A 72,089-nucleotide genomic window follows, 5' to 3' on the forward strand; every position below is an offset into this window, starting at 1 on the left:
AAGGCAAAAACTACAAAAAAAAACTAAAAACTAATAAAAAAAATAAAAAAGCTAAAAAACTAAAAAAACTATAAAGGTAAAAACCAATAAAAAACTAAAAAAAAAACTGAAAAAACTAAAAAAAGGCAAAAACTACCAAAAAAAAACTAAAAACTAATAAAAAAAGTAAAAAAGCTAAAAAACTAAAAAAACTAAAAAAACTAAAAAAAGGTAAAAAACTAAAAAAAATAAAAAATAAAAAAAACTAAAAAAAAGGAAAAAACTGAAAAATAAGCTAAAATAAAGGTAAAAACCAATAAAAAACTAAAAAGAAAAAAAAGGAAAAAACTAATAAATGACGACACTCAAAGAGAAAGCGACCAGGACAAAAGGAATGTTCGATTAGCAATCAACAAAGCACCGGGACACAGGGAGTATAAATGACGACCAGGACATAAGTAAAAAAAAAAACTATCTATATATATAAAAATAAGTTGTCTGTGGATCTGTGGATCGTGGATCAGGTGACGTCACCTGAAAAAACTGGATCAGGTGACGTCAAAACTGAAAAAACTAAAAAAAGGCAAAAACTACAAAAAAAACTAAAAACTAATAAAAAAAATAAAAAAGCTAAAAAACTAAAAAAAACTAAAAAAAGGCAAAAACTACAAAAAAAACTAAAAACTAATAAAAAAGCTAAAAAACTAAAAAAACTAAAAAAAAGGCAAAAACTACAAAAAAACTAAAAACTAATAAAAAAAATAAAAAAGCTAAAAAACTAAAAAAACTAAAAAAACTAAAAAAAGGTAAAAAACTAAAAAAAATAAAAACTAAAAAAAAACTAAAAAAGGTAAAAACTAAAAGAACTAAAAAAGAAAAAAATAAATGACGACACTCAAAGAGAAAGCGACCAGGACAAAAGGAATGTTCGATTAGCAATCAACAAAGCACCGGGACACAGGGAGTATAAATGACGACCAGGACACAAGTAAAAAAAAAAATTAACAAAACTAAAAAGAAGGTAAAAACTACAAAAAAACTAAAAAGAAAAAAAACTAAAAACTAATAAAAAGCTAAAATAAAAAAAAAAATTAACAAAACTAAAAAGAAGGTAAAAACTACAAAAAAACTAAAAAGAAAAAAAAAACTAAAAACTAATAAAAAAACTAAAAAATCTAAAAATCTAAATAAACTAAAAAAGAAAAAAAAAAGGAAAAAAATAAAGGAGAAAAACAAAACTAAAAAACGAATGTATATACAGACCGGTACACCGGGATACAAATGACGACCGGGACACAGGGAATATAAATAACGACCGGGACACAGGGACACAACTACAACGGGGACACCGGGGGAAACAGGGGGATATAAATGACGACCGGGACAAAAAAACTAAAAAGAAATAAAAACTAAAAACTAATAAAAAAAACTAAAAAATCTAAAAATCTAAATAAGCTAAAAAAGAAAAAAAAAAGGAAAAAAATAAAGGAGAAAAACAAAACTAAAAAACGAATGTATACACAGACCGGGACACCGGGATACAAATGATGACCGGGACCCGGGACACAGGGAATATAAATGACGACCGGGACACAGGGACACAACTACAACGGGGACACCGGGGGAAACAGGGGGATGTAAATGACGACCGGGACACCGGGACAGGGAATGGTCGATTAGCAATCACCATCAACAAAGCTCAAGGGCAATCATTAGAATCATGAGGTATAGATCTGAATACAGATTGTTTTCCCATGGACCATTATATGTTGCATGTTCAAGAGTCGGTAAACCTGACAATCTATTTATATGCAAAGACAATGGGACAGCAAAGAATGTTGTATATTCGCAAGTTTTACGTAGTTAAAACCATATATATATATATCTATCTATATTCACAGGTGGGACATAGGGACACAACTACAATGGCGCGTAACTATTATGGCGCGTAACGACTTACGCGCGCGGGGGGGCTTGGGGGGGGGGCGCGAAGCGCCCCCACCAACTAGGTGTTGGGGTGGCGCGAAGCGCCACCCCAACAGCTAGTATATATATATATATATATATATATATATATATATATATATATATATATATATATATAAATAAGTTGTATGTGTGTTATGTCTGTCTGTCCGCATATGACGTCTGAATTATTTCATCATATACCAATTCAAAAACGAATGTATTCAAGCCCGAAGTAGCTGAGTTGGTAACGCGTTATGTTCCAGGTTCTAGGTCCGAGAGGTTGCAGGTTCGAACCTTGGCTAGGTAAAAACTACAAGAAAAAAACTAAAAAAAACTAAAAAAAGGTAAACACTACAAAAAAAAAACTAAAATGAAAAAAAATACTAAAAACTAATAAAAAAAACTAAAAAAGCTGAAAAACTGAAAGTCTGTCTGTTTGTCTGTCCGCATATGACGTCTGAATTATTTCATTATATACCAATTCAAAAACGAATATATTCAAGCCCGAAGTAGCTGAGCTGGTAACGCGTTATGTTCCAGGATCTATGTCCGAGAGGCTGCTGTTTCGAACCTTGGCTAGGTAAAAACTACAAAAAAACTAAAAAGAAAAAGCTAAAAAACTAAAAAAAGGTAAACACTACAAAAAAACTAATAACAAACTAAAATAGCTAAAAAACTAAAAAATAAAAAAAAAGAAAAAAAAACTGAAAAATAAAAGAGACAAACAAAACTAAAAAAACCAAAAAAAACTAAAAAGGTAAAAACTACAAAAAAGAATTAAAAAGGAAAAAAACTAAAAAAACTAAAAAAAAGGTAAAAACCAAAAAAAACTAAAAAAACTAAAAAAGGTAAAAACCAAAAAAAAACTAAGAAGAAAAAAAAGGGGAAAAACACAACCGGGACACAACTACAACGGGGATGCCTGGGGGCACAGGGGGATATATAAATGACGACGGGGACACAGGGAGTGTTCGATTAGCAATCAGCATCAACAAAGCTCAAGGGCAATCATTAGAATCATGAGGTATAACTAAAAAAACTATAAAAAAATAAAAAAAAAGACCAATTCAAAAACGAATGTATATACAGACCGGGACACAGGGAATATAAATGACGACCGAGACACTCAAAGAGAAATTACAGACTGGGTCACCGGGACACAAATGACGACCGGGACACAGGGAGTATAAATGACGACCGGGACACAACTACAACGGGGACGCTAGGGGGCACAGGGGGATATATAAATGACGACGGCGACACAGGGAATGTTCGATTAGCAATCACCATCAACAAAGCTCAAGGGCAATCATTAGATCATGAGGTATAGATCTGAATACGGATTGTTTTTCCGTTGTATGATCAAGAGTGGGTAAACCTGACAATCTATTTATATGCACAGACAATGGGACAGCGAAGAATGTTGTATAATTCGCAAGTTTTACGTAGTTAAAAACGTATATATATATACTAGCTGTTGGGGTGGCGCAGCGCCACCCCAACACCTAGTTGGTGGGGCGCTTCGCAAACCCCCCCCCCCCTCAAGCCCCCCCAGCGCGCGTAAGTCGTTACGCGCCATATTAGTTAGACGCCATTGTAGTTGTGTCCCTGTGTCCCACCTGTGAATATATATAGATTTATATATGTGTTTTAAACTACGTAAAACTTGCGTATATACAACATTCTTGGCTTTCCCATGGTCTGTACATATACAAAGCCTTATGTACTAATAATGACGTCATATGCAAACGCTCTTTTTACAAACAAACTAACATGCATACACACAACTCGTTTTTATATAAATAGATAGATAGATAGATACAAAACAAATTAACTGCGTAAAACTTGCGAATATACAACATTCTTCGCTGTCAAACTGTCGCTGCATATAAATAGATTGTCAGGTTTACCGACCCTCGAACATGCAGCGTACAATTGTCCATGGGAAAAACAATCAGTATTAAGATCTATACCACATTTTTCTAATGATTGACCTTAAGCTTTGTTAATGGTGATTGCAAATGCTAATCGAATTGGGAATTGCAATCTTTTAAATTGAAAAGGCAGATCCGTTGGAATCATGGGAATGCGAGGAATAAGAACAGCCTCACCCTCAAAAGGCCCTGTCAAGATTGTGGCCTCTATTAGGTTTTCCATGTTTTTTTTTACGGCAAGTCGCGTGCCATTGCAAAGCTTTGGTGAGTTGATATTTCTTAAAAGTATTATTGGTACGCCTATTTTTAGTTGTAGCACGTGTGGTGGAAACCCTGAAAGATCCACGGAATTTAAAAATTCAGATGGATGATTAACCGCTTCATTTGGTTCCAAAACTGTGTCGACTGACTTGTAAAGGACTGCCTGGTCTCGAATCTTGGTTAAAACAATATTGTTGATTTCGTGGACGTCTATATTCTTGGGTGCAAGAATCGCTCTTTCACTTAGCCATTTATTATTTTTATAATTGTTTAGAATATTCGGAAATACTTTTTCAATCAATTCATTTTTGGACGTCACTAAATAACAGAAATCAGCAGGTAGTTGTATACGTCCTGAAATTGAGTCTACTTGGAGCTCTCCGTTTCCAATTCCCAGCAATTGATCTGAAAATGTTTGACCAGAGTCATCGTTTTGCAATCGGACACGCATATTTGTAGTTAATTTTAATGTTTTTACGTGTGCCCATAAATTAGAATTTTTCAGGCAAGCATTCATTTCGTCTGCAGGGGTTGATCTCGGTATTATAGGTAATGTTTGCCTGAAATCTCCCGCAAGCAATATTAATGTGCTGCCAAAGGGTTTCGACTTCCCTCGCAAATCTTTCAAGCATTATCCAGAGCCTCGAGCGATTTTTTGTGTGCCATTGTGCACTCATCCCAAATAATAAGTTTGTATTGCTGCAATACTTTACCCATCCCAGATGATTTGGAAATATTGCACGTGGGAGTTTCTGTAGAATGCAAATTCAGAGGCAATTTCAAAGCGGAATGAGCCGTTCTTCCACCAGGCAGCAATGTTGCGGCTATTCCGGACGACGCAATTGCCAACGCTACATCATTTTTTGATCGAATTGATGCCAGAATCAGTTTTATCACAAACGTTTTACCAGTACCTCTTGGCGCATCCAAAAAGAAAATTTCTCCAACGCTGTTATTGACACAATGCATTATTGTATCATAAATGTCTTTTTGTTCCGACGTTAACTTGGAAATGTTATTTTGTACATACGACAATAGATCACTCGTACTGTAACTTTGTTCACGATCCAATTCTACACATGTCGAAACAGCAGCGATACGGTTAGGTTAAGGCATTCCCAAATCCTGAAGAGGTTTGTTTGCCATACGTACGCACAAATCTTCTATAATAACTAAAGTGTAAATGTCATGTCTATGAACCGCCGATTGTCCTTGAAGTAAAAGCTGCTGTATCTCGTCCCAAGATTGATTACATGTAAAGAGTGGAGCTTGGTCTTATTCAGGCGGATATATAGCAAACGTTCTGATTCAATTTTAGCATACATATCAACGACGTATTGGTGAAGCAATTGACGGCATTTTAAAATATAATTTCCTTATCCTGCCGAATCATTAGTCTATAGGAATAATAATGCATTGCACTGCATTTCTTATTCATTTCTTTGTTAGTGGCTGGATTCATCAATTTAATATTAAAGTGATAGCCGTCGGCTCCATCCCAAAAAATGATAGGATATTGTAGGGCATCGTAGCATCGATGAGATTCAGCAATTCTTAACAACTGAGCGTTTCGCTTATGAAGAATAATATCTGGAGGTAAAAACTGATCACCGATAATAACGATAGCCACTTCGTCGATAGTTGGAGCATTGTATCTACGCACATGTTGGCCAGGAGGCGTTTTGTCAACGGAAATAACAATTTTATGTTTCGATGAGTTTCAGCAATTTTTAACAACTGAGCGTTTCGCTTATGAAGAATAATATCTCGAGGTAAAAACTGATCACCGATAATAACGATTGCCACTTCGTCGATAGTTGGAGCATTGTATCTACGCACATTTTGGCCAGGAGGCGTTTTGTCAACAGAAATAACAATTTTATGCTTATCAGTAGGCATCAAATCGATGGCTGTTTTGAACAGACGCACTAAATTATTATTTTCGTGGAAAAGATGTTGCAATTGGGAAACGATTGTCCTTTCCACTTTGAAAGAAATTTCGCAACGTGCATTCAATTCAGAATTTCTATCACTGATGAAATACAATTGTAAAAATTTATGATTCTCGCCTGAAAATGGTAGAAGGAACCCTGCTCTATGATAAATTTGCCCTTTTACTTTGAAAGTAGACATAAATTGATCTGGATTTTCGATTTTGGCTCCAAACGACGTCATTTGGAAACATGAGTTATATTTTTTGATTTTTGACAAAAAACGCTTAGATTCTGACGTAGTTCCAGTAAGGAAAGTCTTCAATGGCTCTGGTGGTGCAGCCAATAGAGGAAGTTTACCTTTTCCTGAGGCGCAACACATTCCCATTGTTTCACCATTGAATTTCAAGGCCTTGCAATAGGGACAAATTGAAATTTATAACTACACTTTAGTTTTTATAGAAGATTTGTGCGTACGTATGGCAAACAAACCTCTTCAGGATTTGGAAATGCCTTCACCTAACCGTATCGCTGCTGTTTCGACATGTGTAGAATTGGATCGTGAACAAAGTTACAGTACGAGTGATCTATTGTCATATGTACAAAATAACATTTCCAAGTTAACGTCGGAACAAAAAGACATTTATGATACGATAATGCATTGTGTTGATAACAACGTTGGAGAAATTTTCTTTTTGGATGCGCCAGGAGGTACTGGTAAACCGTTTGTGATAAAACTGATTCTGGCATCAATTCGATCAAAAAATGATATAGCGTTGGCAATTGCGTCGTCCGGAATAGCCGCAACATTGCTGCCTGGTGGAAGAACTGCTCATGCCGCTTTGAAATTGCCTCTGAACTTGCATTCTACAGAAACTCCCACGTGCAATATTTCCAAATCATCTGGGATGGGTAAAGTATTGCAACAATGCAAACTTATTATTTGGGATGAGTGCACAATGGCACACAAAAAATCGCTCGAGGCTCTGGATCAATGCTTGAAAGATTTGCGAGGGAAGTCGAAACCCTTTGGCAGCACATTAATATTGCTTGCGGGAGATTTCAGGCAAACATTACCTATAATACCTAGATCAACTCCTGCAGACGAAATGAATGCTTGCCTGAAAAATTCTAATTTATGGGCACACGTAAAAACATTAAAATTAACTACAAATATGCGTGTCCGATTGCAAAACGATGACTCTGGTCAAACATTTTCAGATCAATTGCTGGCAATGGGAAACGGAAAGCTCCCAGTAGACTTAATTTCAGGACGTATACAACTACCTGCTGATTTCTGTAATTTAGTGACGTCCAAAAATGAATTGATTGAAAAAGTATTTCCGAATATTCTAAAAAATTATAAAAATAATAAATGGCTAAGTGAAAGAGCGATTCTCGCACCCAAAAATATAGACGTCCACGAAATCAACAATATTGTTTTGACCAAGATTCGAGACCAGGCAGTCCTTTACAAGTCAGTCGACACAGTTTTGGAACCAAATGAAGCGGTTAATTATCCATCTGAATTTTTAAATTCCGTGGATCTTTCAGGGTTTCCACCACACGTGCTACAACTAAAAATAGGCGTACCAATAATACTTTTAAGAAATATCAACCCACCAAAGCTTTGCAATGGCACGAGACTTGCCGTAAAAAAAACAATGGAAAACCTAATAGAGGCCAGAATCTTGACAGGGCCCTTTGAGGGTGAGGCTGTTCTTATTCCTCGCATTCCCATGATTCCAACAGATCTGCCTTTTCAATTTAAGAGATTGCAATTCCCAATTCGATTAGCATTTACAATCACCATTAACAAAGCTCAAGGTCAATCATTAGAAAAATGTGGTATAGATCTCAATACTGATTGTTTTTCCCATGGACAATTGTACGTTTCATGTTCGAGGGTCGGCAAACCTGTCAATTTATTTATATGCAGCCACAATTGGACAGCGAAGAATGTTGTATATTCGCAAGTTTTACGCAGTTAATTTGTATTGTATCTATCTATCGATCTATCTATATAAAAACGAGTTGTGTGTATGAATGTTTGTTTGTTTGTAAAAAGAGCGTTTGCATATGACGTCATTATTAGTACATACGGCTTTGTATATGGACAGACAATGGGAAAGCCAAGAATGTTGTATATTCCCAATTTTTACGTAGTTTGAAACACATATATAAATCTATCTATATTCACAGTTGGGACACAGGGACACAACTACAATGGCGCGTAACTAATATGGCGCGTAACGACTTACGCGCGCGGGGGGGCTTGAGGGGGCGCGAAGCGCCCCACCAACTAGGTGTTGGGGTAGCGCGAAGCGCCACCCCAACAGCTAGTATATATCTATATATATATAAATAAGTTGTCTGTCTGTCTTTGGATCAGGTGACGTCATGTTTCTGTGTCGACTGACGTCATGAAGTTAGTTGTCGTCATTTTTGCTATGACGGTGACGTCATTAATGGTATTTAAGACATGCGTTCATGGAAAAATGTTTAATTGTAAAATGACTGAAGAACCTACAAAAAACACTCAAAGATAAATTACAGACCGGGACACAAATGACGACCGACACAAAGGGAATATAAATGACGACTAGGAACCTCAAAGAAAAATTACAGACTGGGACACCCGGACACAAATCACGACCGGGAATATAAATGACGACCGGGACGCTGGGAAACAACTACAACGGGGACGCCGTGGGCACAGGCGGGATATATAATTGACGACTGAGACACACGGATTGTTTAAATAGAAATTACAGACTGGGACACAAATGACAACCGGGACACTGGGACACAGGGAATATAAATGACGACCGGGACACTCAAAGAGAAAATACAAACTGGGACACTAGGACACAAATGATGACCGGGACACAGGGAATATAAATGCTATTTATATGCACAGACAATGGGACAGCGAAGAATGTTGTATATTCGCATATTTTACGTAGTTAAAAATATATATTTACTAGGTGTTGGGGTGGCACGAAGCGAGTTGTGTGTATGCATGTTTGTTTGTTTGTAAAAAGAGCGTTTGCATATGACGTCATTATTAGTACATAAGGCTTTGTATATGCACAGACAATGGGACAGCGAAGAATGTTTTATTTTCGCATGTTTTACGTAGTTAAAAATATATATTTATATCTATCTCTATTCACAGGTGGGACACAGGGACACAGCTACAATGGCGCGTAACTAATATGGCGCGTAACGACTTACGCGCGCGGGGAGGCTTGGGGGGGGGCGCGAAGCGCCACCCCAACAGCTAGTATATATATAAGACTAGCTGTTGACCCCAACACCTAGTTGGTGGGGGTGCTTCGCGCCCCCCCAAGCCCCCCCGCGCGCGTAAGTCGTTACGCGCCATAATAGTTACGCGCCATTGTAGTTGTGTCCCTATGTCCCACCTGTGAATATAGATATATATATATATATATATATATATATATATATATATATATATATATATATATATATATATATATATATATATATATATATATATATATATATATATATATATATATATATATATATATGTATATATATATATATATATATATATATATATATGGTTTTAACTACGTAAAACTTGCGAATATACAACATTCTTTGCTGTCCCATTGTCTTTGCATATAGATAGATTGTCAGGTTTACCGACTCTTGAACATGCAACATATAATGGTCCATGGGAAAACAATCTGTATTCAGATCTATACCTCATGATTCTAATGATTGCCCTTGAGCTTTGTTGATGGTGATTGCTAATCGACCATTCCCTGTCCCGGTGTCCCGGTCGTCATTTATATCCCCCTGTTTCCCCCGGTGTCCGCGTTGTAGTTGTGTCCCTGTGTCCCGGTCGTCATTTATATTCCCTGTGTCCCGGTCGTCATTTGTATCCCGGTGTCCCGGTCTGTATATACATTCGTTTTTTAGTTTTGTTTTTCTCCTTTATTTTTTTCCTTTTTTTTCTTTTTTAGTTTATTTAGATTTTTAGATTTTTTAGTTTTTTTATTAGTTTTTAGTTTTTTTTTCTTTTTAGTTTTTTTGTAGTTTTTTCCTTCTTTTTAGTTTTGTTAGTTTTTTTTTTTACTTATGTGCTGGTCGTCATTTATACTCCCTGTGTCCCGGTGCTTTGTTGATTGCTAATCGAACATTCCTTTTGTCCTGGTCGCTTTCTCTTTGAGTGTCGTCGTTTATTTTTTTCTTTTTTAGTTCTTTTAGGTTTTACCCTTTTTAGTTTTTTTTATTTTTAGATGAAAATTTTTTTTAGTTTTTTCCTTTTTTTCTTTTTAGTTTTTTATTGGTTTTTACCTTTATTTTAGCTTATTTTTCAGTTTTTTCCTTTCTTTTAGTTTTTTCTTATTTTTTATTTTTTTTAGTTTTTTAGCTTTTTTACTTTTTTTATTAGTTTTTATTTTTTTTTGTAGTTTTTGCCTTTTTTTAGTTTTTTCAGTTTTTTTTTTAGTTTTTTATTGGTTTTTACCTTTATTTTAGCTTTTAGCTTATATTTATTTTTTTTATTAGTTTTTAGTTTTTTTTGTAGTTTTTGCCTTTTTTTAGTTTTTTTTTTAGTTTTTTAGCTTTTTTATTTTTTTTTCGAACATTCCTTTTGTCCTGGTCGCTTTCTCTTTGAGTGTCGTCATTTTTTTTTTCTTTTTTAGTTCTTTTAGTTTTTACCTTTTTTAGTTTTTTTATTTTTAGATGAAATTTTTTTTTAGTTTTTTCCTTTTTTTCTTTTTAGTTTTTTATTGTATTTTACCTTTATTTTAGCTTATTTTTCAGTTTTTTCCTTTTTTTTAGTTTTTTTTTATTTTCTTAGTTTTTTACCTTTTTTTAGTTTTTTTAGTTTTTTTAGTTTTTTAACTTTTTTACTTTTTTTATTAGTTTTTAGTTTTTTTTGTAGTTTTTGCCTTTTTTTAGTTTTTTCTGTTTTTTTTTTAGTTTTTTATTGGTTTTTACCTTTATTTTAGCTTATTTTTCAGTTTTTTCCTTTTTTTTAGTTTTTTTTTAGTTTTTAGTTTTTTTAGTTTTTTACCTTTTTTTAGTTTTTTTAGTTTTTTTAGTTTTTTAGCTTTTTTGTTTTTTTTATTAGTTTTTAGTTTTTTTTGTAGTTTTTGCCTTTTTTTAGTTTTTTTAGTTTTTTAGCTTTTTTATTAGTTTTTAGTTTTTTTTGTAGTTTTTACCTTGTTTTAGTTTTTTTAGTTTTTTAGCTTTTTTATTTTTTTTATTAGTTTTTAGTTTTTTTTGTAGTTTTTGCCTTTTTTTAGTTTTTTCAGTTTTGACCTCACCTGATCCGGTTTCATCAGGTGAAGTCACCTGATCCATCCACAGATCCACACACAGACAACTTATTTTTATATATATAGATAGATAAGTTGTCCGTCTGTCTGTCGAGTGACGTCATTAAATGACGTCTGAATTATTTCTTCATATACCAATTCAAACACGAATGTATTCAAGCCGAAATAGCTGAGTTGGTAAAGCGTTGTTCCAGGTTCCAGGTCCGAGAGGTTCCAGGTTCGAACCTTGGCCTTAGCATTAATACAAAAGAAGAAAAAAAACTACAAAAGGTAAAAACTAAAAAAAAAATAAAAAGAAAATACTTAAAAAACTAAAAAAGCTAAAAAACTAAAAAAAATAGAAAAAGATAAAAAACAAAAAACTGAAAAAGAAAAAAAACTAAAAAAAGGTAAAAACTACAAAAAAAACTGAAAACTAATAAAAAAAACTTAAAAACTGAAAAAGAAAAAAAAACTAAAAAAAGGAAAAAAACTGAAAAATATAGGAGAAAAAGAAACTAAAAACTGGGACACAGGGAATATAAATGACGACTGGGACCCAAAAAAGAGAAATTACAGACTGGGACACTGGGACACATTGTAGTTGTGTCGTTTTTAACTACGTAAAACTTGCGAATATACAACATTCTTTGCTGTCCCATTGTCTGTGCATATAAATAGATTGTCAGGTTTACCGACTCTTGAACATGCAACATATAATGGTCCATGGGAAAACAATCCGTATTCAGATCTATACCTCATGATTCTAATGATTGCCCTTGAGCTTTGTTGATGGTGATTGCTAATCGACCATTCCCTGAGTCGCCATCGTCATTTATATATCCCCCTGTGCACCCCGGCGTCCCCTTTGTAGTTATGTCCCTGTGTCCCGGTCGTCATTTATATTCCCTGTGTCCCGGGCGTCATTTATATTCCTTGTGTCCCGGTGTCCCGGTCGTCATTTATATCCCCCTGTGCCCCCCGGCGTCCCCATTGTAGTTGTGTCCCTGTGTCCCGGTCGTCATTTATATTCCCTGTGTCCCGGTCGTCATTTGTATCCCGGTGTCCCGGTCTGTATATACATTCGTTTTTTAGTTTTGTTTTTCTCCTTTATTTTTTTCCTTTTTTCTTTTTTTTCTTTTTTAGTTTATTTAGATTTTTAGATTTTTTAGTTTTTTTATTAGTTTTTAGTTTTTTTGTAGTTTTTACCATTTTTTTAGTTTTTTTAGTTTTTTTTTTACTTATGTCCTGGTCGTCATTTATACTCCCTGTGTCCCGGTCGTCATTTGTGTCTCGGTGCTTTGTTGATTGCTAATTTATATTATATTTATATTTATATTTTTTATATTTATTAATATTTTTTTAGTTTTCTTTTTCTCTTATTTTTCAGTTTTTTCCTTTTTTTTAGTTTTTTCTTTTTTAGTTTTTAGTTTTTTTTTGTTTTTTACCTTTTTTTAGTTTTTTTAGTTTTTTTAGTTTTTTAGCTTTTTTAGTTTTTTTTATTAGTTTTTAGTTTTTTTTTAGTTTTTGCCTTTTTTTAGTTTTTTCAGTTTTTTTTAGTTTTTAGTTTTTTACCTTTTTTTAGTTTTTTTTAGTTTTTTAGCTTTTTTAGTTTTTTTTCTTTTTTTTTGTAGTTTTTACCTTTTTTAGTTTTTTTCTTCTTTTGTATTAGTGTGAAATAATTCAGACGTCATATGCGGACAAACACGACGTCACTCGACAGACAGACAGACAGACATAACCCACAAACAACTTATTTTTATATATATTTATTCATATTTTTTTAGTTTTCTTTTTCTCTTTTATTTTTCAGTTTTTTCCTTTTTTTTAGTTTTTTTCTATTTTAGTTTTTAGTTTTTTTTAGTTTTTCACCTTTTTTTAGTTTTTTTTAGTTTTTTTAGTTTTTTAGCTTTTTTAGTTTTTTTATTAGTTTTTATTTTTTTGTAGTTTTTGCCTTTTTTTATTTTTTTCAGTTTTCTTTTAATTTTTAGATTTTTACCTTTTTTTAGTTTTTTTTAAGTTTTTTAGCTTTTTTAGTTTTTTTTTCTTTTTAGTTTTTTTTGTAGTTTTTACCTTTTTTAGTTTTTTTCTTCTTTTGTATTAGTGTGAAATAATTCAGACGTCATATGCGAACAAACATGACGTCACCTGATCCATCCACAGATCCACAGACAGACAACTTGTTTTTATATATTATTTTTTTTAGTTTTCTTTTTCTCTTATTTTTCAGTTTTTTCCTTTTTTTTAGTTTTTTCTTTTTTAGTTTTTAGTTTTTTTTTGTTTTTTACCTTTTTTTAGTTTTTTTAGTTTTTTAGCTTTTTTAGTTTTTTTATTAGTTTTTAGTTTTTTTTTAGTTTTTGCCTTTTTTTAGTTTTTTCAGTTTTTTTTAGTTTTTAGTTTTTTACCTTTTTTTAGTTTTTTTTTAGTTTTTTAGCTTTTTTAGTTTTTTTCTTTTTAGTTTTTTTTGTAGTTTTTACATTTTTTAGTTTTTTTTCTTCTTTTGTATTAGTGTGAAATAATTCAGACGTCATATGCGGACAAACACGACGTCACTCAACAGACAGACAGACAGACATAACCCACAAACAACTTATTTTTATATATATTTATTCATATTTTTTTAGTTTTCTTTTTCTCTTTTATTTTTCAGTTTTTTCCTTTTTTTAGTTTTTTTCTATTTTAGTTTTTAGTTTTTTTTAGTTTTTCACCTTTTTTTAGTTTTTTTTAGTTTTTTAGCTTTTTTAGTTTTTTATTAGTTTTTATTTTTTTATTTTTTTTGTAGTTTTTGCCTTTTTTTATTTTTTTCAGTTTTTTTTTTTAGTTATTAGATTTTTACCTTTTTTTAGTTTTTTTTTAGTTTTTCAGCTTTTTTAGTTTTTTTTTCTTTTTAGTTTTTTTTGTAGTTTTTACCTTTTTTAGTTTTTTTCTTCTTTTGTATTAGTGTGAAATAATTCAGACGTCATATGCGAACAAACATGACGTCACCTGATCCATCCACAGATCCACACACAGACAACTTATTTTTATATATATAGATATGTCTGTGCATATACAAAGCCTTATGTACTAATAATGACGTCATATGCAAACGCTCTTTTTACAAACAAACAAACATGCATACACACAACTCGCTTCGCGCCACCCCAACACCTAGTTGGTGGGGCGCTTCGCCAAACCCCCCAAGCCCCCCCGCGCGCGTAAGTTGTTACGCGCCAAATTATTTACGCGCCATTGTAGCTGTGTCCCACCTGTGAATAGAGATATATATAAATATATATTTTTAACTACGTAAAACATGCAAATATACAACATTCTTCGCTGTCCCATTGTCTGTGCATATAAATAGCATTTATATTCCCTGTGTCCCGGTCGTCATTTGTGTCGTGGTGTCCAAGTTTGTATTTTCTCTTTGAGTGTCCCGGTCGTCATTTATATTCCCTGTATCTCAGTGTCCCGGTTGTCATTTGTGTCCCGGTCTGTAATTTCTATTCAAACAATCCCTGTGTCTCAGTCGTCAATTATATATCCCGCCTGTGCCCCCGGCCTCCCCGTTGTAGTTGTTTTCCTGCGTCCCGGTCGTCATTTATATTCCCGGTCGTGATTTGTGTCCAGGTGTCCCAGTCTGTTATTTTTCTTTGAGGCTCCTGGCCGTCATTTATATTCCCTCTGTGTCGGTCGTCATTTGTGTCCCGGTCTGTAATTTATCTTTGAGTGTTTTTTCTTTTTAGTTTTTTACATTTTTTCAGTTTTTTTTTCTTCTTTATTTTTCAGCGTCACTATGAAGTACATATCGCCGAACCTTTGTTTTTTAACTTAAATCTGGTAGGCATTGATGACCTTATCCAAGTCAAAATCCCAAACCCAATCATCATCGCTATCATTTTCAGTTTTGATATGTTTTGACTCTCGCTTTCCAGGTGGATTTTCATCTAACTGCGCGGTTTTGCGTTCTTTAACCGCAAGCCTGTTTTCTTGCTGTTCTTGTGATTCCTCGGCACGCTTTCTATTCTTACTTTCTCTATCAGCAGCAAGTTTTTTGGCATAGACTCTTTGAGCAGCTTCCTCGGCTGTTGCCATTGTAGGTTCTTCAGTCATTTTACAATTAAACATTTTTCCGTGAACGCATGTCTTAAATACCATTAATGACGTCACCGTCATAGCAAAAATGACGACAACTAATTTCATGACATCAGTCGACACAGAAACATGACGTCACCTGATCCACAGACAGACACACAGACAGACAACTTATTTTTATATATATCCTGCTGTTCTTTTGATTCCTCGGCACGCCTTCTTTTTTCACTTTCTCATTTAGCAGCAAGTCTGCTTTCGCGTTGCTCTGGTAGTTCCTCGGCACGCTTTCTTTTCTGACTTTCTCTATCAGCAGCAAGTTTTTTGGCATAGACTCTTTGAGCATCTTCATCGGCTTTTGTCATGGTAAGTTCATCAGTCACTGTAAACTTAAACATTAATAGATTTCTACGTGAACATATGTCTTAAATATCTTGAATGACGTCACCGTCAAAGCAAATATGACGACAACTAATTTCATGACGTCAGCCGACATAGAAACATGACAATGGGACAGCGAAGAATGTTGTATATTTGCATGTTTTACGTAGTTAAAAATATATATTTAAATATATCTCTATTCACAGGTGGGACACAGCTACAATGGCGCGTAACTAATATGGCGCGTAACGACTTACGCGCGCGGGGGGGCTTGGGGGGGAGGGGTGAGGCGCCCAGCCAACTAGGTGTTGGGGTGGCGCGAAGCGAGTTGTGTGTATGCATGTTTGTTTGTTAGTAAAAGAGCGTTTGCATATGACGTCATTATTAGTACATAAGGCTTTGTATATGCACAGACATATAAATATAAATGCTATTTATATAAACAGACAATGGGACAGCGAAGAATGTTGTATATTCGCATGTTTTACGTAGTTAAAAATATATATTTATATCTATCTCTATTCACAGGTGGGACACAGGGACACAGCTACAATGGCGCGTAACTAATATGGCGCGTAACGACTAACGCGCGTGGGGGGGCTTGGGGGGGGCGCGAAGCGCCCCACCAACTAGGTGTTGGGGTGGCGCGAAGCGCCACCCCAACAGCTAGTATATATATATATATATATATATATATATACTAGCTGTTGGGGTGGCGCTTCGCGCCACCCCAACACCTAGTTGGTGGGGGCGCTTCGCGCCCCCCCCAAGCCCCCCCGTGCGCGTAAGTCGTTACGCGCCATAATAGTTACGCGCCATTGTAGTTGTGTCCCTATGTCCCACCTGTGAATATAGATAGATATATATATATATATGGTTTTAACTACGTAAAACTTGCGAATATACAACATTCTTTGCTGTCCCATTGTCTTTGCATATAAATAGATTGTCAGGTTTACCGACTCTTGAACATGCAACATATAATGGTCCCGTCATTTACATCCCCCTGTTTTCTCCGGTGTCCCCGTTGTAGTTGTGTCCCTGTGTCCCGGTCGTCATTTATATTCCCTGTGTCCCGGTCGTCATTTGTATCCCGGTGTCCCGGTCTGTATATACATTCGTTTTTTAGTTTTGTTTTTCTCCTTTATTTTTTTCCTTTTTTTTTCTTTTTTAGCTTATTTAGATTTTTAGATTTTTTAGTTTTTTTATTAGTTTTTAGTTTTTTTTTCTTTTTAGTTTTTTTGTCCCGGTCGTCATTTATATCCCCCTGTTTCCCCCGGTGTCCCCGTTGTAGTTGTGTCCCTGTGTCCCGGTCGTCATTTATATTCCCTGTGTCCCGGTCGTCATTTGTATCCCGGTGTACCGGTCTGTATATACATTCGTTTTTTAGTTTTGTTTTTCTCCTTTATTTTTTTCCTTTTTTTTTTCTTTTTTAGTTTATTTAGATTTTTAGATTTTTTAGTTTTTTTATTAGTTTTTAGTTTTTTTTTCTTTTTAGTTTTTTTGTAGTTTTTACCTTCTTTTTAGTTTTGTTAATTTTTTTTTTACTTATGTCCTGGTCGTCATTTATACTCCCTATGTCCCGGTGCTTTGTTGATTGCTAATCGAACATTCCTTTTGTCCTGGTCGCTTTCTCTTTGAGTGTCGTCATTTATTTTTTTCTTTTTTAGTTCTTTTAGTTTTTACCTTTTTTAGTTTTTTTTAGTTTTTTAGATGAAAATTTTTTTTAGTTTTTTTCTTTTTAGTTTTTATTGGTTTTTACCTTTATGTTAGCTTATTTTTCAGTTTTTTCCTTTTTTTTATTTTTTTTTATTTTTTATTTTTTTTTAGTTTTTTACCTTTTTTTAGTTTTTTTAGTTTTTTTAGTTTTTTTAGTTTTTTAGCTTTTTTACTTTTTTTATTAGTTTTTAGTTTTTTTGTAGTTTTTGCCTTTTTTTTAGTTTTTTCAGTTTTTTTTTTAGTTTTTTATTGGTTTTTACCTTTATTTTAGCTTATTTTTCAGTTTTTTCCTTTTTTTTAGTTTTTTTTTAGTTTTTAGTTTTTTTAGTTTTTTACCTTTTTTTAGTTTTTTTAGTTTTTTTAGTTTTTTAGCTTTTTTATTTTTTTTATTAGTTTTTAGTTTTTTTTTGTAGTTTTTGCCTTTTTTTTTAGTTTTTTTTAGTTTTTTAGCTTTTTTATTAGTTTTTAGTTTTTTTTGTAGTTTTTGCCTTTTTTTAGTTTGACAACTTATTTTTATATATATAGATAGTTTTTTTTTTTTTACTTATGTCCTGGTCGTCATTTATACTCCCTGTGTCCCGGTGCTTTGTTGATTGCTAATCGAACATTCCTTTTGTCCTGGTCGCTTTCTCTTTGAGTGTCGTCATTTATTAGTTTTTTCCTTTTTTTCTTTTTAGTTTTTTATTGGTTTTTACCTTTATTTTAGCTTATTTTTCAGTTTTTTCCTTTTTTTTAGTTTTTTTTTATTTTTTATTTTTTTTAGTTTTTTACCTTTTTTTAGTTTTTTTAGTTTTTTTAGTTTTTTAGCTTTTTTACTTTTTTTATTAGTTTTTAGTTTTTTTTGTAGTTTTTGCCTTTTTTTAGTTTTTTCAGTTTTTTTTTTAGTTTTTTATTGGTTTTTACCTTTATAGTTTTTTTAGTTTTTTAGCTTTTTTATTTTTTTTATTAGTTTTTAGTTTTTTTTGTAGTTTTTGCCTTTTTTTAGTTTTTTCAGTTTTGACGTCACCTGATCCAGTTTTTTCAGGTGACGTCACCTGACACATCCATCCATCCATCCACAGACAACTTATTTTTATATATATAGAAGATATATATATATATATATATATATATATATATATATATATATATATATATATATATATATATATATATATATATATATATGTATATAAATATATATATATATATATATGCTGATATTTTTTTTAGTTTAATCAATAAATATATATCTCTCTCAAAATGACAATCTGGAGTCTTATTAAATATGTGTACCATTTTCAGCACGCTAATAGGAGTAAAAAATGGATAAGAAGTGCGATGTCAGAGGACCGTGTCAGCGAACTATTCCACTCATCTGTCCTTGAATAAGAAGTGGATATTGAAAAAGTGGTTAATTTATTTGCCATGAAACCTCACCTTTTAAATTTTGTTGAATTTTATTTTATTTGATATGTAAAAATTAAGTGTCTCCATTTGTATATCTGCCTTTTGTTTACCTGTGTATTCAAGTGTCAATATTGTGATATTAAAATGGGTAAAATCGTCACAGTCCTGTCTTCAATTTGTTACCCTTTTCAAGATCCGGTTAAAAAGGACAGATGCTTGAACTTTAATAGTTTTTGCCCAGATCCATAAAATCGAGTGATTTTACTATTATTTCAGTGGAACTTTAAACCAGACATCTGGTAACACTGGCACATCCTTGAATTTTATACACTGAACTTGCGGAACAGGAATTGGATTTAATTTTTTCCTTTCAATGGTACTAGAGTTAAAATCACTAGTTAATGACGTAGACATGATACTCAACTCGTTGACGAACTACTTTTTTTGTTTTTTGGAACCATATTCTATCCTAAAATTTATTTAGGTGGTAAATTATTTTTTTCATTATTGCGGGTGCCCTTGTTTAGCTGTATTGAAATACTATGGTCATTTCTTTTTTCAACCATGCTATTTGCTTGTCATTTATAACGTGAATCTATTCTTTAATGTTTTAAATTTAGTTGCAGATTTGATCAAATCAATGTGTGAAATTACAGAAATGTTTTAGTAATGAAACCATTCAAGAAATTTGATTTCTGTATTTAAAAAAAGAACAACAAACTCGATGACCAAATTTTGCATTTGCTATATTTGCGGAACTATTTGCTTGGAACTTATTTGCGGAACTTTACTACCTCAGTTTTGCTCTCACTTTTTCATCATTTTAATTATCCTTCTTTTTTAGGTAGGAAAATGACGCCAAGAAATGTACATAACAACGACCCTGTTGTAAAGCCAGATTACGTATGCCCTTATGATCCGGTTCATGTTTTGTATGAAGACCGTATCCAGCGCCATCTCGTAAAGTGTGCAGAGGTAACCAATAACTTTTTATTTTCATTATTAATAAGATAAATTTATAATTTGTGACTTTATAGTAGACTTGCGGTGCTCATACATCTAATCCTCTAGAGGGGGGGGGACAAAAATTTACTTGGGAGGAAGCCATTTCAGCCTCCCCCCAGGACTGCACAAAATGTAAAACTTTTAGTCATTTGCTCTATTAAGGCTACTTTAACCTTTAGTTTAAGTTAAACTTTAAATAAGAAACACAAAAACTTTAGAAAAAAAATATGTAGAAGAATATATGAAATCACTAGGAAAATCATGAAAAATCCAATTTTTTTCTTTTGTATGGAGGGGGACAAAGACTGTAGAAGTGCATGTTTCTGTTAGAAATGCTACTTCTGTAGGATTTTTATTTACGTAGCATGTATTGTTTGTGCAATCACTTCGATTGGATAGTCAGCACGTGGTATGGCTGACTCATTGATCGAATGAATTAGCTTAACTCTCTGTTTTCTACAATGTTGAGTTTTTTGTGGACATCGACTAAAACGACGAAAGAAAATAAATTTCTTTCGTACGAGTTAAAAATTATATGCTTAGGGTTAAGAACAGTGCAATTTGAGTAAAAGAGTTTATGGTAATGAACAGCAAGTAAGGTGTGAAATAGATTCCTAATAAGTGAAACTCTAAGAATTGAAGCGTTGTTTCCAATATCTAGTCTACATTGTTGCGATTAGCTTTGTAAGGCGATTTCAACTATATACAATTCATCAAGCTTAAAATTGCCCATCAAAAGTTACAAGCCTGAAAATATTCATTCGATTTTAAAGAAAGAGAGAAAACCCCACAAGAGAGTAAGTGATTTTGACGAAAATTACACCCTCAAATTCAGCACATCGAAGGTCCCATTGTATCCATTTCAAGGGTAGAATTCAGTCGTAATCAATTTGTGTATATGGATGAAAAGGTACATAATATAAAGACTAAGATAATCATAGTCACAAATATTTTGTCACAAAGTATATTTTTATAAAGTTTAGGGCAAAATCTCAAAGGATGGCACTCCTGGCAGTGGTTCTTAGTCTTTCTAAGGGAAATATTCCTGTCCTATATATTAATTCATCCATTACCTATCACACATTAATCTAAGATTATGTTATTCTCTTGCTTATTCTGACAGCCTAAATAATAAACCCAGTTTGAATTCTTGAAACATTTGATATAGGTTACGATTCCTATAACGATCCCTTTTCTATTCGATTTAAGCGACTGAGGTCTCAAGAGGCGAATACTAAAGCCCTAAGCGATGCTGAATCGATGTGGTTGTAATAGATGAGGCATGATTATTGAGCATGAGTCATGATTTTTGAGATTGAGAGTAAACATCACAAGAGAGCAAGTAATCTTGACGGAAATGACACGCTCGAATTTACCACTTCAGAGTTCCATGGTTATAGCAGTTTCAAGTGTTTATGTTCAAAAATGTTGGATTTTTTAAGGATTATCAAAGCTGGGTGTCCTTTTTCCATAGAGGTCGTATCAAACCAGTGGTCCTAAAAACTTGAGAAATTGCATATTCTAGCAAAAATTTAAAGTTTTATTGTCTCCTTCAAGCAATCGAAAAAACTGCTACAGTAATGTTGCGTTTCCTGCGAAGTATGATTTTGTCCCAGAGAGGGTCTAGTTGCTGTAGACTGGAAATTAACAGGTTGTTAATCGATTCAAAAACATCCAAAAACAATATATAATTAGAAGGAGTAGTATCACGTGGTGGCAACTTCGTTCCTAAAAAGTCATGTCATTCCAACAATGTGTTAACATAAACATTTATTCTATAGCTTTATTGAACTAAGCTGATTAATTTGATGTTTCATAAAATTAGGTTCTATGTCTAGTTGCTATAGACTGGAAATTAACAAGTTTTTAATCGATTCAAAAATATCAAAAAACAATATATTAAGCTTCCTGGTTTTAGAAGCCAGTCGGTTTTAAACCCGAAACCCGATTCTAAAACCTGAAACATTTATTCTATAGCTTTATTGAACTAAGCTGATTCAGTTGATGTTTCATAAAATTATATGCAGTGATGTATAATCGTGCATCAGCTATTATGGAACAGGGGTTCTAGATTGTTGTGTGTGTTTATTGATGGGGGTCCTGATACCTCAAAAATTAGCATTTTACACTCAAATTTTTGAACTCATTGAGTCTTAAGGTAAACTATAAAAGGAGGTTTTGGGGAAGAAAGAGAGTTTACAAATGAATAAACCATGATATTCAAAATCTTTATATAGTATGGATAATTTCAAGCTTTGATTCAAGCTATAATCCTGACGCATGGAAATGAAGCTTTTCCTGGAAACGGTTTCCTGGAATAAACCATGATATTTAAAATCTTGTTAAAGCTGTTTATAGTATGGATAATTTCAAGCGTTGATTCAAGCTATAATCCTGACGCCTTGCGTCCCATCTCTGAAGCTTTTCATGGAAATGGGTACAATTGTCTCATATAGATAAAAATCTCGTTGGGCACATTATAAACGTAATTTTTGAGAAGGCACAGAAATAAAAATCAATTAACGTTGGCATATCCCGCTTTAATTACATTTTACTATTATTGCTAAGTGCCATGAGTTTTGCTCATTTAGTGTATTGCATAAATGAAAACTTGCACCAAAAGAGTAACTTATGTTTTCTTTGTGTTCCTGAATTCAATATGTAACTTTCATCAAATTCACACTCCAGTTCTTCCAAAAAAGCCTTAAGTTTGTTCCTTAGGACTGTATTTGGCACATACAAAAAGGAGGAAGCAGATTTGTCAAAGTGAAAAAAAAGCAGGCTTAGTCCATAAAAAATAGAAAAAAAAACACACAAAAAACACTGGTACCATATACAGAGTAACTAACCTTTTTGACGTAGCAACATCTTTTTTATTGTGGGGGGAGGGCAAGAGGGGATCCTTATCTTAGGGGTCAGGAGACTTGGAATATCCTTCAGGGGAAAGAAGTATTGGAACATTTCAGGTTTTTGTCAACGACCTTGTGTCTCTGGCTTGAGCCTCTTTATATTGTGTGTGTTGACACTTTTTGGGGTTTGTACAGAAGTTTAAATTGAAAGCTTGAATTTTGAACATGTGTGAAAAATACAAGCCTAAATGTGTTCAAGATATCTGAAAACTTATTTTACGAAATTATTTTATAATGGACACTGAACACCCAATGGAAAAAAAAGTAAAGGTGGCATGTGCCTAAAGCTGAAAAAAATTAGGATAAAAAGTTAGTGAACATGACTATAATTTTTTTTCTTAGAATCATCCAGAGTTGGCCGCAAAAATGACATCATGCAGGTTTAATCAAACGCATATTTTTTTAAAGACTGAGATGATATCACACGAAAATATGTGTCCGGGTAGGAAGATAGCATTAAATGCCAATCCTCCTGGTAAGTAATATGCAAATATCCTTAACTTGTGTAGAAACCTGGCGTTTATGTGTCTAGTATTTATAGTTATGTGTAGTTATGTGTCTAGTATTGTAGAAAACCTAAATTAGGCAGATTTTCAATTTATATGATCAACCCGAGACTTGTAAAAACTTGGATTTAATGCGTCCTTGGAGATCCTTTACTAATTATCGTAATTATTTGTAATTAACGTATTTGTACATTATATAAATGTAATTGTTTATAATAATTTTTTTATTTTAGATTATTTAGTCGTTTCGTTTGTTAACCACCCACAATTACGCTGACTTTCAATTGATGTGATTAATAATCCCCATCCTGAATGTTCAAAATTTAAATTTCATTCTGATGATTTGATTTTTAAGCAGAAACAGGGAAAGAAATAACCATTAATAAAACTATTAATATAGAAACTTATTAATATATATATATATATCATATATTTTGTATATATTATGCATATATATATATATATATATATATATATATATATATATATATATATATATATATTATATATATATATATATATATATATATATATTATATATAATTATATATTACATATTATATATATATATATATATATATAATTAATATATAATTAATAGAAACGTATAGTTTGGCTAATCGTACTGCAAAATATGCATTCTGATACAAATATTGCTCTGTATAGCTATCTTCCATATAACTAGTATTCATGTGTCAAGGGCTTATCCAGAATGTTTGTTTGGGCTAGGGGGGTGTACAACGAAAAATAAGAGAAACATCAAAATTTGTTTATATGTATTTTGTTACGCTTTCACGAGTCGGACCGTGTTTTTGGGGAGAGGGTGTCAAACTACGTAAACCCCCCTCTCCTCCCCTGGATATTGCCTTAGCATATGTCAATGTCTTTGAAGCAACATCTCCTAGATATAAAGTGGCAGTAGGCAATTTGATTGTATAAAATTTAGAGCTTTGAGCGTAGGAAGTTATACTTACTTGCATCAGCCAATTTATTATGTTTATTTGTGTGAGTTTCTAATTTTATTTCAACAAATCAGTGGAGCGAGGTTTGACTTGCGTAAAAATAAAAAAGAATTAAAACAATTATGTAATCCCAAAATGTTATAAATAACATTATTATAAATAACGCCACCCCAACACCTAGGTGGTGGGGCGCTTCGCGCCCCCCCCCCCCAAGCCCCCCCGCGCGCGTAAGTCGTTACGCGCTATATTAGTTACGCGCCATTGTAGTTGTGTCCCTATGTCCCACCTGTGAATAGAGATAGATATAAATATATGTTTTTAACTACGTAAAACATGCGAATATACAACATTCTTCGCTGTCCCATTGTCTGTGCATATAAATAGATTGTCAGGTTTACTGACTCTTGAACATGCAACATATAATTGTCCATGGGAAAAACAATCCGTATTCAGATCTATACCTTATTATTCTAATGATGTGTCCCTGTGTCCCGGTCGTCATTTATATTCCCTGTGTCCCGGTCGTCATTTGTGTCCCGGTGTCCCAGTTTGTAATTTCTCTTTGAGTGTCCCAGTCGTCATTTATATTCCCTGTGTCCCGGTGTCCCGGTCGTCAATTGTGTCCGGGTGTCCCGGTCTGTAATTTCTATTCGAACAATCCCTGTGTCCCGGTCGTCATTTATATATCCCGCCTGTGCCCCCGGCGTCCCTGTTGTAGTTGTGTCCCTGTGTTCCGGTCGTCATTTATATTCTCTGTGTTCCGGTCGTGATTTGTGTCTGGGTTTCCCAGTCTGTAATTTCTCTTTGAGGTTCCCGGTCGTCATTTATATTCCCTCTGTCTCGGTCGTCATTTGTGTCCCGGTCTGTAATTTCTCTTTGAGTGTTTTTTCTTTTTAGTTTTTTTTTTAGTTTTTTACCTTTTTTCTTTTTCCAGTTTTCTTTTTCTACTTTATTTTTCAGCGTCACTATGAAGTACATATCGACGAACCTTTGTTTTTTTAACTTAAATCTGGTAGGCATTGATGACCTTATCCAAATCAAAATCCCAAACCCAATCATCATCGCTATCATTTTCAGTTTTGATATGTTTTGACTCTCGCTGTCCAGGTGGATTTTCATCTAACTGCGCGGTTTTGCGTTCTTTAGCCGCAAGCCTGTTTTCTTGCTGTTCTTGTGATTCCCCGGCACGCTTTATTTTCTTACTTTCTCTATCAGCTGCAAGCCTGTTTTCTTGCTGTTCTTGTGATTCCTCGGAACGCTTTGTTTTCTTACTTTTTCAATCAGCAGCAAGTTTTTTGGCATAAACTCTTTGAGCAGCTTCCTCGGCTGTTGCCATTGTAGGTTCTTCAGTCATTTTACAGTTAAACATTTTTCCGTGAACAAATGTCTTAAATACCGTTAATGACGTCACCGTCATAGCAAAAATGACGACAACTAGCTTCAAGACGTCAGTCGACACAGAAACATGACGTCACCTGACACACAGACAGACAGACAACTTATTTTTATATATATATAGATATATATATATATATGTATATCATGAAAAGAGAAATCACCAATGCTACAGCACAAACACAAAAAAAAAAAAAAAAAAAAAAAAAAAAAAAGAGACAGAAGGAGAAAAGGAAGACTGTTTTCCTAAATTAGTGATTAATATAGACCAGCACTTGAATGAGGCCTTAACCCTACTCATCCATACAATCACATAGGTCAAACAGCATAGCCACACAGAATCAACCATAAAGAATAATCCATGGACAGGCAGTCATGTCGTCAATAAGTATAAGTCGTCATTTACCGAACAATAGAAAAAATAATATAGACAAATAATTCAGAGGCAACACCCAACATAAAGGCTCATCAGGAGAATACACTGGCCTATATAGGGTTTCGCCCCTCTAAATTCTCCACCCAGCACAGTGTTGTGGCTACCACAGAATATCCATGGCATCCCCGCGTCAGATATCACCCCCAAAATACATGCCTATGAAAAAAAAAACAGCAAATGTAAAACAACCAAGTAAAACCAAAACAAGCTTATCTTGTTAATATATCCCTCCCTTTAGCAACAATAGGTAAACTAAATATTATAAATTTTACCAAATCACAAATATTAACACATTGCAAAAAACCTGAATGAACTAAACAATTATAGAATTCATCTTTACCATGTGGCTAATTTTTTAAAAAAATCCGCTCAATTAGAAACTCAATTCAAAATAAATGGCGCTGTGACAACATTTCTCGAACCTCCGAAATTAGTTAAAAATTTCTTTAAGTATTTCTAGATAATTCAATGATATTTATTTAAAAGTTCGTTATAATGAAAACTAAATTTTTTAAATTGCCAAGTTAATTTATTTGCAGAAAAACCTCTTGATATCAATTTTTGGCTTAAGATTTTACATCTATTTTTAAAATCAATATAATTACTACTAATCCTTGCATAACGAAGTAACTGTGAGAAAAACGCTGAATATGTGATATTTGAGTGTATATTACTTTCAGGGAATGGGAAACTAATCACTTCAAAATCAAAATTATATGTTTTATTATACATTTTAAAACTTAATTTATTATTATCACAAATATTAATATTTAAATCTAAGAAATGAACTTCATGACCAGCGCCATGACTAGGCTCAAGAATAAGCTCTGATGGATATATATTTTTAGAAATATCAATGAAATCCTTACAATTTAAGACCAAAATATCATCTAAATATCTTTTTTTATTTGACAAAGCATGTTTTCAATTAATTGGATTATTCTTATCCATCATATATTTATATTCTAGTTGACTTAAAAACAAGTCAGCTATAAATGGGCTGGCATTCCCTCCCATGGGAATTCCCATAATTTGCTTTTACAAATCACCCCCAAATCTTATATAAGTATTGTATAAAACAAATTCCAATAACTCAAAAATCATATCCAAGCTGTAACATCTCAAGTTAACTGTAGTATTAAAGCAGTTTGTCCATATGGCTTTTTTATTATAACTGTCTATTTTTAAGAACCTTTTACTAGATAAGAGGAAAGATTTCTTTATAACAGTTTTTAAATTATCAAACACTAAATTAAGTGATAAATTAGTATACATTGTCGCAAAATCGAAAGACTCAATTCTTTTAGCTGAAACCATTGTTAAAGAATCTATCACCTGCAGTGAATTATTAACACTCCAATATGGATTAAAATTCGAAAATTTTTTAATACCAGAACAATAGGTTTTAAGTTTATTTACAATTTCCTTTAAAATTAAAGAGAGGTCAGTAGCAGCAATGCGGGTTGGACATTTAGCTGCTCCAGCAATAAACCGTGGTTTAGGGGGATTCTTATGAAATTTTACAGTCCAATATAGGAAAGGGAACTTTTTATCATTGTCATTTATTTTAATATTAAAGTTTTTAAAAAGTATTTCTTCAGTCTTTTCAATTAAATTCTCATCCTCTATATTTACCTTTTCATAAACATTAGTTGTGCATAACTCCCTTTTTAAGATATCACAATACAGCTTCTGACCAATTATGGCAAAATTATTATTAGCTTTATCCACTGGCACAATTACAAATTCATTCTTTAGATTAGCAATTGCTTGTTTAATCTTCGCATTATAAAATAATGATTTAGTGTTACTATTTTTTAAGTTAGAATATATTTTATTTCTTACTCTACTAATAATTAAATTCTTCCAACTTTGAAAACTCTCTTTATTTTTATTCTCTTTCTTACACCACTTATCAATAAATAAATCAAAATCATTTTCCAAGCCATCAAGAACACTCGATGGTTTCGGATGATGAGAAAGACGGAAATTAGCCCATATATATATATATATATATATATATATATATATATATATATATACTAGCTGTTGGGGTGGCGCTTCGCGCCACCCCAACACCTAGTTGGTGGGGGCGCTTCGCGCCCCCCCAAGCCCCCCCGCGCGCGTAAGTCGTGACGCGCCATAATAGTTACGCGCCATTGTAGTTGTGTCCCTATGTCCCACCTGTGAATATAGATATATATATATATATATATATATATATATATATATATATATATATATATATATATATATATATATATATATATATATATATATATATATATGGTTTTAACTACGTAAAACTTGCGAATATACAGCATTCTTTGCTGTCCCATTGTCTTTGCATATAAATAGATTGTCAGGTTTACCGACTCTTGAACATGCAACATATAATGGTCCATGGGAAAACAATCTGTATTCAGATCTATACCTCATGATTCTAATGATTGCCCTTGAGCTTTGTTGATGGTGATTGCTAATCGACCATTCCCTGTCCCGGTGTCCCGGTCGTCATTTACATCCCCCTGTTTCCCCCGGTGTCCCCGTTGTAGTTGTGTCCCTGTGTCCCGGTCGTCATTTATATTCCCTGTGTCCCGGTCGTCATTTGTATCCCGGTGTCCCGGTCTGTATATACATTCGTTTTTTAGTTTTGTTTTTCTCCTTTATTTTTTTCCTTTTTTTTTTCTTTTTTAGCTTATTTAGATTTTTAGATTTTTTAGTTTTTTTATTAGTTTTTAGTTTTTTTTTCTTTTTAGTTTTTTTGTCCCGGTCGTCATTTATATCCCCCTGTTTCCCCCGGTGTCCCCGTTGTAGTTGTGTCCCTGTGTCCCGGTCGTCATTTATATTCCCTGTGTCCCGGTCGTCATTTGTATCCCGGTGTACCGGTCTGTATATACATTCGTTTTTTAGTTTTGTTTTTCTCCTTTATTTTTTTTTCCTTTTTTTTTCTTTTTTAGTTTATTTAGATTTTTAGATTTTTTAGTTTTTTTTATTAGTTTTTAGTTTTTTTTTTTCTTTTTAGTTTTTTTGTAGTTTTTACCTTCTTTTTAGTTTTGTTAATTTTTTTTTTACTTGTGTCCTGGTCGTCATTTATACTCCCTGTGTCCCGGTGCTTTGTTGATTGCTAATCGAACATTCCTTTTGTCCTGGTCGCTTTCTCTTTGAGTGTCGTCATTTATTTTTTTCTTTTTTAGTTCTTTTAGCTTTTACCTTTTTTAGTTTTTTTTAGTTTTTTAGATGAAAATTTTTTTTAGTTTTTTCTTTTTTTTCTTTTTAGTTTTTTATTGGTTTTTACCTTTATGTTAGCTTATTTTTCAGTTTTTTTCCTTTTTTTTTAGTTTTTTTTTTATTTTTTATTTTTTTTTAGTTTTTTACTTTTTTTAGTTTTTTTAGTTTTTTTAGTTTTTTTAGTTTTTTTAGTTTTTTAGCTTTTTTACTTTTTTTTATTAGTTTTTAGTTTTTTTGTAGTTTTTGCCTTTTTTTAGTTTTTTCAGTTTTTTTTTAGTTTTTTATTGGTTTTTACCTTTATTTTAGCTTATTTTTCAGTTTTTTTCCTTTTTTTAGTTTTTTTTAGTTTTTAGTTTTTTTAGTTTTTTACCTTTTTTTAGTTTTTTTAGTTTTTTTAGTTTTTTAGCTTTTTTATTTTTTTATTAGTTTTTAGTTTTTTTTGTAGTTTTTGCCTTTTTTTTAGTTTTTTTAGTTTTTTAGCTTTTTTATTAGTTTTTAGTTTTTTTTGTAGTTTTTGCCTTTTTTTAGTTTTTTTAGTTTTTTAGCTTTTTTATTTTTTTTATTAGTTTTTAGTTTTTTTTGTAGTTTTTGCCTTTTTTTAGTTTTTTCAGTTTTGACGTCACCTGATCCAGTTTTTTCAGGTGACGTCACCTGATCCACGATCCACAGATCCACAGACAACTTATTTTTATATATATAGATAGTTTTTTTTTTTTACTTATGTCCTGGTCGTCATTTATACTCCCTGTGTCCCGGTGCTTTGTTGATTGCTAATCGAACATTCGTTTTGTCCTGGTCGCTTTCTCTTTGAGTTTCGTCATTTATTTTTTTCTTTTTTAGTTCTTTTAGTTTTTACCTTTTTTAGTTTTTTTTAGTTTTTTAGATGAAAATTTTTTTTAGTTTTTTCCTTTTTTTCTTTTTAGTTTTTTATTGGTTTTTACCTTTATTTTAGCTTATTTTTCAGTTTTTTCCTTTTTTTAGTTTTTTTTTATTTTTTATTTTTTTTAGTTTTTTACCTTTTTTTAGTTTTTTTAGTTTTTTTAGTTTTTTTAGCTTTTTTACTTTTTTTTATTAGTTTTTAGTTTTTTTTGTAGTTTTTTGCCTTTTTTTAGTTTTTTCAGTTTTTTTTTGAGTTTTTTATTGGTTTTTACCTTTATTTTAGCTTATTTTTCAGTTTTTTTCCTTTTTTTAGTTTTTTTTAGTTTTTAGTTTTTTTAGTTTTTTACCTTTTTTTAGTTTTTTTAGTTTTTTTAGTTTTTTAGCTTTTTTATTTTTTTTATTAATTTTTAGTTTTTTTTGTAGTTTTTGCCTTTTTTTAGTTTTTTTAGTTTTTTAGCTTTTTTATTAGTTTTTAGTTTTTTTTGTAGTTTTTGCCTTTTTTTATTATTTTTAGTTTTTTAGCTTTTTTATTTTTTTTATTAGTTTTTAGTTTTTTTTGTAGTTTTTGCCTTTTTTTAGTTTTTTCAGTTTTGACGTCACCTGATCCAGTTTTTTCAGGTGACGTCACCTGATCCACGATCCACAGATCCACAGACAACTTATTTTTATATATATAGATAGTTTTTTTTTTTTACTTATGTCCTGGTCGTCATTTATACTCCCTGTGTCCCGGTGCTTTGTTGATTGCTAATCGAACATTCGTTTTGTCCTGGTCGCTTTCTCTTTGAGTTTCGTCATTTATTTTTTTCTTTTTTAGTTCTTTTAGTTTTTACCTTTTTTAGTTTTTTTTAGTTTTTTAGATGAAAATTTTTTTTAGTTTTTTCCTTTTTTTCTTTTTAGTTTTTTATTGGTTTTTACCTTTATTTTAGCTTATTTTTCAGTTTTTTCCTTTTTTTAGTTTTTTTTTTATTTTTTATTTTTTTTAGTTTTTTACCTTTTTTTAGTTTTTTTTGTTTTTTTAGTTTTTTAGCTTTTTTACTTTTTTTTATTAGTTTTTAGTTTTTTTTTGTAGTTTTTGCCTTTTTTTAGTTTTTTCAGGTTTTTTTTTAGTTTTTTATTGGTTTTTACCTTTATTTTAGCTTATTTTTCAGTTTTTTCCTTTTTTGTAGTTTTTTTTAGTTTTTAGTTTTTTTAGTTTTTTACCTTTTTTTAGTTTTTTTAGTTTTTTTAGTTTTTTAGCTTTTTTATTTTTTTTATTAATTTTTAGTTTTTTTTGTAGTTTTTGCCTTTTTTTAGTTTTTTTAGTTTTTTAGCTTTTTTATTAGTTTTTAGTTTTTTTTGTAGTTTTTGCCTTTTTTTAGTTTTTTTAGTTTTTTAGCTTTTTTATTTTGTTTATTAGTTTTTAGTTTTTTTTGTAGTTTTTGCCTTTTTTTAGTTTTTTCAGTTTTGACGTCACCTGATCCAGTTTTTTCAGGTGACGTCACCTGATCCATCCACAGACAGACAGACAACTTATTTTTATATATATAGATATATATATATATCTATATATATATATATATATATATATATATATATATATATATATATATATATATATATATATATATATATGTATATATATATATATGTTTATATATATATATATATATATATATATATATATATATATATATATATATATATATATATATATATATATATATATATATATATATATATATATATATATATATATATATATATATATATATATATTTGTTTCTGTTCCCTAGAATAATGGAAGTTTTAATTAGAAACAAAAAGTGAAAGAGATTGTTTGCAATATTAAAAATAACATTTTCTGTTAGAAAGGTTTTTCTAAGAAAAGCAAGAGTGAAATTAAAGCAATAACCGGGAATATTTATAGTTATATATTAACTCCTACCAAGGCCTTATCCCAGGAGGTTCTTTTGTGTAAAATACCCCCATTCCCTGCGAACATGAATCCTAGACACGCCCTCGACTCATACTCAAAACAACCAGAAATTACTGTGGATGAGTAACTGAAACCTAAAATGAATAAAAATTATTGTAAATAAAAGTGGGGGCCTCGCCCTGCCTCAATCCTCCAGAGTCATTTAAGTTTTTTTTTGTGTGTGTTTCGAACAGTTTTCACTTCAACCATCGCAACAATAATCTTGGCGAAAGTTTAAAAATAAGAACTACCATGAAAAGAGTCGGGCTACCACGTCTCTGAAGGGTATTTTAGATATTGAAAGAAAAAAATTCTGAATAGTTGCATTCGTGACTTAGAATTTAATTATCTATTTTATAGGATGCTTTTTTTGTCAAAACCATTTGTTTTGATTATGTTTCATTCAAAAATATAGGAAATTGATGTCTAAATAAAATTTATGAAATGTACGATAAACAATTCACCAATTGAATTTCTGCACATTTCAGATATTTTTTAATGAAAAGATACTGCATATTCGACTAATGAAGATCGATTTATTTTTCAGAATGTAATGATATGTTAAAAAAAGGAGTTCCTGTCTGTTTAAACTTAAACCAGACTAAAGATTCTGTCTACTACAGGACCATGTACCCCTCTCCTTCCGAGATAATAGTCATACCATCACCTGTAATCTTGTAAACAGTGCCAGTGCAGTAGTTTGAATAGCCCTTAAAATCTAGTTTGAATTGTTATTTATTTGTTAATACTAATTTATGCATGCATACTAATCAGAAACTAATGAATATGCTAAATTTGGTTTTATCGATAATTTTGATCTTGATAATAATTTTAAGTTAGGTCTATCAGCAAAAGTCTGAAGCTATGGTTTATCTTGCGTTCAAACTGTTGTAAAATATTTAGATGTAAGGTATGTAGATGTGAGGAATATGTCACAATATAATGTTACACAATATGTGGTAATTCTTTGACTCATTTGATAAATTTGGCTCCTTTTGACCGTGGAAATTAGACCCAAAAATGACCACAAGTTTTGGCAGCCCTGACCAGTTTGCATCCCTGGCAATTTTTAATTAATTCAAGGTTTGTGCTGCAATAATGCCAACAATCGTTGTCAAACAATGCCCAACCGATAAGTTAATAATTTTATCATTTTTATTTTCTAATACTTTCAAATTTGAAATACGGTCGCTATTTAGATGTGAGGAATATTATAATGTTATACAATCTGTGGCAATTATTTGACTCATTTGATAAATTTGACTCATTTTGACCGTGGAAGCATACCCAAAAATGACAAGTTTTGATCCTAGACATGATCAGACAAAGTTGAAGAGAGGCATTAGAAAATTTATGTGAGTAGGCCTATCCATCAGTATTTTGAGCATACCAGCTTATATTTTAACAGAGATCAGACGGCTGTTCTAGCGTTTAACTATGCAGGAAGCAGATGTTGAGTAAGTATATCTGGCATTTAAGTTCCTTTTGCTAGCAGTCTTACTTGCCTGGGTATGTCTGTTGAAGTGAATCTGAAAGAAGTTGCAAACCTGGCAATGAAAAATTTGTCTTGTAAGGTCCGGGCTGCATATGCGACCCTGGCTTCAAACGGTTCAAATCTAAGTTTAGCACCCTAATTTGAGTTTAGAATAGCCTATTAGTTGCTCACCAGCTCACTCTCGTTCCTCTCTGGTCTATTTTTAATTGTGGTCAGAGAAAGTAAGTTCACAGTCTTTATTCAAACTTGCAGTTTTTGATTGAACTCCCAACTTATACATGCACCCCCGTCCTGCAGCGTTATAATGATTTCTCTACTGAATACTTGGTAAAGTGTATTTTTCTTTTTGTTGTTTCTTGTTTTTCTCCGTCTTTTTTTGGTATCCCTCCTTTTGTTATTGTTTATAAATAAAATCAATGTATTTCTTTTCTTTTCTCTTTTTTTCTATTTCTCCACTCTGTGTTTAACTTTTGGGAACTCTTGTAGTCCATAATTAAAAATAAATGGTTGACTATTGAAGTCAAGATTTATGCAAACATCTGAACCATTTAATATTAATGGGAAGATAGAAAATATAAGATATTATAAAAATTGTGTTTAATTAACCGTTTGGAGGCATAGGGGCCCACAGACTCCCATACTGCTCAAGGATTGAAGCACTGTCATTGATTCTCATTGTCATAATTGAATGTCTAAATGTTCCCTACTTTTACTCTCTTCTTGAGCAAATCGTTCATCTTCAAACTTATAATTGTTCTAATGCTGTTAATGCAAAGACTGTTACAGAAAAAATTGAGGAAGCAAAAAAGGTGATGAGGTAAAAAAAAATGTCTGATGAAAATCTATGAGATGTTAAAAACAAACATTAATTAATGCTAGGATGCATTTAGGAATGTATATCTTTTTTTCAAATTTGTAGATATTTTTTTTTCAAAGAGATAACCTAACCTAACACAAGTCCCAACAATTGCATAAAGATGTATAATAAGCAAACTATTTTGAAGCAAAACTGTCAATCTTTTTCTTATACTGAATATAATCACTTGATAAAGCTTTGAAAGAAGATGGACAGGAACCAAAAATTCATATATTCATTGAAAAAAATTACTTAGACAGAGAATACCTATTTTCAGAAGATGAAAAAAGATGCAAGCATTTTTAAGACGCCAAATAAATTAAATAAAAATAAATCAAGTGGAAAACAAAAATTTCAATTACCTCTATTTTTTATCTCGATGTTGTTTAGGAAATTATTTTCAGTGTCATTTTTTGGTGCCTGTAAACTTTTTTATGTTTTATTTGCATTATTTAGCCGAGGAATATGCTATGGTGAGGAACATCGCCAAACCTCTGGGTACAGTTCTTCAATGTGAAGAAAACTGGGACGATGAAGTAAACGAAACTCCGTTTGATCCCAGCAAGAATCTGTCAAAATTGCAGATTGCGCCGTAAGTTTCTTTTTTCTTATGGCACCTGGTAATTTCCAAGTCACATATAGCGATCGCAATTTCTTTCGGTCTGTCGGTATTGGTTTTGCTAGTTCGGGCACTTCCAGATAAGCTAGGATGATGAAAGTTGGCAGGTGTATCGGGGACAAGACCAAATTGAATTATAAATAGTCGCTTCCTTGATACGACCATCTGGGGGGAGTGGGTGGACGGTTAATTCGGAAAAAGAGGTATTTTTAACTTATGAACGGATTATTGGATCTCAGTGAAATTTGATATTAAGAAGGACCCCGTGTCTCAGAGCCCTTATTTGAAATTCTGACCGGATCCTTTGACATTGGGGGGAGTTGGAGGGGGAAACCGGAAATCTTGAAAACGTTTGGAGTAAAGAAATCGGGATGAAACTTGGTGGGACAAACGTTACAATACTGAAGAAGAAGATTCTACAGGAACATTGTATTTGCAAGTTTATCTTTGTGACAATTGCCTATAAACAAAGAACAGCAAAATCGATAACTCTAGTACTGACAATAATTTTAGGTTCTGACCTCGTCACAAGTGCCATATGAGCTGCTTTTAGCTCTTGCTATTTTTTTGGTGGGGGGGAGGGAGTATGATTGAAACATCTTATTTTTCCTTTTTCTACCATAGCCCATATGTGTTTAAAGCACTTTATATCTATCTACCATGTGTGACACTGTGTAATTATGTGAGTTAGTTTTTATGGTATCATGTGCTTTATTATGTCTGTATTTAGATTTGCTATTGTTATATTTTTTCATTGTTACTGTTATGTACCATGTTTTGTTTTGTGCGCATATTTTGTGTTATTTTCTTTTTTTTGCCAATGCTTAAAGTGCTTAAATGCTTAAGCTTATGCAATGCAATGCTTAAAGCTCAGCTTAAAGTGACTTTTGTTGTAACAAACATCTATTTATCAGTAAACATTGTGAAAATCTCAATGCACTTTTTGGAGATTTCTAAGTTTTTTTTTTACTATCATTCCTAAAAAGTAATTTATGGCTTCTTGTTTTTCGTGTATCCGAGTATTTGCCGCTCCCCTTGGAAAACAGAAAATTCTAGATACATCTTTTTGACAACCTGGATGGCCGTAGTTAGCTCAAAACTCTCTGAAAGTTCAAACACCCCTCGAAAAGTGTTAAGGTCGTTCCTTAGATATTGAATATCCGCTCTTATGGAAACCAGGATGCACATTTTTGTTTTGATTCAGTTCAATATTCACTAAAAGATTCAGCTTACGTGTTCTTAAGATGTTACAAATACGGCTTTTCTACAACCTGGATGTACATAATGCTATTTCATTTAATTCAACATCCCTCTTACTCTAGAGTAAGGACGAATAATGGACAGTCCCTGGAAGGTTCAACATAAAACCCGTAGTATAGCTTTTTCGTTTTTGAGATATTGGTGCTAGCCCTTGCGACAACCAGGGTGCAAATAATGCGGTTTTGTTTAGTTAAACATCCCTTTCAACGTTTCCAGAAAATTTCCACGTAATAACCTTTACGCTGAAAAAAAAAGATACGCCTTTTTTGTAACCAGGATACAAATAGTTGTTTCGATTTAGTTCAAACCCTACCCTCAACAATCACTGAAGGTTCCAAGTTAGCAAAACGAAAAAAAAAATGTAAAGAAGAGAAAACGAGGATAGTAGCAGCCAGCGAAAAATAGAAGAAAACTATGCAAATGTTTCGGTCGAGACTTCCGCTCGACCGTATGAAGTGCAGAATAAAAAGAGTCCACAGTAAAATATAAAAAAAACTTAAAACAAACATTAAGCTTAAAAGAAGACCCTTTCCAGGTATGTTCAAAGGGTAACTGAATAAAAAGAAACTGATAGTGAATGGCTATTCAATTCATTTCATATGAAGCTTTTTGATCCTACTAGGTTGTGAAATATGACTTTTTCGATATATATAAATACGATCGGAATTAATAAGCTCATTATAAATAGGTCTTAGATAAGTTTATCCAGTATCTCTATTAAGGGTGACCTTTTGATGGATATGGTTTTCGATTTCAACTGGCTCCATGAACAGTTGCATTAGGCATTTAACGGGGCAATAATGGAGGTAATCTAAAACAAAATGGGATGGTATAGGTAGTCATAGACGTGTTGAGCTAATTGTTGGTGGGTTCTTCCAATATAAAAACAACCGCCAAAACATGGGATTATGAGGCTGGTTTTATCCTTGCCGTACTCGAAAAGGTCCTGTATATTGTTTGAATTTTAGAAGTTATATATATATATATATATATATATATATATATATATATATATATATATATATATATAAATAAGTTGTCTGTGTGTGTCAAGTGACGTCATGTTTGTGTGTCGACTGACGTCATGTTTGTCGACTGACGTCCTTATAAGGATTGAGCTGTATGCGTCATGAAGTTGTTTGTCGACTGACGTCATGTTTGTCAACTGATGAAATTACATACAGGGACACCGGGACACAAATGACGACCGGGACAAAGGGAATATAAATGACGACCGGGAACCTCAAATAGAAATTGCAGACTGGGACACCCGGACACAAATCAGGACCGGGACACAGGGAATATAAATGACGACCGGGACTTAGGGACACAACTACAACGGGGACGCCGGGGGCACAGGTGGGATATATAAATGACGACCGGGACACAGGGATTGTTCGAATAGAAATCACAGACCGGGACACAAATGACGACCGGGACAAAGGGAATATAAATTACGACCGGGACACTCAAAGAGAAATAACAAATTGGGATAACCGGACACAAATGACGACCGGGACACAAGGAATATAAATGACGACCGGGACACAGGGACACATCATTAGAATAATGAGGTATAGATCTGAATACGGATTGTTTTTCCCATGGACAATTATATGTTGCATGTTCAAGAGTCAGTAAACCTGACAATCTATTTATATGCACAGACAATGGGACAGTGAAGAATCTTGCATATTCGCATGTTTTACGTAGTTAAAAACATATATATATCTATATATATAAAAATAAGTTGTCTGTCTGTCTGTGGATCAGGTGACGTCATGTTTCTGTGTCGACTGACGTCATGAAATTAGTTGTCGTCATTTTTGCTATGACGGTGACGTCATTAACGGTATTTAAGAATTTGTTCACGGAAAAATGTTTAATTGTAAAATGACTGAAGAACCTACAATGGCAACAGCCAAGGAAGCTGCTCAAAGAGTTTATGCCAAAAAACTTGCTGCTGATAGAGAAAGTAAGAAAAGAAAGCGTTCCGAGGAATCACAAGAACAGCAAGAAAACAGGCTTGCGGCTAAAGAACGCAAAACCGCGCAGTTAGATGAAAATCCACCTGGACAGCGAGAGTCAAAACATATCAAAACTGAAAATGATAGCGATGATGATTGGGTATGGGATTTTGACTTGGATAAGGTCATCAATGCCTACCAGATTTAAGTTAAAAAAACAAAGGTTCGTCGATAAGTGCTTCATAGTGACGCTGAAAAATAAAGAAGAAAAAGAAAACTGAAAAAAGAAAAAAGGTAAAAAACTAAAAATAAACTAAAAAGAAAAAACACTCAAAGAGAAATTTCAGACCGGGACACAAATGACGACCGAGACAGAGGGAATATAAGTGACGACCGGGAATCTCAAAGAGAAATTACAGACTGGGACACCCGGACACAAATCACGACCGGGACACAGGGAATATAAATGACGACCGGGACACAGGGACACAACTACAACGGGGACGCCGGGGGCACAGGCGGGATATATAAATGACGACCGGGACACAGGGAATATAAATTACGACCGGGACACAGGGACGTTGTATATTCGCATGTTTTACGTAGTTAAAAACATATATTTATATATATCTATTCACAGGTGGGACACAGGGACACAACTACAATGGCGCGTAACTAATATGGCGCGTAACGACTTACGCGCGCGGGGGGGCTTGGGGGGGCGCGAAGCGCCCCACCAACTAGGTGTTGGGGTGGCGCGAAGCGCCACCCCAACAGCTAGTATATATATATATATATATATATATCTATTAACAGGTGGGACACAGGGACACAACTACAATGGCGCGTAACTAATATGTTGCGTAACGACTTACGCACGCAGGGGGCCTGGGGGGCGCGAAGTGCCCCACCAACCAGGTGTTGGGGGTGTCGACTGACGTCATGAAGTTAGTTGTCGTTATGTTTTTTATGACGATGACGTCATTTAAGGTAGTCAGTTGTCGTCATGTTTGTTATGACGATGACGTCATTAAAGGTATTTAAGACATTCGTTCACGGAAAAATCTATTAATGTTTAACTGTAAAATGACTGATGAACCTACAATGGCAACAGCCGAGGAAGCTGCTCAAAGAGTCTATGCCAAAAAACTTGCTGCTGATAGAGAAAGTAAGAAAAGAAAGCTTGCCGAGAAAGAGGGAACTACCAGAGCAACGCGAAACCAGACTTGCTGCTAAAAGAGAAAGTGAAAAAGAAGGTGTGCCGAGGAACTACCAGAGCAACGCGAGACCAGACTTGCTGCTAAAAGAGAAAGTAAAAAAAGAAGGCGTGCCGAGGAACTACCAGAGCAACCTGAAACCAGACTTGCTGCTAAAAGAGAAAGTGAAAAAAGAAGGCGTTCCGATGAATCACAAGAACAGCAAGAAAACAGGCTTGCTGCTGATAGAGAAAGTAAGAAAAAAAAGCGTGCCGAGAAATCACAAGAGCAACCTGAAAATTATCGCCTGGCATTCAGGTAGAGACCAGTCGATGATTATAGCTTGAGTAGATGTGTTCAAATCGGGACTATGTCTAAAATTTGTCCCTATTGCAAGGCCTTGAAATTCAATGGTGAAACAATGAGAATGTGTTGCGCCTCAGGAAAAGTTAAACCTCTTCTATTGGCTGCACCACCAGAGCCATTGAACACTTTGCTTACTGGAACTACGTCAGAATCTAAGCGTTTTTATCACAGATCAGAAAATATAACTCATGTTTCCAAATGACCTCGTTTGGTGCCCAAATCGAAAATCCAGATCAATTTATGCATACTTTCAAAGTAAAAAGGCAAATTCATCATAGAGCAGGGTCCCTTCTACCATTCTCAGGCAAGAATCATAAATTTTTAAAATTGTACTTCATCAGTGATATAAATTCTGAATTGAATGCACGTTGCGAAATTTCTCCAATCGTTGAAAGGACAATCGTTTCCCAATTGCAACATCTTTTCCACGAAAATAATAATTTAGTGCGTCTGTTCAAAACAGCCATCGATTTGATGCCTACTGATACGCATAAAATTGTTATTTCCGCTGGCAAAACGCCTCCTGGCCAACATGTGCGTAGATACAATATTCCAACTATCGACGAAGTGGCAATCGTTATGGTCGGTGATCAGTTTTTACCTCGAGATATTATTTTTCACAAGTGAAACGCTCAGTTGGTAAGAATTGCTGAAATTCATCGATGCTACGATGCCCTACAATATCCTATAATTTTTTGGGATGGAGCCGACGGCTATCACTTTAATATTAAATTGATGAATCCAGCCACTAACAAAGAAATGAATAAGAAATGCAGTGCAATGCATTATTATTCCTATAGACTAATTATTCGGCAGGATGAAGACAATTTTATTTTAAAATGCCGTCAATTGTTTCACCAATATGTCGTTGATATGTATGCAAAAATTGAATCTGAACGTTTGCTACATATCCGCCTGAATCAGACCAAGCTCCGCTCTGAACAATACATTTATTTGCGAGATGCAGTTGTAAATGACGGTAATACCACAAACGTTGGAAGATTAACGATTTTACTATCGTCATATGCTGGCAGTCCCCGTCATATGCATGAATATGCTCAAGATGCTATTGTGTATGTTCGTCTCTATGGTCGTCCAGATTTATTTATTACATTTACATGTAATCAATCTTGGGACGAGATACAGCAGCCTTTACTTCAAGGACAATCGGCGGTTCATAGACATGACATTACGGCCCGTGTTTTCCGGCAAAAGTTGAAATCACTGATAAACTACATAGTAAAACTTGAAGTGTTTGGGTCTGTGCGATGCTGGATGTACTCAGTGGAATGGCAAAAACTAGGTTTGCCACACGCACATATACTAATCTGGCTACATAATAAAATTACTTCTAACGAAATTGATGATATGATTTCCGCTGAAATACCTGATGAAAATGTCGATAAGGGGTTATATGATATTGTTGTAAAAAATATGATACATGGACCTTGCGGTGCACTGAACAAAAAAATTCACCATGCATGGCCAAAGGAAGGTGCACAAAGCAATATCCTCGACTTTTAGTATCCAACACGATTACTGGCAATGATGGTTACCCACAATATAGAAGAATATCTACTAAAGATTGCGGTAAAACAGCAATACTAAAGAAGCGTAACGGTACCACCATCGAAGTAGATAACCAGTGGGTTGTTCCATATTCCCCATTATTATCAAAAACATTTAATGCACACATAAACGTTGAATACTGTAACTCCGTAAAGGCAATCAAATACATATGTAAATACGTCAACAAAGGCAGTGACATGGCAGTTGTGGCTTGCAGTCCGAAATCAAAGATATCGACGAAATCGTACAATATCAGGCTTGAAGATACATAAGCACTAATGAAGCTGTTTGGCGAATTCTTTCATTTCCGATACATGAACGTAGTCCAGCTGTTGTTCACTTAGGGGTACATTTATAGAATGGTCAACGGGTTTATTTCTCGAAAAACCAACGTGCAACAAAGAGCCCTGAATCAACCGGATACAAAGTTAACTGCTTTCTTTTCGCTATGCAAAAATGATTCTTTTGCAAAAAAACTGCTGTATACTGAAGTTCCTTCGTATTACACGTGGAATACTAAAAATAAAGTATTTGAATGTCGAAAACAGGGTAAGTCAGTCGATGGCCAACCTACCATCTTCAAAGATACCACGATAGGAAGACTCTACACCGTTTACCCCAATCAACATGAATGCTTCTTTCTCCGCCTGCTTTTGGTGAATGTACCCGGTCCGACGTCCTTTGAGTGTTTGAGAACTGTAAACGGTACTATACATGACACTTACCGTGGTGCATGCCAAGCTCTGAATTTATTGGAGAATGACCAAGACTGGGATAACTGCATCAATGACGCGTGCAAAACCTCAACTCCAAGTCAAATTCTTGCATTGTTTGGCATCATACTAACAACTTGCTCTCCATCAGCTCCTACAGAGTTATGGGAAAAAAAATAAATCAAAAATGTCCGATGATATACTCCATCGAAAATGGTTAGAGACGTCAGATATGACTTTTGATTTCACATCAGAAATTTATAACTACACTTTAGTTATTATAGAAGATTTGTGCGTATGTATGGTAAACAAACCTCTTCAGGATTTGGGAATGCCTTCACCTAATCGTACCGCTGCTGTTTCGACATGTGTAGAATTGGATCATGAACGAAGTTACAGTACGAGTGATCTATTGTCGTATGTACAAAATAACATTTCCAAGTTAACGTCGGAACAAAAAGAAATTTATGATACGATAATGCACTGTGTCGATAACAACGTTGGAGAAATTTTCTTTTTGGATGCGCCAGGAGGTACTGGTAAAACGTTTGTGATAAAACTGATTCTGGCATCAATTCGATCAAAAATGATATAGCGTTGGCAATTGTGTCGTCCGGAATAGCCGCAACGTTGCTGCCTCGTGGAAGAACTGCTCATTCCGCTTTGAAATTGCCTCTGAATTTTCATTCTACAGAAACTCCCACGTGCAATATTTCCAAATCATCTGGGATGGGTAAAGTATTGCAGCAATGCAAGCTTATTGTTTGGGACGAGTGCACAATGGCACACAAAAAAATCGCTCGAGGCTCTGGATCAATGTTTGAAAGATTTGCGAGGGAATTCGAAACCCTTTGGCAGCACATTAATGTTGCTTGCGGGAGATTTCAGGCAAATATTACCTATAATACCTAGATCAACCCCTGCAGACGAAATGAATGCTTGCCTGAAAAATTCTAATTTATGGGCACACGTAAAAACATTAAAATTAACTACAAATATGCGTGTCCGATTGCAAAACGATGACTCTGGTCAAACATTTTCAGATCAATTGCTGGCAATTGGAAACGGAAAGCTCCCAGTAGACTCAATTTCAGGACGTATACAACTACCTGCTGAATTCTGTAATTTAGTGACGTCCAAAAATGAATTGATTGAAAAAGTATTTCCAAATATTCTAAACAATTATAAAAATAATAAATGGCTAAGTGAAAGAGCGATTCTTGCACCCAAAAATATAGACGTCCACGAAATCAACAATATTGTTTTGACCAAGATTCGAGACCAGGCAGTCCTTTACAAGTCAGTCGACACAGTTTTGGAACCAAATGAGGCGGTTAATTATCCATCTGAATTTTTAAATTCCGTGGATCTTTCAGGGTTTCCACCACACGTGCTACAATTAAAAATAGGCGTACCAATAATACTGTTAAGAAATATCAACCCACCAAAGCTTTGCAATGGCACGCGACTTGCCGTAAAAAAAACAATGGAAAACTTAATAGAGGCCACAATATTGACAGGGCCTTTTGAGGGTGAGGCTGTTCTTATTTCTCGCATTCCCATGATTCCAATGGATCTGCCTTTTCAATTTAAAAGATTTCAATTCCCAATTCGATTAGCATTTGCAATCACCATCAACAAAGCTCAAGGTCAATAATTAGAAAAATGTGGTATAGATCTTAATACTGATTGTTTTTCCCATGGACAATTCTACATTTCATGTTCGAGGGTCGGTAAACCTGACAATCTATTTATATGCAGCGACAATTGGACAGCGAAGAATGTTGTATATTCGCAAGTTTTACGCAGTTAATTTGTATTGTATCTATCTATCTATCTATCTATCTATATAAAAACAAGTTGTGTGTGTGCATGTTTGTTTGTTTGTAAAAAGAGCGTTTGCATATGACGTCATTATAAGTACATAAGGCTTTGTATGTGCACAGACAATGGGAAAGCCAAGAATGTTGTATATTCGCAAGTTTTACGTAGTTCAAAACACATATATAAATCTATCTATATTCATAGGTGGTACACAGGGACACAACTACAATGGCGCGTAACTAATATGGCGCGTAAGGACTTACGCGCGCGGGGGGGCTTGGGGGGGGGGGCGAAGCGCCCCCGCCAACTAGGTGTTCAGGTCGCGCGAAGCGCCACCCCAACAGCTAGTATATATATATATATATATATATATATATATATATATATATATATATATATATATATATATATATATATATATATATATATTCTTCCTATTTTATCAGGAATATAGGGTAGAACAATCTATGACAATACCCTGTCATATGTATATCATGCTTCGTTAGCAAATAGCCTTTAAAATTTTTTACATAAAATGAAAGTTCCGTTTGCCATTCACTGTTGGATTCTTTTGCTCAGTTACCCTATCATTGTTACTTGGAAAGTGTCTTCTTTTAAGGACAGTGTTTGTTTTAAGATTTTTTTTTATATTATCCTATGGACTTTTATGTATATTTTATATTATTTTATTCTGCGCTGAAGACGGTCGATGGAGCTCTTGACCGAGATATTTGTCTAGTTTTCATATATTTATTTACTGGTTGTTAGTATCCTTGTATTTTCTTGTTTGCGACTTTTTTTTGTTTTATTATGCTTAGTCAGTGTGGTCTCAGAAATTATTTAGTTCCAACTCAATAACCTTAGCCATTCACGATGCATTGAAGATATGACCTTTTGACAACGTGGATGCACATATAGTCCTTTGATTTAGTCCAGAATACCCCTTAACATTCTTTGAAAGTTTCAAATTAATGTTCTTAGTTGTTCCTGAGATATTGAATATAGCCCTTTTGACAACCAGAATGCCCACAGTGTGTTTTGACTTTAAACATCGCCCCTAATATTCTACAAAAGCTTCAACTTAATACACTCGGCTGTTCCTGAGATATTGTAGATACGTCCTTTTGATAAGCTGGTTGCACATCGAAAACAGATGTTGTTTTAAGGGGGACTGTCACAGGGACTCGAACCTTAAGAAGTTTGAGATGAGATTTCTGCGATGAATCTGAAAAAAAAAACATTTTTAAGCCGATATATTTCAAATCCATTTTGGAGTCCTTTGGTCTGGCTTAGCTTACAAATAAATGTAAGAAGGGAGTTGCGGTAGTATTTATCCTCGGGAAAATTTTCTGATAACCTCCCAACCCCTTGCCCCTTTAAAGATTCTTGGGGCCAAAAATGAAAATAAACTTCCGTTGGTGGTTTTGTGTTAATACAAGTTAAGTTTCAGGACAATCTTTTAAACTAGAATAATCATCGTTAGGAGTGTAATAACTGACTAGCGACAAAACTCCTGGTTTTCGGAATTGCCCTCCCCCAGGAAATTTCATGCCCATTGACATTGCAATTTGGAAATTTTTATTGAATTCAACATCCCCTTCAACACTCCCTAGAAGTTTCAACTTATATCCTCATAGCCGTTCCAGAGGTATTGTAGACAGGCCCTTTTACAACCTGGATGCACATTGGACTTTTGATTTATTTAAACATATCTTGAAAGTTTTAAAATAATACCCTTAGCCATTAAAGAAATATTGTAGATTTGCACTTTTAAGCTCTGGGATGCACGCAGTGTCTTTTGATCTAGCTCAATATACCCCTCAACATTTCCTAGAAGTTTCAACTTAAAATTCTAAACTGTTCCTTAGCTAATGCGCAAGCCCACATTTCCATTTTAGAACATTTGTTTAAGCAATCGCAAACTTACAATATTCGCAGCCTTAGTTTCAAGGGCCATCGGGGCCATTTCATCCCGGAGGCATATTAAATAGATCTTTGACTATTTTGAACAAAATGGCTATTTGAAAATTTTTATCTAACATCCTTAGACAGTGTTGAGTCGGGAAGTGGTAGAAAAGAAGGGCAAGAAGTGGCTTTGGCTGTCCATCGACCACTTTTGACTTCTTGAAAATGGGACTAGACCTTTGTAAGTGAATAGTTCCTTCCGAAGTTTCTAGGACCACCCTGCCTATGAAGTTGCTTTGGAAAAGAATGGGAAATAAACAATACATTGAAGGATTATGGTTCTTTACTTGTAGCGTTACTTCTGATAATACCCTCTAATTGATATATAACAAAACAGTCTTTCTTCGCTGAGTGACCAGTGTGAAAATTATTCTATTGGCCCATTAACAATTTTTTTGCTATTTTCAATAATTTTTTTCATTATTTTACATTATTTTGTTTTATTTGTTCCAGGGCTGCCTCTGGTTTAAAAAAAGCCGAAAGGAAAAATTTTAAGAACACGGCGAGAATTGTCATTGGAGCAAGGCAAGGGCTGTAAGTAATACGATTGCGATAATTTTATAGTGTTAACAATTTCTGCCAATTCAATTGCAATTTATTTCATTTTCATTTTGGCACTGATAATGTGGGCAACATAGCTATGCACACTCCTCTGTCTCAATCTACTTAAAAATTCTTTCTTTAGACCCTCCCAAAAAGATCCATTTCCTTAGATCTTTCTTAACGAACTCCTACCGTCCAATTCAAGGACGATCTTTGGCAATCTTTCAACTTTATCCGCAGAACATGACCATCACGCCATCTCGACCTATTGTCTTAGAAAGCTGAGTAGAACCACATTTTTCATATAGCTTAGCTTACTGATTGAAATGCGGACAGTCAGACTCGTATCTCAAACGATCCATAGTCCTGTTGTTTCAATCTATTTTACACAATTCCAGAAAGGTTTTAAAAGGGAAAGAAGGTTCTTATAAGTAACACTGCTGTGTTAGTGGTGCTCTTTCTCAATTTTAAGTACATCCACGTTAAAGCCCAAATGTTCTGTTCTATTTAGCTTCTTTTGTTGAAGCTTCTTCTTTTTGCTATTTCTCTTCTTTTGTTATTTTCTTTTGTTGGGAAAATTGAGCTGGCAGCTATAACATGTTAACCCATAAACAGATGACTCGCTTCTCGTGGTGTGGACACCACGTATGACAATTAAGAAAGCATAATATAATAAAATAACCGAAAAAAAGGGGGTAAAATCATCCATTGTACAGAAAAGAAGAGTAAAGGACAAAAGCAAATATTTAGGTTATGATGTCCGTCAAGCCATCTTCAGCGCTCAAAGACAAAAGAAGGAAACTAACCTTTTGTAGTAAACTCGAAAAGAGAAGTAGAAAAACTGAATCAAACTAAACTAAAACCAAGCCAAAATAAATGATTGACCATTCGCCGATTAGATTGGGCAAGAATTCTCTGCCTAGCGATTGACTTAGCTTGCCCAATGACCCGATGTATATTAAAAGTACGGTCAGATGATTCTTAGAACATATTTAATAGACATCAAGCTTTCTTCATATTTGTTTTCTTCCTTTTCTGTCTTCTCTAGTCCTTGCCACTGCTAAATATAGATGGTGTTACTGAAAAAAATGGTTTTCCTGCTTCTTTTTCTGCAAATCTAAGCCGAAGTCAAAATAGGTATCTCACATTTAGTGAGCATAAGTTATTCTTGAGAGATTTGTATCCAAAAAGTTTACTTTCAGAGAGAATACCTATATTAAAAATAATAAAATGAAACATTTTATAACATCTTGCATGAGGTAAATAAGAATAACCCAAGTAAAGAAAAGAGATTTTGGCAAACCAACCATGTAAATGCTTTGCTTGCATTAATGCCGAATTGCCTTCTCCAGAGAAAGATTTTGGACGTGCCGGAAATCTAACTAAGTATTAAGCATATTCAAAAAACTCCCGCAGACGAAATTTTGCAAAGAGAAGTAAAGAGCGAATCTAGAGATGACTAGAAATACAGCCGAATAGTAATTAATGCTGTAAACGAACGTCAATAAACAAATAAAGCCTGGGACCAACAGAAACTACAATAGATAATCAAGTCAAGTTTAAAACAAACAAATATTGCCCTTTGCGATTTAATGGGGCGAGTGGGTAGCTAAAAAAAAAGGCTGTGAGAGGGGGGGGGCTGATTGCCCTATAATCACTCGACTCTTGTAAATGGCGCTGGAGCGTTCAATTTCCAATTGAATGACTTGGAAAAAAAACTAATACTTGGGAGAAACATATAAAAATATGTGCAAAAACGAAACTCCTGGTTAATCAGTGGCAGTTTCAGGAAGATTTGCTACTCCACGTTTCAGAAAGGCCTGTCTGTAAAAGCTGTTATTGTAGTTACGATGGATTTGCTATGAGAAAAATATCAAAATAAAGGTCAGAACTTGTATTGAATAATTGAGGATTTGAAAACCCAATTTGTTGCCCGGAAAGTTTTTTTCTGGTTTGTGGCTGAACTTGCTCAATCTCGCTGTCTAGTTTTGGAGCAAGTATAACATGGGTGTGGAATAAAAAATTACCTTAGAGATGTTTTGGCTGAAGACTATTTTTGATTAAATTGGAAATAAAGATTAGTAAAAAGAAAGACACGTCATTTGTGAGCGTTTTCCAGTTACTTGTATTCTTCCCTCTACTTTTTCACCTAGGTTGCTATTGTGACAACTTAGCTATTATAATATTAGATGACAAATAATATTTTCTTCTTTTTTGAAAATTTGGATTGGCTTTACTTAGGCTTTCTAGGGCTATAATGAGAGAAAGGTTGAGATGGCTAGGACACGTTCTGTGGATGATGGATGACAGATTACCAAAGATACTCCTTATCGGCCGACTGTCTAGGGTCAAACAAAAAGCAGAGGGGGGAGGTAGAATCCCGATTGGGGTGGGAAGATGTAAAGAAAGATTTAAGGGAAATGGGAGCATCTTGGGAGGCTTTAGAGAGGGAGGCTTTAAATAGATTGGAATGGAGGTGAAGCGCGCGTAGCTGTGTTGGCCTCAGGCGGCACGGTGCTGCTTTGAGTTGCTAGTAGTAGTTTACTATTTTACTATAAATAGTGTTTGACCCCAACATTGGGTCTTTCAGAAGCATCCTTATTTTTCTAACTGTTTTCGTTATTTCAGCATTTCTCTATATATTTTCGATAGAGCTCCCCTTCTGTTTGCTAATTTTGCGAATTAACCGTCGTCTTCCCTATTTTTGTTAAGCATTGAACAGTTGGGGGAGGGAATTGGCCTTGATACTGAATTAAATATTACTTGTCGTATATAATCGTTAATAACATAAATATTGTATTGCATTCGTTTCTAAATTAACGACGCTCAAATCCAATCGAGATTGAAAAAGATTTTTCCAGTATAGTCAATTTTAAATTATGGGTCAACAAGCCTAAGGCTCAAGGTAGGCGTGACTTGCTAAAAGATAACAACCCGTGTATAGGTCCAATAAAAGAGGCACCCGCATACTTCCGCCGTTTACCCAGGCCAAATTAATCAAAACACTTGGAAAACTATAGGCTCTATGACTATCTACCTTGGTTCTGCTACCCTAGCAATGACGCATGGACGGATAATGGATAGACATATCTATGAACCTCCTTTTTACCCTCCTTTTGGAAAACTATAGGCTCTATGACTATCTTAGCTCTATGACTATCTACCTTGGTTCTGCTACCCTAGCAATGACGCATGGACGGATAATAGATAGACATATCTATTAACAAATGAACTAACCTCCTTTTTATACAATCCTAATAAGGGGTGAAATTAACGCCAAGTATGCTTCTCACTCAATTTCACTCAATTGGACTATCTGTCTTGACCTTTTCTTCAATTAGCCATGACTTGATGTCCACAACCATTCGATCTTAATTCAAAAATAAATGAACTCGGTCGAGGCCTCGACCGAGCCCGTTGAGTCTGTGTGCGCGAAGCGCACGCAGGGAGATACATACGAAACTCTACAACCAAAGGCTACAACACTTTATACGATACTTCATTCAATTCAAAGTGCGGGTGCCCGAAGGGCACCCGCATAGGTTTCAAAAAAGATCAAAATTACTGCCTGGACTTGGCAAACTCATAGACAGAAAAGGGAATAATGTCTTGCTTTTATTCCCGTTCACTGCCCGTGTCATTTACTGGAAAAAGATTTTTGAATTAAAATGGAATAGTTGTGGGCATCAAGTCATGGATAATTTTGAAAAAGCCAAGACATATAGTCCAATTGAATGATAATGATACTTGGCATCAATTCCCCCTTTATTAAGATTGTATAAAAAGGAGGTTAGTTCATTTGTTAATAGATATGTCTATCTATTAACCGTCCATGCGTCATTGCTAGGGCAATAGAACCAAGGTAGATAGTCATAGAGGTAATATAGTGATAAAGCCTATAGTTTTCCAAGTGTTTGATTAAGTTGGCCTGGGGTACAGACAAGATAAATAATATGGAAAAGCTTTAAAGTTTTTCCGGCCTATTTTCTGTTTCTAGATAATACTTTTTTGTCTAACTGGACTTGACATCTACAAAAACACCCATAAATGTTTTACTTTTATTTTTTTTTCTTAAGAGTTTCACTCATTTGGTGTATGACGGAATTTAAAAAAAAAAATTATTCTATCGTTGTACAAACTTTGTTTAGAGCATGCAAAATTGTATTTAATGTAGTTTTATGTATAAATTTAAGTGTTTCTAATTTTATTCTTTGCATATTCTTACCCTTGTGAAGCTAAATGAGTTCAAATACATCAGGGAATTGGCAAAAAATGTCATGATTAACCACAGACCCAAATGGTGAATTTTTCAAACATTGGAAAAAAATAGAGAATGTTGACAAGAAGAGGAATAATTCGATTCAAAAGGCTTTCATGGAATATTTAAAACAAGCATATTGGCTTTATATCTTTTTTCTTCGTTAAGTAAAGAAAAAATTAGAGTAAGAAAACTAATAAATTACTTTAATGAAGTCACGATAACTAATTAGATATAGTTCTGGAAATATACACCGCTATCTACATCGTACCAATTAAAGAATGAATAAAGGTTCTGAAATTAAGCTGTATTTTAAAGGTTTGAAAACTGTCCTTGAAAAAAAGAGGGTAGCTGTTTGTTATCATCCAGGTAACTAATGTAATTCTCCTGAAAATTTAATTTAACTTCTTTCTTTTTAAAATTTTTAGCATTCTGCTTAGTTTCTGCTCGTCTTCCTCTTCTTTGTGGCAATTTTGCGTCATTAAATTAAGCCATTGTATTTTATTCTAGTGGAGAAGGAATTGATATACCGTCCGGAAATCATACATTACCCCGTTTGCCATATCAGCCTTCTGCTTGTCACCAACCGAGTGCATCTAGACAGAAAGATGTTGGTTTGATTAAACCTCAGGCCCCTGCCCACTTGCTCCTACTTGCTCCGGCCACTGTGCGAAGGCCGAAAGGTTTGTTATCAAGATTTTTATTTTAGGTTTACTTTCATTATTAGTGTGCAGACAGGGCTAAGCATGGAGATCTAACTTGGAAATTTACGGAGGACCAACTCCTAGTCACAAGAAATTTTTCATAAATCGAATACACCCTAAACTATATTGAACCTTAGGTATTTTAGCTTTGAAAATTTAGTTGTTTTTTGGACTGTCAAAGGCCATTCCTACGAAGGCTCACTAGTCGAATTCTGGATCCTGTGCGTAGTTTGTTTAATCTCTTGGTATGTTGCGACTTCAAATATCAGACCCTTGAATATGGATACTAAATACATAATTTGTGAATACACTACTTCTATAGCTATTGTGCAACCCGCCGTTTCCCGTAGGGGGGGGGGGGGGGGAATTAGTAAAAACCAGAAAATTTGAGCCTCTGTTTTTGTATAAAGAATTACTGTAACCGCTTTATTTCTGAAAAAGATCGGTAACCTGTTGTTGAAACCCTGCAGGGGCAAGTGTTTTGAACGCAAGAAAAGGGCTTGGTCTAAATTAAGTCTTGTTTTTCAATACCGGATCCCTTTTAAAAACATAAAAACCTTCTTATAGTAAAATACTAAATTATAGTCAAATGCTTTATAGTAATATACTAGTTATGTCCAACATTAACAATTTACCGCGTGACTAGGCCGCCTGATGCCAACAGCTACGCTCCTACTCCATCCCAATCTATTCCAAGGGTCACTCTTTACCCCGCCCATAAAGAAACATTTCTCTTTAGCTCTCCCCGTTACTCTTCTTCAACAATAATTGGACTTGTCCTTTACTTAAATTTTACAAGTATACCATTTATATACCATTTCAAAGTGCAAGAACTAGGGATTTTGAAATTCTTGTTTTTGAAAAAAAAAATAGTCACCACGTAGTGTTTAATTACCCCAAGTAGATGTCAAGAAATAAATAGATGCATTCTTTGGAGGGAAGTATGGTAAAATACCAGATAATTGCCAATAAAAATGGGGTTTTGATTTCTAGCAAATATAAATTGAATATAACTCGACCAGACACAATAACTCGGATTGGCGTGTTTATAGATAACTGTTTAGAAAGAAAAAAAGTTTAAATGTTTGAGTTATCTACTTTGCAGATTAAGTATTTATCGTTTTGTAGTTTGTTTTGTTAGTGATCTCCTTGTTTTGAATGAATTTTTTGTTGTGTATATGACAACAAACAACAAAGAGAGATAAAACTCAACAAAAAAAAACCCTCAAACGAAACTGCGGTCAGTAGAGAAATGAGATGAAAGACTAAAATAACGCGGATATTTAGCCTGCATCTAAACTAGGCGTCGTCAGCACAAGAAAAAAAAAATCTAAACTAAAAACAAATAAAGCCACCACCAATAATAATAATAATAGTAATAGTAGTAGTAGTAGTAGAACAATTTTATTAGAAATAAAAATTTCTTAATCAATAGCACAACATAAGCGAAACTTGCGAGGCTGTGCTAAATTCAAGAAAATAAAGAGAGAATATGGAGAATGAGAACATATACCGAAATCAACAACACTAAAAAAGAAACATAAACAATACATTACCTTGCGTGACCCCAAGACAACATAAAATAACAAACACAAAAATGCATAAATATTACAAATGGGATGAAACTTGGTGGGAAAAATAAGCAGAAGTCTTAGATACGTGATTTACATAATTGGAACGGATCCGCTCTATTGGGGGGGGGGGGATTAATTCTGAAAAAAAGACGTATTTTAAACTTACAAAGGAGTTATTGGATCTTCATGAAACTTCATATTTAGAAGGACATCGTAACTCAGATCTCTTATTTTAAATCTCAACCGGATCCAGCGTCATTGGTGGGGGGGGGGACCGGACATATTAGAAAATACTTAAAGCGGAGAGATCAGGCTGACACTGGATTGGAAGAATAAAAACCTGTCTAAGATACGTGACTGACATAACCAGATCGGATCTGCTCTCTTTGGTGGAGTTGGGGGGGGGGGGGTAATTTTGAAAATTGAGGTATTTGTAACTTACGAAAGGGTGACCAGATCCTAATGAAATTTGATATTTAGAAGGATATTGTGCTTTAAAGCTCTAATTTTAAATTCCGACCAGATCCTTTGACATTGGGGGGAGTTGGAGGGGACAGCCGGAATCCTTGGAAACCGTGAAAATTAGGGTATTTTTATCTTACGAATAGGTGATCGGATCTTAATGAAATTTGATATTTAGAAGGAATTCATGTCTCAGAGCTCGTATTTCCAATTCCGACCAGATCTTTTGACATTGGGGGGAGTTGGAGGGGGAAGTCTTGGAAAACACTTGGGGAAAAGGAATCGTGATGAAGCTTGGTGGATAGAAAAAGCAAATGTTCTTGATACGTGATTGACATAAACGTACTGGACTCGCTCTCTATGGGGGAGTTGGGAGGAGGGGTTCAGTGATTTGGCGATTTTGGTGCTTTTGGACGTGCTAGGACGATGAAAATTGGTAGGTGTGTCAGGGAGATGCACAACTTGAATTGATAAAGTCGTTTTCCCAGATTCGACCATGTGGGGGGCTAAATGGAGAGGAAAAAGTAGAAAAAATTAGGTATTTATAACTTATGAGTTATAAATCGGATCTTAACAAATTTTGATATTTAGAAGGACATCGTGACTCAGAGCTCTTATTTCAAATCCTGACCGGCATTAAGCCTCTGATTTTCTTTTTAAATCAATCTATTGATTCTTAGGATTTTGTTTGAGCTCATACCCTATGAGCTCTTGGCTCTTAGCTCTTCTTGCCTCGTTACAAGTTCCATATGAGCTCTTAGCTCTTGTTTACTTGGCACAGGCATGACCTCGACATTGGAGCAATTAGAAGTATGGTTTTGACTAAATAATAATAATTTAACTTCTATTGAACTAAAATTGAAGAAAGATAAACCTTTGCAAAATTATAAGGTGGAAATTTGGAGATTTTCACTTTGGAATAAACAGTATTTTGCTTGCGTTTTCTGTTATCCCAAATCGGGGATTTTCACTATACTTTAAAGTGTCTACTTCTATGTAAAGAGTGACTTTCTCTCTGTGCTCTCTTTCTTTAGATTCTTATGGTGGTGTTGGCCTACAATATGGGGTTTGACCGGTGGAGGATGACTAGCGTCTCTAACTTTCATAAAGTTCATATGTAGAGTATGAAAAAGTTTACTTACACATATAATACAGTAAATGTACATACGACGAGGACAGAAACAGAATTAGAAACTGAATTCAAGTAATATTAATCGGTGGTTTATATTCAGTAAAACAAGGAGATAAGCATTGGAACATGTAGCAGGAACTGGCCTGTTTTAATCTGTCAACTTAGACGAATTACTGTAAATGCTCAAAATTAAAAATATGGATATTGTCATCTAGAAAATGGACATTTGGCAGAACTCGAGAATTTTAATTATACCTCTAACATGGTAAAGCCTACTTTCACCAAAGTTTACAATACCAAAAAAAAGGCTTTCTTCTTATGAGGAAAATATGTACAATAAAACTTCAATAGGACAAATCCTTTTATGTCATTGACACAACAAAAGAATCTCTGGATATTTCGGTCATATATACAGTGACCGTTTTTGGCAGATAAAACTTTATCTGCTGAAACGGACACTGTATATGTGACCGAAATATCCAGAGAATGGTTTGCTGTTTCATTGTCAAATATAAGGATTTGTCCTATTGAACTTTTTCTGTACATCATGGAAAGGCAGTGCGGTCTTCAAAAATATCCTACGAGGAAAATATGTTGTGTGAATTTTCAATTTTGAAAATTGTGAGTCAGACTATGATTTCTCCGCCTCTGGTCTAGATCTCTGGTTTGTCGTAGCGTTTAATTGCCATGTTTTACAGTGTTTTGAACACATTGTAAATACGGATTTTTGCAGTTTTTATTTGCTTTTGTTAGTTTCTACTTCACATATTAGGTACAAAAGAAAAGAAGTAGTTTTGTTGTGAATATTTTGTTTGAACAAATTGATTGATTGTTGTTGTTTTCTTTACTTGTTTTTGCGGACACTACCACGAGTTTCCAAACTTGGAGAGGAGGAATCGGGATGAAGCTTGGTGGATAGAATAAGTAAATGTCCTTGATACGCAATTGACGTAACTGTACTGGACTCGCTCTCTTTGGGGGAGGGGTTCAGTGATTTGGCGATTTTGGTGCTTCTGGACGTGCTATGACGATGAAAATTGGTAGGTGTGTCAGGGAGCTACACAAATTGACTTGATAAAGTCGTTTTCCCAGATTTGACCATCCGGGGGGCTAAATGGAGAAGAAAAAGTAGAAAAAATTAGGTACTTGTAACTTACGAGTGGGTGATCGGATATTAATTAATTTTGATATTTAGAAGGACATAGTGACTCAGAGCTCTTATTTCAAATCCTGACCGGCATTAAGCCTCTGATTTTCTTTTTAAATCAATCTATTGATTCTTAGGATTTTGTTTGAGCTCTTGGCTCTTAGCTCTTCTTTCCTCGTCACAAGTGCCATATGGGCTCTTAGCTCTTGTTTACTTGGCACAGGGGTGACCTCGACTTTGGAGCAATTAGAAGTATGATTTTGACTAAATAATAATGATTTAACTTCTATTGAACTAAAATTGAAGAAAGATAAACCTTTGCAAAATTGTAAGGTGGAAATTTGGAGATTTTTACTTTGGAATAAACAGTATTGCCTTGCGTTTTCTGTTCCCCAAATCCCCAAATCGGGGATTTTTACTATACAGTAAAGTGTCTACTTCTATGTAAAGAGTGACTTTCTCTCTGTGCTGTCTTCTTCAGAGTCTTATGGTGGTGTTGGCCTACAATATGGGGTTCGACCGGTGGAGGATGACTAACGTCTCTAACTTTCATAAAGTTTATATGCAGAGTATGAAAACGTTTACTTACACATATAATATAGTAAATGTACATACGACGGGGACAGAAATCGAATTAGAAACTGAACTAAAATAATCTTAATCTCCTTAATCGATTTTTGCAGTTTTTATTTACTTTTGTTCGTTTCTACTTCACATGTTAGATAAAAAAGAAAAGAAGTTGTTTTGTTGTGAATATATTGTTTGAACAAATTGATTGATTGTTGCTGTTTTCTTTACTTTTTTTTGCGGACACTACCACGAGTTTCCACTCTTATAAATTTCCCATACTCTTTGACTCAAACTATAGCTTTTATTCATCTAATTTTAGAACTAATTTAATGAATATAATGATTATTTTTTCAGTCAGATTTTGGTTTGGGAAGAATTTATTTAAGTTAAAAGCTTCATGCTATTATATTTTTGTCTTTTAGGCAAAAAGTCAGCCGCTACTTTTGACAGCCAAGGTGTGCTATCAAAGCCTTCGGTGGAGAATCCACCTTCCTTTGCCCTGTATTCGTCCGAAATCAATGCACCGTAAAGGGATCTTGCGGATGAATTTCCATCACTTTCAGTGTAACTTTAAAGTAAAGTGTAGCTTAAAGGACAACAACTTATCGTGTTTTTTTTCCTACATTTGTTCTTATCCACTGTTAAGTGTAATTTTAAAGCAATGTTATATGACTGTTTTAAGGCATGTACAATATTGAGTATATCATATCTAAGCGTATACACAAAAGCATATACGTACGCAAGGAGGGGGGGGGGGGCTGTCTGGGTCTGAATCCCCCTTCATCCGAATTTATTGGTATGTCTTATTCGAATCCGTAAAATAGTCCCCCCCCCCTGTAAAAAAAAAAAAAAATTTATGAGTACGTGCCTGATCAGAACTATAAATTTGGTCCGATTAAGCATGATGATTCTGTCAAGATTTAAAAAGAAGGAATTTTTTCTGTTTTTTTTTTTTCAAACGAGGGTATTATTTATTGCAGTTCTATTGTCAGTTATGAAAAAGGCTTGAAAGTCTTCATTCAGTACGTAGATATGTGATTTTCATGTGTCTCATCTAGTTCGAAGTCTTTTTTTTTTATTCTTTTTTTTTTAGGGATACTTAATGAAATATTACGGCTTAATCTCTTTATGAGATGAGGGGTGAAGCAAGCTAAAACACTAGAGAAAGAGGATTGCAATTAAGATGATTTTATTTCATTAAATCTCTCGATGTATAGCCCTTCCAATGTAACTTTGTGATGAAATTTGTAATTTTATTGATAATCCTCTTCAATTTCCTCCTTTCCCACCCTCATGTTGCTGGATTTCTATTTTTGGCGATAGATCAAGATTAACACTGGGTCTCCTCGCCCCCTCCCCGTGTGGGTACGGCGCTGAGAATATTTTTTCTACTCTGGTTTTGGGAAAACATTTCCGATCTACGTAAACTTGATAACGTCTCAAAGTACTGATCAAAGACTACTTTACTTTCATGGTGAATTTTAATCAGGAGTAAATCCATGCATTTGTTAAGGGGTATTGGATTGAATTTTAGATCCCTTTTTTTACTGATTCGAGGAGTGCAGCTGGGCTTTAGATCTGTCATTTTCACTGATAATGTTTAGAAAAATTGTTTAGGCCAATATAGAGCATCCTTTTTTTAAATAGAGGGACTAGAAAGAAAATAGTACATGCGCCTTGGATGTGTAGTTTATGACGATAAGTGTTTAAAGATAACTCCAACACTGCAGAAATAGAATAGTGTTATTTAGAACGATTGTTCAGGTCAATTTAGAGTAAGTTTTTAGAAAATAGAATGATTACTAGTTCATTTTACTTTTCTGCAAAAACTGCATGTTTTTGCCAAATGTCATTTTCAATATATGTTATCAATTTACAATTTGCTAATTTCACAAGTAAAACGATAATTTAATTAGTGAGGAGATTAAGTCCAAAACATCATTTGTGAACAAGGTTATATATTCTTTCGTTATCAAAATAAAACTTGCGGAGGGTTGCTAAACCTTCACCACTTAGTGTGAATATCAGTGCATGCCTAGTTCCACCCCACGCAGCATATTTTGACAACACATGACGCCAGCACCTGATTTTTTTGATATGCAATAATAGGCAGCCCCCGGTATTATGCTATTTTACACTTTTGTGAATAACAGGAGAATTCAAGACAGGCGGTAATAAAGTTTTTATGTGGGTCGTTTTAACAAAAATGAGGCTATGGTTATAGATCTTAAATAATAGATATAAAATTTCCAGATCAAAGAGATCTGCTGCACCAGAAAATTCAATTAGCCTACTTAATTAAAATTGTAAATTTTAGAAAGCAAATAACAAATTAATTCTTAATTCTTATTGCAGAATTAATCTAATTGTGAAAAATTCCAATACTTATAATAGTATTATAATGAATGAGATTGGATTATCGTCATTTTCTTCATTTGATCTCATCAATTAGGTACAGTATCATATTGTGAAGCCTGCCTGACTAATAGTAGTTTAAAAAATGTTAATACTGTTCCAATACGTATGTATGCCATTTTTAAGTGTATATTCAACAGCATTTACTTACGCAGGGAGTTTGGACCGGGACGTCCATTGCCCGGAATCAATTAATTTCCCAAATTTATTGGCACTTCTAATTCAAATTGACTATTTATATTATTCCCCCTCCCAAAAAAATATAGTGAGCCTGCCTGTTCAGAAGTAGGAACTTAAAATAATTGAGGATATCTGACCGGAATTAAAAAAAAAGACTATTTTTTTAATTTCTACACCAGGACCGTAGATTTTGAACAATTATTTCATTAGTTCTGCGAAAGCCTTGCAAGGGATTCAATCGAATTTCAAAGCCTGGAAAGGAATTCAATACGCAGATACGTAATTTTTCTGTTGTTTTTAGGCAAGGGGCTATCCTAAATTAATTTTTTTAAAGATTTGATTTATGGTATGTCACACTTGATGGGATATATCAGTTTATTTTCTTTGTGTCTGAGGGAGGGGGCAATATAGGAAGTCCAAAGCTTAAGAGAGGGAGTTAAAATCAAGAGAGTTCTAATTCGTGGAATGTTTCCATTGTATAGCATGTTTAATATTATTTCATGATAAACTCCTTTGTAATCTCATTACCGCTCTCATCATAGTACTCTAATTTTAAAAACAAATTTTCTATTCTAAATTTTTGAAATACTATCGAAATACTGAAATACTATTGAATTTTTCTTAATTAGAATAATTCTGCACCAAGAATTCAGGGATTTGATTTCTAATATTTATACTTGTAATGGCTACGAGGTAGGCTATTGGAATTATATTTTGTATCTTATGTTTTTTAATTGAGCTTTCTCAAGTCAGGTTTGTTTTTGGAATGGCTATTTTCTACAGGGATTTGAGCTTCACGGAATTCCAAATCTAGAACATGATCTATAGGTATAACATTATTCGTAGACCTATTTCTGTTGTACACCTGTTGCTAAAAGTGTTTTGTTATCACGTAAAAACAACTGTTAGCTGACTTCTCGGAAATTGATTGGGCGGGAAATATAAGTACATTACCTTCAAATGTGGATAAAGATTCAAAATCGTCTTCAAACCTACCTCTAACTTAAAATGAGAATTTCTGCGATGGTTGTGACTAATGTGACTTTTTTTTCAAATTGGCCTCAAAACAAAAGAGAGGGAAGACCCCCTTCCCTCTCTTTGTGTAATATAAGTGTGTAATTTGTCAGGATCAGTGCTCAAAGCCATATTAAACGATGCAGCATTTCATTTAGGACTGCAATTTTCAACAATGGAATGATTGCTAATCATTTTTATCCATTTGGTAAATTGTAACCGCTTTCAATGAACTCTCTAAAAGAAGGAAACTTTGCTACGTGAGAAAGTTTCTTGGTCCAGTTTCGACGTTGCTGGACACTCGACATCCTTCGAACTCGTAAATGGAATGTTTAACTTAGAATTTAATGACTAATGGAAAAGAGCAGTGAGATTGGTTGTGCTTAACTTCAAAATTATGTAATGCCTTATTTTAATGGCCATTGAGGTGACATGGAACAAATTTGTAATTAATTGTATATATAGAATGAAGAAATTTATATAATCTTGTATAATTTTATAAGTTGCTTTTGTATAGCCGAGGAAAAAATAAATTTTTTTATCGAAATTGCGTCTCTTTTTTTATACTGCAAAATCATAATTCCTTAATGTAAATTAGCTTTGTCTGGAACAGAATAATCCCTGTGTTTAAAATTCGTGCGATGAGAAGATGGATATGCAATTTTAAATTTTGAAGGAGTCAAATAACTGTTGCAAAGTTCCTTCTTCTGAGACCAAAAAGATGAGGGTCAAGTGAACCAAGGTTCCGTAGAAAATATTGTATGGAGTAGTTAAGAAACGATTAGTTCGTCTTCTTTGAACTTTGAGATTTATTGCGGGAAAATGGACTTTACCGACCTAATCAGAAAGAGGATTCAGCCAACAAAAAGTATATACCTCAGTTGACCACTTATGTCACATTTGCTCTCATCACATAAATGGGATCATACGCACAAGGTAAGACACCCCTTGTCGGTCGGCGTGATAACGATCAGACTGTTTAAGGAGTATTTCGCCATATGTTTATTATCTTGTGCCGGAAACCAAGAGTAATATTTTGCCATAAAGATGTATATCCCTCTTTTTCAAAATGAGATATTGTGTAACTAAGAGTCTTTAAATGAGGGCTTAGCCACGCTGCCTCTCGCAGAAGCATATTTGCTTCACAGAGGTTAGAAACAAGTTATATTCGGGATAGGGATGCCATGCATATGGTGCAGATGGTGAAACACCCCTGTTCAATCGGTTTGATAACGACTAAAACTGTTTAAACAGTATATAGCAATACAGACTAGCAATATGTGTAGTTTATTGTGCCGAACATCCGTAGTAACGTTTTTCCCTAAGGTCGTATCTCCCGCTTTATCAAAATCAGTTTTTTTTTTTTTAATTAAGAGTCGCTGGGTTTGGCCGATATTCCCTTTTGTATAAGCATATTTGCTTTATAGGGGGTGGAGGGAAGCACGTCACAATATCTTATAAAGTCTCCCATGGTGGTCTCTAAGACTTTGTTTTTGTTTATGAATCGTGGATGATAAAAGTAGATTAGGTGTTAAATCCTGGTCCTTTCTCTATTGATCTCAATGATCGCTGAACACTGAAAAACTTGGATATAAAAATGCACTTTTTGAGAATTCAGGCAAAAAAAAATAATCTTTCGCTGAAACGATGATCCCAACTGATTTGTATTAATTGGAACTTGTGTCAGGGTGTAATTGACTGTGCCACCATCTCTTTTGTATAAGGGTTCTACTGCCACATGCCGCGTCACTTATTTGTAGGGGCAGTGTTGTATATGTTTGGCTGCTGTGAACAAAATCAGTGTGACTGACAAGTATTGTCCAGGAATTAGTGAATAATTAGACTTTAATAAGATGGATGCATCTGCTTCTCTTGATGAGCTCTTCTTTGTTTTTGCATGAGCTACTCTTTTGTCATTTGCCAGGCATGTATTTTGAATTGCGTATGCTTTTGGGAGTAAATATCAGTTCTGTAGCTGTAAGTGGAATCAGGACTCGTAATGCTGCTTTGAAAATGGTCGAACAGGACTGCCCCTTTGTTATTTGAAGACTGCTGAAACACTAGTTACTTCGGCAGCTTAATGTCAATTTTTGACCGTCCAGCATTGCGCTAGACAATATAGTTGGAGGAGGGGATAATATAGTGTATGTATAACCTGGCGGAAAATATACCCTCAGCCTCCCCCCCTTCCTCCTCCTAAAAAATTGGGGTAAAAGATAAATGTACAAAAGGACTTGCTCGTCTAATCTACACACAATGGCAAAGGGCGCCTTAAACAGTAATCGGTTAGCCACTAAATATGTTTACACGAGACTTAAACCTGAAAAGGTCGGCAATTAGCTAATAATTGATTAAGTGTTAATCAATGTCAAACTAGCACTTTTGACCGAAGATATTTTTTTACTCCAGTCCTTGTTAAATCAACAAATTATATCACTTCTGAGGATAGTTCACCAATGGTGAGTATAAATGGCATAATTGTTATTAAATGCTATTTTTTGTTTTTGTTTTACTTCTCTTGCAATAGGTAAGTAGTTAAAAACTTTTGGGCGAAGAGTTGTTTAAGCACAATTTTTCTCAAAACAATAAAGAGTGGCCTTAAAACTATAAGTAAACATAAATTATTTTACATTTGAGGGGCTGTCGCTCTCTTAATATGGACGCTAAGTTCAATTCAAATTTTGATTTGTTGAATCTCAAGCATATAGAGCGGAGAGTGACATCTTCCCTCAATAATGCTACAACACAGTCTATTTGTTTTAAATTTTGACAAATTATTATTAATTTAAAAAAAAATCATAAATGAAGTTTTTCTAAGGAAAGCAGAGCTACATTAAACCTGAGACGAGTAAAAAAAAAGTTAAATAACCGTTTTAGTTTGAAACGAATGTAGATCAAAACTAATAGATGAATCAAAGCCAAGAGGAACAAAAATTATCATAAATAATCGAGTCAAACTAAAAAGGAACATAAACTATCATTGACAGGATTACCACTAATGCCCTCTAACCTTTCTAAAAACAAGAATGCCATTAGCGCTTTGTTGAAAATAATTATTTATAACATATGTGTGTTTTTATTTGTCAATATCAAAAACAAAAAAGAAAATCCCCTTAATAACAAAGATTTCTGAAAAGATCTAATGAATGTTGATTGATAGATTAATGTTGATTTTTTGTTCATTCTTCAAAGGCTCGGCAGTTTTGGATTATCGTCGTAAGTAAAGATAAATCGTTGAATATTGTTTTTTCAACAAAACGAAAATGATGTTCTCGTCTTTTGAAGACGTTCTGATCTTCACTACTATAAATCTAGACCTACTCCTGTTTGTGGTAGTTTCTGTTCTATTTCAGTTTGACTCGATAATCCAATCTTATTTCTGTTTGATTTTCGCATTGATAGTGGTTTATGTTCCTTTCAAGCATGAATTGGTATTTGGCTTTATTTCTACTTGTTTTTGGTTTGATTTAGCTCTTAACTTTTCTCTGAAAATTCTTTTTAATGGGGGAGAGTTTCAAAATTAATTTCTGTTCGTTTTTAATTGACATAGCTTTTTATGGCACTTGGTATCTACCGGAAGTAACATTTGGTTAGATCATCTTGGGGGATGGTAAATTGGAAAAATTTGAAAAAATGAGTTATTTTTAACTTACGAAGGAGTGATCGGATCTTATGAAGTTTGATGTTTGGAAGGATATCGTTCCTCGGAGCTCTTATTTTAAATACCGACTGGATCCAGTGACACTTGGGGAGGGGGGAGCTAAACTCTTGGAAAACGCTTAGAGAAGAGGGACCGGATGAAACTTGGTGGGAAAAATAAGCGCAAGTCCTAGATACGTGAGTGACATAACTGGAACGGATCCGTTCTCTTTGGGGGAGATGGAGGGAGGTCTAATTCCGAAAAATTAGAAAATATGAGGTATTTTTAACCTACAAAGGAGTGATCAGATCTTGATGAAATTTCATATTTAGAAGGACCTCGTAGACAGACGGTCTAGTCTGACAGTCTGTCTGGTGTATCTGTCAGACAGACAGACAGACCAGACAAACAGACAGACTAGAGTCTGTCTGTCTGACAGACTAGACAGTCTATCAGACTGACTGACAGTCTGTCCGTCTGTCTGTTTGTCTGTCCATCTGTCTGGTCTGTCTGTCTGACTGACAGTCTGGACCAGAGAGACAAAAAAGACAGACAGACCAATAAGACAGACTGTCAGTCAGTCTGACAGACTGTCTTGTCTGTCAGACAGACAGACTGACAAAGACAGTCTGACAGTGAGACTCTGACAGTCAGGTCTGTTTGTCTTGTCTGTCTGTCTGGTCTTTTTTGTCTGTCAGACAGACAGGCTGTATAGTCTGTCTGTCTGTCTATCCGTCTGGTCTGTCTTTCCTTTGTGTCTGTCTGGTCCAGTCTGTCTGGTGTGTCAGTCTGTCTGTCTGTCTGGTCTGTCTGTCTGCCTGTCAGACAGACGGACAGAAAGACTGTCTGTCTAGACTTTCTGTCTTTCTCTCTGTCTGTCTGTCTGTCTGTTTGCCTGGTCCGTCTGTCTGTTTGTCTGTCCATCTGTCTATCCGTCTGTCTTGTCTGTCTGTTTGGTTTGTCTTTCTGTCTTTCTTACAGACTGATCAGACATAAAGACAAACTGTCTGTCTGTCTGTCTGTCTGTCTGACTGTCTGACTGGGTGATAGACCTGTCCAGACAGACTGTCTGTCTAGTCTGTCTGTCTGACCAGACAGTCAGACAGACAGACTGTCTGACTGGTATGTCTGTCTGGTCTCTCTCTCCGTCTGTCTGTCTGTCTTTTTGTCTGTTTGGTCCAGTCTGGGCCTGTCTGTCTGTCTGGTCTGTCTTTCAGACAGACAGATAGTCTGTCAGACTGTCTGTCTGTCTATCTGGTTTGTCCGTCTGTCTGTCAGTCTGTCTGTCTGTCTGTCAGACAGTCTGTCTAGTCTGTCTGTCTTGTCTGTCTGTCTTTCTTGTCTGTCTGTCTGTCAGATCAGACTGACAGACAGACCAAACAGACAGTCTGTCTGGTCTCTCTGTTTGTCTGTCTCTCTGTCTGTCTATCTGTCTGGTCTGTCTGTCTAGTCTGTCTGACAGGCAGAGAGAGAGACAGACAGACAGACTGTTTGTCTGTCTGTCTGTCTGACAGAGTGACTTCTGTCTGTCAGACGGACAGACTGTCTGTCTAGTCTAGACAGTCCGTCCGTTTGGTCTGTCTGACAGACTTTCTGTGTGTCTGACCAGACAGACTGTGTAGACAGTCTGTCTCGGTCTGTCTCTCTGTCTGTCTATCTGTTCTTTCCGACAGTCTGTCTGTCTTTTTGTCTGGTGGACCAGACAGACGGTCAGACAGACCAGACAAACAGAAAGACTAGAGTCTGTCTTTTTGTCTGTCCGTCTGTCTGGTCTGTCTATCTGTCTGACTGATAGACTGGACCAGAGAGACAAAAAAGACAGATAGACCAAAAAGACAGACTGTCAGTCAGTACTGACTGTCTAGTCTGTCAGACAGACTAGACAGTGAGACTCTGACAGACAGGTCTGTCTGTCTGGTCTTTTTTGTCTGTCAGACAGACCAGACAAACAGACTGTATAGTCTGTCTGTTTGTCAATCCGTCTGGTCTATATATCCGTCTGGTCTGTCTATCCGTCTGGTCTTTCTTTCCTTTTTGTCTGTCTGGTCCAGTCTGTCTGGTGTGTCAGTCTGTCTGTCTGTCTGGTCTGTCTGTCTGTGTGTCTGTCAGACAGACGGACAGAAAGACTTTCTGTCTGTCTATCTGTCTGTTTGCCTGGTATGTGTGTCTGTTTGTCTGTCCGTCTGTCTGGTCTGTCTGTCTGTCTGTCATACAGACTGATCAGACAGAAAGACAGACTGTCTGTCTGTCTGTCTGTCTGACCAGACAGACTGTCAGACACACAGACTGTCAGACAGTCTGTCTGTCTGTCTGTCTGTCTGACTGGTATGTCTGTCTGATCTCTCTCTCCGTCTGTCTGTATGTCTTTTTGTCTGTTTGGTCCAGTCTAGGCCTCTCTGTCTGTCTGTGTGTGTATATGTCTGTCTGGTCTGTCTTTCAGACAGACAGATAGTCTGTCAGACTGTTTGTCCGTCTGTCTGTCTTGTCTGTCTGTCTGTCTGTCTGCTCTCTCTGTCTGTCTGTCTCTCTGTCTGTTTGTCTGTCTGTCTCTCTGTCTGTCAGATCAGGCTGACAGACAGAGAGAAAGACTTGACAGACAGTCTGTCTGGTCTGTCTAGTCTCTCTGTCTGTCTGGTTCTCTGTCTGTCTACTTTCTGACAGACACAGACACAGACTAGACAGACAGACTGTCTGTCTGTGTGTCTGTCTGACAGACTGACTTCTGTCTGACTTTCCGTCAGACAGACTGTCTGTCTAGTCTAGACAGTCCGTCTGTCTGACAGACTTTCTGTCTGTCTGACCAGACAGACTCTGTAGACAGTCTGTCTCCCTGTTTGTCGGTCTGGTCTTTCCGACAGTCTGTCTGTCTTTGCCTGTCTGGTCTGTTTGTCTGTCTTTCTTTCTGTCCGTCTGTCTATCTGTCTGTTTGTCTTTCAGAGAGACAGACTGTCTAGTCTGACAGACAGACTGTCTAGTCTGTCCAGACAGACAGACAGACTAGACTTTCTGTCTTTCTTTCTGTCTGTCTGTCTGTTTTTCTGTCCGTCTGTCTGTCTGTTTGTCTGTCTTTCTCGTTTGTTTGTCCGGTCTATCTGTCGGTCTGTTCTGTTTGTCTGTCTGTTTGGTCTGTCTGTCTGTTTGTGTGTCTGTCACTCTGTCTGTCTGGTCCGTTCGTCTGTCAATCTGTCTGTCTTGTATGTCTGGTCTGTCTTTTTTTCTGTCTGTCTGTTTTTCCAGTCTGTCTGTCTGTCTTTCTGTCTTTCTCGTTTGCATTCTTGTCAGTCTGTCTGTCTGTCTGGTCTCTCTTGTCTGTTTGGTCTGTCTGTCTGTCTCTCTGTTTTTCTGTCTGTCTGTTTGGTCCATCTGGTCTGTATGTCAATTGTCTGTCTGTCCGGTCTCTCTGTCTGACTGCCTGTCTGTCTTTCTGTCTGGTTTGTATGTCTGGTCTCTCTGGTTTGTTTTGTCTGTCTGTCTGTCTGTCAATCTCTCTCTGTTCTTCTGTCGGTTTGTCTGGTCTGTTAGGTCTCTCTGTCTGGTTTGTCTGTCTGTCTGTGTTTCTGTCTGGCTGGTTTGTCTTTTCGGTCTGGTCTGTTTGGTCTGTCCGTCTGTCTATTCTGTTTGTCTGTCTGATCTGTCTATCTTTCTTTCTGGTCTGTCTGTCTGTCTGTTTCTCTGTCCGTCCGTCTGTCTTGTCTGTCTATCTGGTCTGTTTTGTATGTCTGGTCTGTCTGCTCTGTCTGTCTTGTCTGTCTTTCTGTCTATCTGTCTAGTCTGTTTTGTCAGTCTGGTCCTGTCTGTCTGTTTAGTCTGTCTATCTGGTCTGACTTTCCGTTTGTCTGTCTGTTTGTCTCTCTGGTCTGTTTTGTCTATCTGATCCGGTCTGTCTTTCTGTCTGTCTGTCTGTCTGGCCTATCTGGTCTGTCTTTTTGCCTGTCTGTCTGTCTTGTAGGTCTGGTCTGTCTGTCTTTAAGTCTGTCTGTCTGTTTGTATGTCTGTCTTACTGTCCGTCTGTCTATCTGTCTGTTTGTCTTTCTGACAGTCAGACTGTCTGGTCTGATAGACGGACTGTCTAGTCTGTCCAGACAGACAGACTAGACGGACAGACAGACTAGACTTTCTGTCCTTCTCTCTGTCTTTCAGACAGACAGACTGTCGGTTCGTCTGTCTATCAGTCTGTCAGACAGACACACAGACAGTCTGACAGAGAGACAGACTAGACTAGTCTGTCAGTCTGTCTGGTCAGACAGACAGTCTTTCTCTCTGTCTGTATGTCTGTCTGACAGACTGACAGACCAGACAGACAGATAGACAGTCTGGACTGACAGACTGGACAGATTAACAGAAAGTCTAGTCTGTTTGTCTGTCTATCTGTCTGTTCCACCAGAAAGACAGACCAGACAGACTTTCTAGTCTGTGTGTCAGACAGACAGAAAGACTGTCTGGTCTGTCTGTCTGGTCTGTCTGTCAGTCTGTCAGACAGACAGACAGACAGTATTACAGACAGACAGACTAGACTACTCTGGTCTAGACTGGACTGGTCTGTCTGTCTGTCTGGTCTGGTCTGTTTGTCTGTCAATCTGTCAGACAGACAGATAGACATTCTGACAGACAGACAGACTGTCTGACTAGACAGACGGACAGAACAGACAGACATTCTGTCTGGTCAGACAGACAGACTTTTTCTCTCTTTCTGTCTGTCTACTGTCTTTCTAGTCTGTCTGTCTATCGTTCTGTCTGTCTGACCAGACAGACTGTCTGTATGTCTGTCTGTTCTCTCTGTCTGGTGGACCAGACTGTCTTTCTGACAGACAGACGGACAGTCAGTCAGACTAGACAGACAGACAGATAGACCAGTCTGACAGACAGACAGAAATTCTGTCAGACGGACGAAAGACAGGCAGACAGACAGTTTGTTTGTCTGTCTGTCTAGTTTGTCTGACAGACAGACAGATAGACAGACACACTGACCGTTGTCTGACAGAAGTCTGACAGACAGACAGACAGACTGTGTGACGACCAGACAGATCAGACAGTCTGTCTGTCTTTTGTCTGGTCCATCTGACAGACAGACTGTCTGATCTGTCTGGTCGTCACACAGTCTGTCTGTCTAGTGTGTCTGTCTGTCAGACAAGACAGAAAGAAAGACAGAAGTCTGTCAGACTAGACAGACAGAACAGACAGACAGGTCTGACGAACAGACAGACAGATAGACTGTCTGACATACTGTCTGATGACAGACAGACTTTCTGTCTGTCAGACAGACTGAAAGACAGATGGTCAGTCAGACTAGACAGACAGAACAAACAGACTAGTCTGACAGACGGTCTGTCAGACAGACAACAGACAGACCAGACAGACTGACAGAAAAACAGACATACAGACTAGACAGACAGACAGTCTGTCTGGTCTGTTAGACAGACAGTCTGTCTGGTCTGTTAGACAGACTGGTCTGTCTCTCTGGTCCGTCTGTCTGTCTGTCTATCTATCTGGCCTGTCTGTCTGTCTGTTTGTTTGTCTGTTCGTCTGTCTAGTCTACACCAGACCAGACAGTCTGTCTGTCGGTCTGGTCTGGTGTAGACCAGACAGACAGACAAGACAGACAGACAGTGTGTTTGTCTGTCTGATCTGTCTGTCTGTCAGAGAGACAGAAAGACACACCAGAAAGACTGTCTTTATGCTTTGATCTTCCTTATGCTTTAGATATAAATTGCCACTATCTTTCTTTAGTTTCTTCTGAAAAACCTCAGATAAATGCTGCAATTTCGTAGAATCTTTCGTAGAGTTTTTTGACGTCATTACCCTGCGATAATTACAGATGAAATTCTAGTCCGGACTGAGAATTCTTCGAAGAATTCCAGCGCTAGGATAACTAGGTAGCGCTAAGATCCACCTTTGCGGTTTTGTCAGTTGAAGACAAGTCTAACAACTGGCACGATTGAACTTTCCTGTAGAAGAAAAGCTGTTGTTATTTTAGGATTATTAAGAAAATTTGCCCCAGAAAACTATTCCTTATCCAACCAGTTGACAATTAGTTTCTCCCCAGCAGCACTTTCTTTTCAACAAGCTAGAAACAAACATTGCCACAGAAACACTTCTATTAAACATCTAGTTGGCACATAACTTTTCCCCCGAAAAATTTTCATTAGTCAACTAGCTGATGATGGTAATATTTGACTTTTTTGCATGCTTTTAAGCTGGAAATATAAAGTTTTGAAAGGAAGACTATCCTTAGTCACTTCTATTGGAACTTCCTTTGGTCAGAAATTTTTCAATTTGTGTACTAAATTTTGCGCAACTTTATTTGCACGGTATAAAACGAAGCAGTCCCAAAACAAGAAAAATCAAAGAAAAAGAATTTCACAGCTTGATCAGACCATTTTTAATCATTTTGAAAATAACTGATGTTAAAAAAAAGAAATGATGAAAACGATGACAGAAGTGTCTTTTTATGTTTCCATTGCTTCAAGGTTTTTGCTTCCTTAGCCATGCTTGAGAACCATTGGAACATATCCCCAGATACAGCTAAATTAAGTTCTAATGATCCATCATAAACAAGCGTTTAATGAGAAGCAAACATTTCCTTCTGTTAAAAATGGCGGTTCATTGCAGTCTTGTACAAATAGGATGCATCATAAGCATACGTGTTTTCTAGACAAGACTTAGCGGCTTTCCGTGCAAACTGACAGTAAGAGCACTTACAGGCCAGCTAGTCTTGTAATTAAGTGAAGTCTAGCTGACACTAAAAAACCAACTGTTCTTCCAAAAACTAGGATAAAAATAAGAGCATAGACTGCAAGTAGGAAGAGAGAGAAAAAAAGATAAAAACTTCAAGCTAGAAATAATAAAATTAGTTTGAATAAAAAAAATTACTGAAAACAAATACTGATATTTTAATAATGGTTAACAAAATAAAGCTTTGTAAGAAAAAGCGTCTTCCAATTAATTTGAAAAAATTTACTCAAAACAAATACTGATATTGCGATAGCGTTGAACAAAAAAAAGATTTGACAAAAAAATTTGAACTAGCAAATTTGGTCTGTTGACTTAAAGCTATGTTTCCTCAGGGTCCAGTGAAAACATTGTACCGAATCCCGTGTAGTGTATTTCGCATCCGTGTTTCCACAGATGCAAAACACGCATGCAAATTTTCGGACAAACTTGAAAACTCTATGCAAGGAATAGCTATACTTAGGATTCAGCTTATAATCAGTAGAACTTTAGCTGTGTCGGAAGGAAAACTATGAATTGTGGTGAATAGCAAGCATCTTAATACTGTTTTGCAATTAAACTCTGACAATTTTGTGCCTAAATATCCTGACTGCGTAGAAGTATTTCAACACAATCTCGGTGCAAAATTGCCAGATCGAATACGCCATTTTTTGGATGCGAATGATAAATTCTCGTTTGGTTGCGAAAATTGAACAACTATGTGAAAACATAGCTTAAGAAATACTAAGCGTCCACTTTCAGCTGTAGCTGACCATGGCTGAGCTCTTAGCTACACACCAGAATTTGAAAAGAACAATCCCTCTAGGAGATGCATTCGACTAGACAAACGTAGAAAATGCAAATATTAAGTTATCCAACGGTAACTAGCCCCTCCCATCCCCACCCTCTTTTCCCGATTTGTGTCTTTTTTATATTGCATTTTTGTTCAAATTATGCACCGAAGGCATATAAGGCTTTTTTTATGGAAGGTAAGGTCGTATAAACTTCGGTGGAGCTCATTTAATCGTGAATTAGAATAGCTAGGGTAAAAGTTAAAAGTGATCGGAGGAAACTAGCCCCCCTCCCTTCCGCCTCTTTTTTCCCAAGTGTATCCGATAAAAAATTTTGAGATAGCTATTTTGTTCAAAATAGTTTAAACATCAAATAGCAAAAACTTTGGGTCGACGCAACCCTCCAGAGTCTGGGGCATCATTTCATTAGGAATTGAAATTTCTAGTTGAAAAACCCAAAACGAACATAAATTGAATAAAGAATTATAGGAAAAAAACACACAACACGGATTGCTATGAATGAATAAATAAATCTTAAAACGAGGAAAACTTACATTTAATGTGCAAATCAAGCTTAAAACAAACAAAACTAGACCTATGTTGCCTGAGCAACGTGAAGTGTTGCGGCAACCTTTGTCCGGCTTCACCGAATAAAGTGTTGCTAGAGCAACACTTTGGTTTATTTTTTTGCCATCGATTCACCGCTGAACTTGTAAGTAATAATCGTCTGCTAGGCTACAATCATCTTTAGTGAAGAGGGGTTTGTAACTTTTGCTAGTTAGTGTAGCCTAACCATACTCACTGTAACCTAGAATTAAGTGTTTACGCAACGGGTACAAACGATAACATAAAACAACGAGGCAGTTTCGTAATAATTAATAGAGTGTCATCTATGGTATTTTTAT

The 72,089-nt window shown here is 34.9% G+C and overlaps 1 protein-coding gene across 1 annotated transcript; it reads left to right on the plus strand.

The window, feature by feature from the left end:
- Positions 1–19,773: 19,773 nt before the first annotated feature.
- On the plus strand, positions 19,774–60,592 carry LOC136042318 (uncharacterized). Its single transcript, XM_065727270.1, has 6 exons — positions 19,774–19,911; positions 23,193–23,325; positions 35,024–35,159; positions 46,500–46,580; positions 51,358–51,530; positions 56,859–60,592. The coding sequence occupies exons 1-6, from the start codon at positions 19,789–19,791 to the stop codon at positions 56,963–56,965; spliced, it is 753 nt and encodes a 250-aa protein (XP_065583342.1). The 5' UTR covers positions 19,774–19,788; the 3' UTR covers positions 56,966–60,592.
- Positions 60,593–72,089: the final 11,497 nt, after the last annotated feature.

This window comes from Artemia franciscana, unplaced genomic scaffold (assembly GCF_032884065.1).
Source record: "Artemia franciscana unplaced genomic scaffold, ASM3288406v1 Scaffold_1091, whole genome shotgun sequence".
Lineage (NCBI taxonomy): Eukaryota > Metazoa > Arthropoda > Branchiopoda > Anostraca > Artemiidae > Artemia > Artemia franciscana.

What these genes read in the sequence shown, in the direction of transcription:
- LOC136042318 (XM_065727270.1), top strand. Translation starts at nt 19,789, where the DNA reads ATGACGCCAAGAAATGTACATAACAACGACCCTGTTGTAAAGCCAGAT. An exon ending in ATTAAATGCCAATCCTCCTG is followed by an intron (nt 23,326 to 35,023) that starts GTAAGTAATATG and finishes TGCATTATTTAG; the next exon opens with CCGAGGAATATGCTATGGTG. An exon ending in CACTGTGCGAAGGCCGAAAG is followed by an intron (nt 51,531 to 56,858) that starts GTTTGTTATCAA and finishes TTTGTCTTTTAG; the next exon opens with GCAAAAAGTCAGCCGCTACT.